General features: G+C 54.1%; 7 protein-coding genes across 16 annotated transcripts; 3 read left to right on the plus strand and 4 right to left on the minus strand.

Annotated features, from left to right (window-relative positions):
• Positions 1–1,145: 1,145 nt before the first annotated feature.
• LOC125090237 (paired immunoglobulin-like type 2 receptor alpha) lies at positions 1,146–13,602 on the plus strand. The gene is made up of 4 exons (XM_047712776.1): positions 1,146–1,356; positions 1,685–2,074; positions 9,296–9,505; positions 13,164–13,602. Exons 1-4 carry the CDS (start codon positions 1,302–1,304, stop codon positions 13,166–13,168), a joined length of 660 nt encoding a protein of 219 aa, XP_047568732.1. The 5' UTR covers positions 1,146–1,301; the 3' UTR covers positions 13,169–13,602.
• MBLAC1 (metallo-beta-lactamase domain containing 1) lies at positions 10,235–19,200 on the minus strand. 4 transcript variants are annotated; one of them, XM_047712771.1, is made up of 3 exons: positions 17,903–19,200; positions 12,082–12,257; positions 10,235–11,362 (listed from the first exon to the last, which is right to left on the minus strand). In XM_047712771.1, exon 1 carries the CDS (start codon positions 18,889–18,891, stop codon positions 18,139–18,141), a length of 753 nt encoding a protein of 250 aa, XP_047568727.1. In that variant the 5' UTR covers positions 18,892–19,200; the 3' UTR covers positions 10,235–11,362; positions 12,082–12,257; positions 17,903–18,138. The 4 variants fall into 4 exon arrangements, with proteins under 4 accessions (XP_047568727.1, XP_047568729.1, XP_047568730.1 ...); XM_047712773.1 differs by having other exon boundaries at positions 10,236–11,179; XM_047712774.1 differs by lacking the exon at positions 10,235–11,362 and adding an exon at positions 14,640–14,765 and having other exon boundaries at positions 12,179–12,242.
• A 191-nt stretch (positions 19,201–19,391) lies between these two features.
• TAF6 (TATA-box binding protein associated factor 6) lies at positions 19,392–32,688 on the plus strand. 3 transcript variants are annotated; one of them, XM_047712766.1, is made up of 15 exons: positions 19,392–19,527; positions 27,642–27,857; positions 27,962–28,048; positions 28,196–28,349; positions 28,526–28,582; positions 28,685–28,804; positions 29,020–29,165; positions 29,261–29,338; positions 29,445–29,546; positions 29,655–29,837; positions 30,470–30,544; positions 30,665–30,790; positions 31,301–31,474; positions 31,714–31,911; positions 32,146–32,688. In XM_047712766.1, the coding sequence occupies exons 2-15, from the start codon at positions 27,702–27,704 to the stop codon at positions 32,524–32,526; spliced, it is 2,037 nt and encodes a 678-aa protein (XP_047568722.1). In that variant the 5' UTR covers positions 19,392–19,527; positions 27,642–27,701; the 3' UTR covers positions 32,527–32,688. The 3 variants fall into 3 exon arrangements, with proteins under 3 accessions (XP_047568722.1, XP_047568721.1, XP_047568723.1); XM_047712765.1 differs by lacking the exon at positions 19,392–19,527 and adding an exon at positions 23,876–24,084; XM_047712767.1 differs by lacking the exon at positions 19,392–19,527 and adding an exon at positions 23,964–24,189.
• On the minus strand, positions 19,571–23,784 carry CNPY4 (canopy FGF signaling regulator 4). Its single transcript, XM_047712775.1, has 6 exons — positions 23,531–23,784; positions 21,612–21,738; positions 21,425–21,521; positions 21,070–21,192; positions 20,454–20,571; positions 19,571–20,359 (listed from the first exon to the last, which is right to left on the minus strand). Exons 1-6 carry the CDS (start codon positions 23,643–23,645, stop codon positions 20,214–20,216), a joined length of 726 nt encoding a protein of 241 aa, XP_047568731.1. The 5' UTR covers positions 23,646–23,784; the 3' UTR covers positions 19,571–20,213.
• A 59-nt stretch (positions 32,689–32,747) lies between the features above and the next one.
• AP4M1 (adaptor related protein complex 4 subunit mu 1) lies at positions 32,748–36,582 on the minus strand. 2 transcript variants are annotated; one of them, XM_047712768.1, is made up of 15 exons: positions 36,332–36,582; positions 36,142–36,230; positions 35,696–35,802; positions 35,516–35,612; positions 35,272–35,382; positions 35,104–35,184; positions 34,831–34,893; positions 34,657–34,723; positions 34,498–34,551; positions 34,255–34,361; positions 34,059–34,153; positions 33,746–33,790; positions 33,482–33,532; positions 33,239–33,350; positions 32,748–33,101 (listed from the first exon to the last, which is right to left on the minus strand). In XM_047712768.1, exons 1-15 carry the CDS (start codon positions 36,387–36,389, stop codon positions 32,880–32,882), a joined length of 1,359 nt encoding a protein of 452 aa, XP_047568724.1. In that variant the 5' UTR covers positions 36,390–36,582; the 3' UTR covers positions 32,748–32,879. The 2 variants fall into 2 exon arrangements, with proteins under 2 accessions (XP_047568724.1, XP_047568725.1); XM_047712769.1 differs by lacking the exon at positions 35,696–35,802 and having other exon boundaries at positions 36,332–36,472.
• A 102-nt stretch (positions 36,583–36,684) lies between these two features.
• On the plus strand, positions 36,685–43,930 carry MCM7 (minichromosome maintenance complex component 7). 4 transcript variants are annotated; one of them, XM_047712761.1, is made up of 15 exons: positions 36,685–36,841; positions 38,036–38,115; positions 38,457–38,621; positions 38,787–38,911; positions 38,987–39,167; positions 39,471–39,608; positions 39,878–40,027; positions 40,185–40,299; positions 40,386–40,517; positions 40,743–40,826; positions 41,082–41,475; positions 41,752–41,835; positions 42,400–42,568; positions 43,337–43,446; positions 43,560–43,930. In XM_047712761.1, exons 1-15 carry the CDS (start codon positions 36,811–36,813, stop codon positions 43,759–43,761), a joined length of 2,160 nt encoding a protein of 719 aa, XP_047568717.1. In that variant the 5' UTR covers positions 36,685–36,810; the 3' UTR covers positions 43,762–43,930. The 4 variants fall into 4 exon arrangements, with proteins under 4 accessions (XP_047568717.1, XP_047568718.1, XP_047568720.1 ...); XM_047712764.1 differs by lacking the exon at positions 36,685–36,841 and adding an exon at positions 37,389–37,750; XM_047712763.1 differs by lacking the exon at positions 36,685–36,841 and adding an exon at positions 37,772–37,942.
• An 848-nt stretch (positions 43,931–44,778) lies between these two features.
• Positions 44,779–48,289, minus strand: COPS6 (COP9 signalosome subunit 6). The gene is made up of 11 exons (XM_047712770.1): positions 48,241–48,289; positions 47,328–47,540; positions 46,981–47,106; positions 46,634–46,765; positions 46,215–46,303; positions 46,062–46,124; positions 45,707–45,754; positions 45,516–45,630; positions 45,331–45,423; positions 45,147–45,247; positions 44,779–45,039 (listed from the first exon to the last, which is right to left on the minus strand). The coding sequence occupies exons 1-11, from the start codon at positions 48,272–48,274 to the stop codon at positions 44,899–44,901; spliced, it is 1,155 nt and encodes a 384-aa protein (XP_047568726.1). The 5' UTR covers positions 48,275–48,289; the 3' UTR covers positions 44,779–44,898.
• Between the last annotated feature and the right edge of the window lie 13,098 nt (positions 48,290–61,387).

Below are 61,387 nucleotides of genomic sequence, written 5' to 3' on the forward strand. Positions count from 1 at the left end.
AGCCAACGCCAACCTCACTGGGGACAGGGAGGGAGCAGAGCCTCCTAGAACCTGCCCAGTGAGTCACCAAAGGTGCCAGCCCCACTCTCCCACCCCCACCTGCCACCAGTCACAAGCTGGCAGTGCCCTCCTTTGGAGATGGTCCAGAGACTGTCACCAGGGTGACTCTGTTGCTCTGGGCCTTATATCTCTCCTAGTCAAGGAAGGCTTTGGATGAGTCAGGACTCTCCCAGCTGTGGAGGGAATCACCCGAGGAGCATTAGAAAAACATTGCCTCCGGAGAGTCACCCTCCAGAACTCTGCTCTCAGGAGCTGAGGCCCAGAGGTTGTGTGGGACAACCAGACAGAAGCATCCAGAAGGAGCAGAATGCTCTGTGGACTCAGCAAGACTGGAGTTTGAGTCCTGGGCCTCCCACCTGAGAGTCATGCAACCTAGGGCAGGTCTCCTCTGAGCCTTGGTCTCCTCACCTAGAGTGGAGAACAGAAGGACCTACAGATATGGTCTTGCATCCTGGGGGGGGTCAAGGAATGGCCTCCAGAAGGCCCACCCTCACCTCTTAACCACAGGGAGGGTGTGAGGCTGCACAAAAGGACCTGATCAGGGCAGGGAAGGGGACTGGTAGACTTGGGTCCTACACAGGACAGCAGGGGAGGGGCTGAAGGGGAACCCCTGCTGGCAAGGACAGGGACAAGAGCAAGCTGGGTGTTCCTGGTGCTGGCGCTGAAGGTCGAGGGCATCTCAACACCAGTGGTGCCCTCCTCCTTCTCTCTTCTCAGAGACTCTTTGCTGCCTGTCCTCTCGCTGGCAGACCTGGAGCTGAATCTGCTGGCGCCCCTTCCCCTGGGAGGACAGACAGAGGCCAAGAGACACTCAGCCAATGTGTGTCCAGTGAAAAGGAGAGCTAGAGAGATAGAGATTAACTCCTAAGGAGAGGTAGAGGTGCTGGCAGTGGCCAGAAGTGGAGGCAGAAGAGGAGAGGCCACACATGGCCAAGGTCAGAACCATGGCCCTCAGCAGGAAGATAGAGGCTGGGGGCCTCTGTCATGGGTCTCTGCGCTTTGACCACAAGGAAGCACTTTTGCAATATAGGGAAAGAAGAAACCAGAATGATAAAGGAAGTGCTGGTCACTCTGGGGACGGGTGAGTTTGGGGAAGGCTCTCACCCTCCCTGCTCTTCTGAAGGGGCTTGATCCACGCTCTGTGGGTGTCTCCTGCCTCTCCAAGGAGGAACCTCCTAGGGCCTCCCATCTGGCCTTGACAGAGCTGCTGTCGTCTCCTCCCTGGGGAGGAGAGTGAGGCAATGGGTCTCTTTCTGCTGCTGTCTCTGCTGCTGCTGCCGTCTCGTCTGCAGGCCGGTGAGTGTCCGGGACACCCTGGCTCTGCCCTGAGGCCCAGCGAGTCCCCAGCAAGGGCTGTGGCTGGGCAGCTGGAGAAGGGGTCTGCTGGGGGAGATGGCCAGGCCTCCCAGCCCCAGCAAGAGACGGGCTGGTCCCATAGTGCTGGTCAGCCCCAACCCTTTACCCTCCTCCCTACCCCATGCCGGGCACGGGGAACACCCAGGCCAGAGAACCAGTCCTAACATCTGTCCCACTACTGCCCGTGGGGGAGGGTGTCAGAAGGGCTGGGGTTATCCTCTTCATCTCTCCCAGTGGCTTCAAGTCTCACCTCTCCCCGCTCCTGCAGGTAGCTCAGCAGAATGTGATCCAAGTACTAACTATGGAATCAACCAAACCGACCGCCTCTCAGCCCCTAAGGGTGCCTCCGTCCGTATCCATTTCTCCTTCTATCATGACTGGGAGTTAGCCACGGATCCCAGAGTGAGTGTAGCCTTGAGACGGACACACTTCCATGGGGAGGTCATCTACAACAGTACTTGGCGTGTCATCCATCGGGACTACAAGAACCGGATGTCCCTTGAATTGTCAGTGGGCCAGAGGTCTGGCTCCCTGAAGATATCGAACCTGCAGGAGAAGGATGGGAATGTGTACTTTTGCCGGATCCAAGTGGAAACATTAAGATGCGGCAAGAAGGTATGGCAGAACCTCGAGGGGACCAAACTCACCATCACCCCCGGTGAGTCCAGCTGCCCCGGCAGCCACCACGCTCACCCTGAGGCTCCTAAAGGCCAGGGTGCCCGCATCCCCCAGGCCTGGCCCAGGCCCCACTCTTCCTGTGTGCCCTTCTCTCAAACTCCTCTCCCCACACCACCTCCTCCCCAGCCCTCTGACGACTTTACTCTTTCTCCATCTCCCCAGGCCTGGGCTGCCCTCCTTGCCACCCCCTCACTGCTCCCTCCAGATCCAGGCCCCACTCCCCCAGCCTCAGCACCTTCTGGGCTCCCCAGTTATCCTTCTTGTTGCCCTAACGGGTGGGCGGGGGGGGGGGGAGGCTCCAGCCTGCCTCCCTGCCCTCGCCCCCAGTCCATCCTGACGTCTTCAGGATGTGAGCTGCCTTCCCTTTGTCATTCATCCACGTGCGCAGCCCCAGCCAGCCCCAGTCTTGCATCTCCCCAGCCATGGGCTCAGCCCAGCGCACCCAGCAGGTACCCAAAGATGACCTGCCCGAGAGCCCGGTCCCCTGACAACGCCCCATGACCTGTTTTCCCGATCCCCCCACTTCCTTCTCCTGCTCTGCTCCTTGGAACCCAGACCACAGTGCTTCCCGCCCAGCCCCATCCCTCCTCTCCTTTCCCATCTCCCTCTTCCACTGCCTCCATCCTTTTCCCCTCCTTGCTCCCCCATCCCTAGTCCCCGCCTCTGCCTGTACTGTCCCCGTTGTCCCCTCCAATCTCGCCCCTCCGTGCTGGCCTTTGAGAGGCACGGCTGGAGCAGAAATACAGCTGCTCCCGCTCACTGTGCCTTGTGGGGTGAACAGCTTGGTATGTGTCGCCGTGGTTAACCTGCCCCGCGGCCCTACAGTACCAGCAGGTACTGCCATCGTCTTCCCGCCACAGATAGGGACACTGAGGCTCGAACAGCCTAAGGACCTGCCCAAAGCCACCATCGTAGTGCAGGTGGGACTTGAACCCAGCTTAACCCTGGAGCCTCCACTCTTAACCAGTAACTGCTCAGCCTCATCACCTGACCTGAAGCTATCATTGTTTTTTTTTTTTTAAAGATTTTATTTATTTATTTGACAGAGAGAGATCACAAGCAGGCAGAGAGGCAGGCAGAGAGAGAGGAGGAAGCAGGCTCCCTGCTGAGCAGAGAGCCCGATGCAGGGCTCGATCCCAGGACCCTGAGATCATGACCTGAGCCGAAGGCAGTGGCTTAACCCACTGAGCCACCCAGGTGCCCCGCTATCATTGTTTTGACCTATTTTTTCTGGAATAATGGGATGTGCTACATTAGTAGATCCTCCATGTAACAAGCCTGTGGGGACTTGAACCTGCGTTTGTCCCCACAGCAGGGTGATAGGGCATCTCTCCCAGGAGCAGGCACTGGGGGTGCGCTGTCTGTAGACATCCTTAAAAACGAAAAACCGTAGGTTTGCTTTTTCCAGCTACTCGCGCTTGCAGTTCCACACTACACATCACCACTCCTGGCCAGAAGGTCACCGTCTGTGTCCCCAGCCCTGATAACCACTGCCCCGCAGGACCACTGCACTGGTTTTAGAGCAAACAGAAAATGGCTCATGACTGAATTAGGCCAGACAGGCTTGGGTTTATATTTCGGGCACCTCCTGCATCTTCCCTTAAGTGGCCATTTCGGGGAGATTTTGGCTCTTCTCAGACCCCTCCTCCTCTTCCTTCCTTAATTCTCCTAACTCTTCTCATTTCTCAGTTTCAGTCACATTTGCTATGAGTTCTTCCGCAATAAATTATTTTTTCCAACTAGTACAATTAATTGGATATTCATGCTCATAATTTTTAAAAATACATGGAAATAATAAAAAGAGAAGTTTTACCTAAGTGAAGTATCACCACACAAAAACATCACCCTAAGGGAAATTTGCAGCAAATAGAACTGAGAAGTCTGTGGTTGGCTTAATCGTGCTTTTTACATACAGATGTTTTCTTTTTGTATCCAAATCTTACTGTATTCTCCTCTGTAAATTTCTTTTTATGTCTTAGCCCAAAATCCGGTATTCTGCTAGGGGCTGAAAATACTTTATTTTCTTCTGATTTTTGTATGCTTTCTTTTGGCAGTAAAACTCACTAATCTAGTGAGGATTTCTTTTGGTATATGGTGTGAGATAAAGAACTAAATTGAGGGGCTCCTGGGTGGCTCAGTGGGTTAAGCCTCTGCCTTCAGCCCAGGTCATGATCCCAGGGTCCTGGGATCCAGCCCCACATTGGGCTCTCTGCTCAGCGGGAAGCCTGCTCCCCTCTCTCTCTCTGCCTGCCTCTCTGCCTACTTGTGATCTCTCTCTATGTGAAATAAATAAAAAATCTTTAAAAAAATTTTTTTAAAAAAAGAACTAAATTAATCTTCATAGCAAGAAACAAATCAGTCATCCCAGCTAGATTTATGGAATCTTTTTTTCTCTTCTCCATTGGCTCATAGGCCTGGCCTTTTTGTAGGATAGCATCCACTTCTGGTCTGTCAACTCCATTTCCTTGTCTTTTCTCCTGTCGCTACCGCACTGTTCTAGGGATTGTAACTTGTCACGGTTCAGTGGTTGATAAGTCTATGTCCATCAGAACCATGTTACTTCCCTAAAAACCTTACTATTGTTTTGGTTTGTTGTTTCACATGAATATTAGAATAAGCTCACCAAGTTCTGAAGAAAACACTTAGAGTATTTTTAAAACCAGAATTGTATTAAACCTATAAGGCAATTGACAGAAACAGAAATCAGTGTAAGTCCAATCTTCCCACCGGAATGGCCCCTATTTTATATCCCTCAGGAACCTCCGCAGTGTTCTTCTACAGACCATGTAAATATCTCACAAGATGCTTTCCTCTAAATCCTCTATTTTTTTTTACTAATATGCAACATTATTTTTTTGAATGTTCATTTTCTATAATTTTCACTAGAAAACATTACATAAATTCGGGCCAAATGCTGGGTTATATGCATGTTTACCTCTCCTCCCTACTAAACTCTACTAAAATGACAGCAAAGGGAATTTTTTTAAAAAATTTTTATTTTTTAATAAACATATAATGTATTATTAGCCCCAGGGGTACAGGTCTGTGAATCGCCAGGTTTACATACTTCAAAGCACTTGCCATAGCAGATACCCTCCCCAATGTCCATAACCCCACCATCCTCTCTCTACTGCCCTTCCCCCGGCCCCCCTCAGTTTGTTTTGAGAACAGTTTTTTATGGTTTGTCTCTCTCCCATCCCATCTTTGTTCATTTATTCTTTTCCTACCCCCTAAGCCCCCCACGTTGCATCTCCACATCCTCATATCAGGGAGATCATATGATAGTATTTCTCCGATTGACTTATTTCGCTAAGCATAATACCCTCTAGTTCCATCCACGGTGTCACAATGGCAAGATTTCATTTCTTTTGATGGCTGCATAGTATTCCATTGTGCATATATATCACCTTTCTTTATCCATTCATCTGTTGATGGACATCTAGGTTCTTTCCATCTATCATGGCTATCATGGACATTGCTGCTATAAACATTCGGGTGCACGTGCCCCTTTGTATCACTACGTTTGTATCTTTAGGGTAAATACCCAGTAGTGCAACTGCTGGGTTGTAGGGTAGCTCTATTTTCAACTTTTGGAGGAACCTCCATGCTGTTTTCCAGAGTGGCTGCACCAGCTTGCATTCCCACCAACAGTTTAGGAGGGTTCCCCTTTCCCCACATCCTCACCAACATCTGTCATTTCCTGACTGGTTAATTTTAGCCATTGTGAGGTGGCATCTCATTGTGGTTTTGATTTGTATTTCCCTGATGCCAAGGGATGTGGAGCACTTTTTCATGGGTCTGTTGGCCATCTGGATGTCTTCTTTGCAGAAATGTCTGTTCATGTCCTCTGCCCATTTCTTGATTGGATTATTTGTTCTTTGGGTGTTGAGTTTGTTAAGTTCTTTATAGATTTTGGATACTAGCCCTTTATCTGATAGGTCGTTGGCAAATGTCTTCTCCTATTCTGTCCGTTGTCTTTTGGTTTTGTTAACTGTTTCCTTTGCTGTGCAAAAGCTTTTAATCTTGATGAAATCCCAATAGTTCGTTTTTGCCCTCGCTTCTGTTGCCTTTGGCGATGTTCCCAGGAAGAAGTTGCTGCAGCTGAAGTTGAAGAGGTTGCTGCCTGTGTTCTCCTTAAGGATTTTGATGGATTCCTTTCTCACATAGAGGTCCTTCATCCATTTTGAGTCTATTTTCATGTGTGGTGTAAGGAAATGGTCCAATTTCATTTCTCTGCATGTGGCTGTCCAATTTTCCCAGCACCATTTGTTGAAGAGGCTGTCTTTTTTCCATTGGACATTCTTTCCTGCTTTGTCAAAGATTACTTGACCATAGAGTTGAGGGTCTATTTCTGGGCTCTCTATTCTGTTCTATTGGTCTGTGTGTCTGTTTTTGTGCCAGTACCATACTGTCTTGATGATGACAGCTTTGGAATAGAGCTTGAAGTCCGGAATTGTGATGCCACCAACTTTGGCTTTCTTTTTCAATATTCCTTTGGCTATTCAAGGTCTTTTCTGGTTCCTTATAAATTTTAGGATTCTTTGTTCCATTTCTTTGAAAAAACTGGAAGGGATTTTGATAGGGATTCCATTAAATGTGTAGATTGCTCTAGGTAGCATAGACATTTTCACAATGTTTGTTCTTCCAATCCATGAGCATGGAACATTTTTCCATTTCTTTGTGTCTTCCTCAATTTCTTTCATGAGTACTTTATAGTTCTCTGAGTAGAGATTCTTTGCCTCTTTGGTTAGGTTTATTCCTAGGTATCTTATGGTTTGGGGTGCAATTGTAATGGGATTGACTCCTTAATTTCTCTTTCTTCTGTCTTGTTGTTGGTGTAAAGAAATGCAACTGATTTCCGTGCATCGATTTTATATCCTGACACATTACTAAATTCCTGTACAAGTGCTAGCAGATTTGGGGTGGAGTCTTTTGGGTTTTCCACATATGGTATCATATCATCTTCAAAGAGTGATAGTTTGAGTTCTTCTAGCAAAGGGAATTTTAAAAGACAAAATCCACAAGGACAAAAAAAATATGTGAGTCACGTGGTCAAAAACAGTATTTGGGAAGCTGGAAAAATGTAGACTAATGTACCTGGCCTAGGAGACCAGGGGAGCTGAGCCCTAAACCAGCAGTGGGGAGACCCGGAAGAAAAGCAGTTTTGTTTTTTTTTTAATTAATTTTTTATTTTTTCAGCATAACAGTATTCATTATTTTTGCACCACAACCAGTGCTCCATGCAATCCGTGCCCTCTACCATACCCACCACCTGGTGCCCCCAACCTCCCACCCCCCACCCCTTCAAAATTCTCAGATCATTTTTCAGAGTCCATAGTCTCTCATGGTTCACCTCCCCTTCCAATTTCCCTCAACTCCCTTCTCCTCTCCATCTCCCCTTGTCCTCCATGCTATTTGTTATGCTCCACAAATAAGTGAAACCATATGATAATTGACTCTCTCTGCTTGACTTATTTCTCTCAGCATCATCTCTTCCAGTCCCGTCCATGTTGCTACAAAACTTGGGTATTCATCCTTTCTTTTTTCTTTTTCTTTTTTTTTTACAGCTTTATAAACATATATTTTTATCCCCAGGGGTACAGGTCTGCGAATCGCCAGGTTTACACACTTCACAGCACTCACCATAGCACATACCCTCCCCAATATCCATAACCCCACCCCCCTCTCCCAACCCCCTCCCCCCATCAACCCTCAGTTTGTTTTGTGAATTAAGAGTCACTTATGGTTTGTCTCCCTCCCAATCCCATCTTGTTTCATTTACTCTTCTCCTACCCCCTCAACCCCCCATGTTGCATCTCCTCTCCCTCATATCAGGAAGATCATATGATAGTTGTCTTTCTCCGATTGACTTATTTCGCTAAGCATGATACCCTCTAGTTCCATCCACGTCGTTGCAAATGGCAAGATTTCATTTCTTTTGATGGCTGCATAGTATTCCATTGTATATATATACCACATCTTCTTTATCCATTCGTCTGTTGATGGACATCTAGGTTCTTTCCATAGTTTGGCTATTGTAGACATTGCTGCTATAAACATTCGGGTGCACGTGCCCCTTCGGATCACTACGTTTGTATCTTTAGGGTAAATACCCAGCAGTGCAATTGCTGGGTCATAGGGTAGTTCTATTTTCAACATTTTGAGGAACCTCCATGCTGTTTTCCAGAGTGGTTGCACCAGCTTGCATTCCCACCAACAGTGTAGGAGGGTTCCCCTTTCTCCGCATCCTCGCCAGCATCTGTCATTTCCTGACTTGTTAATTTTAGCCATTCTGACTGGTGTGAGGTGATATCTCATTGTGGTTTTGATTTGTATTTCCCTGATGCCGAGTGATATGGAGCACGAAAAGCAGTTTTTTAACTACAAAACCCCCCTGACAGTTCAGCAAAGGCGGCCCCAGAATGCCTGACAGTGGGAGTGAAAGGCGTCAGAAAGCTGGAGGATTTGGCGAGAATCTATTTAAGAAGCAGGGAAACCTCTGGGCCTCCTCCCCACCCAGCAGAGACTGGAGATTTGCTTTCCAGAAAGGATGCAAGAGAGGGACTTTGGGGGCACTACCCTAGGCATACTGGGGGCAAGGGACCAGTCCTTCAAACTGGAGATTTGGTGAACTGATGAGACCCTAATCTCCCAGCCTCCTTAGATGCCTCCCAGTTCTCAGGCAACCCAGCTGGTATCCCCCATCCCCCAAGGGCAAAAAATCAGGAGATTCTTCTCTGGGAAATCTATCTGGTGGAAACCCCAAAGCATCCAGAAATCCTAACAGATCCTACGGCCCAGTAGCGGACAAACACTTTCTCCCAGACCACACACACCGCCTTCAGTCAGCGTGGCTTCTGCACATCGGCCTCCAAGGGGACAAGGACATGGGGTCTTGGCCTCTCCGGGAATCCCCCAGCCCTGAGGATTGTCTCTTCTGTGCCTGGGATGCCTGAGGCTAGAGTTTAGGGATCCCTATTTGTCGGCAATGAAATGAGGTTCTGAGGTCACACCACTGATGGGAGGTAGAGTCAGCATCTAAGCTGGGTGATGTGGATTCATTACCCCCTCCCTGTGTGAGAGCTTCAGAGAGTCGTCCCCCCTGCAGTGTTCCCCAAAGTAGGGAACAAGATGTGACAGTTTCATCCAGAAACCTCCAGTCCTCCAGGGGAGAATCTGCTAAATTCTCATGTCTTCTCAGTTCTCAGGACAACCACCGCTGCCCCCACCACCCATGGCCCCTCCGCCACTGGCCCCACCACCACTGGCCTCAGTGTCTTGGAAGGCAATAGGAGCTCAGCATCTTCACCCATGAGTGTGGAACCTGTGGTCATAGTGACACTGGCCAACACTGTGCTCAAAACTGCAATTTTGGGACTGATACTCTACCTCAGGTGGAAGAGAAGCAAAGGTAAGTGGTTCTGGGCCATGGTCCCCACCGAACTTCCCAACTGGGTATTTCTCAGAACCACCTGCATCAGAATGATGCCAGGTCATTCTGCTTTAAAAAATATAGTTCCCGCTTGCTCTCTCTCCCTCTCTCTCGGACAAATAAATAAATAAAAAATCTTTAAAAAAAAAAAAAAAACTGCCATTCTGTCTGCCTGTGCTTGCTCTCTCTCCCTCTCTCTCGGACAAATAAATAAATAAAAAATCTTTAAAAAAAAATTAAAAAAAATAAAATAAAAAATATAGTTCCCTGGGACATGTGGGTGGCTAAGTGGGTTAAGCCTCTGCCCTCGGCTCTGGTCATGATCTCGGGGTCCTGGGTTCGAGCCCCATATGGGGCTCTCTGCTCAGCCGGGAGCCTGCTTCTCCCTCTCTCTCTGCCTGCTTGAGATCTCTCTCTCTCTCTCTCTATCTGTCAAATAAATAAAGTAAATCTTTAAATTATCTATCTATCTATCTATATATAGCTCCCTGCTGGGCTTGAGGTCTGGGCTTGGGACTCTGCATTTTAATTTTCTTTTTTTTATAAGATTTATTTATTTTCTAAAGATTTTATTTATTTATTTGACAGAGAGATCACAAGTAGGCAGAGCAGCAGGCAGAGAGAGAGGGGGATGTAGACTCCCCGCTGAGCAGAGAGCCCAATGCGGGGCTCAATCCCAGGACCCTGGGATCATGACCTGAGCCCAAGACAGAGGCCTTAACCCACTGAGCCACCCAGGTGCCCTGGTATCTCCATTTTAAAAGTCAAGTGCTTATGTGTGCGTAATCAAGTTTGAGAACCAGTGCTCCAGACCCTGGAGCAGGGTGACTGGAGATAACAAATGAAAAAAAAGCATAGGTCCTGCTTTCAAGGAGCTCAGAGCTGGAGGGAGGGGACATCTTTGCCTCATTTGCAAAGAGCCGTGTAGGTCTGGAGAAAGGAGGAGAATCAGAGAGGACTTCCCATAGGAAGTGACACTGTAAAATATGAGAACTAGCCATGCAAACAGTGAGGGTAGTGAAGAGGTCACTATCCATATAGGGGCAGGAAGTCAGTGAGGAAACTGTAGGTAGCTCAGTGCTGTGGAAGAGGCTGGTGATGGGAGAAGAGAACCTTGGAAATGACTCCCAAGAGCCTCTGATCCCAGAGGCAACGTGAAGCAGGGAAGTGGCAACCTCAGGTCTGCCTTACAGATCCATCAGTCTGTGCTGGTGGGGGTAGAGGTGGGGCCAGAGGTGGGCCAGACAGGGCCAGTCTAAGGCAATGGCAGTGGGTGGAGGGAGAGAGCCAGATCCTGGAACAGTTTAAGAAGGAAAACCAGTAAGACTTGGGGATTGGACTGGCTTAGAGGCAAGGGATTAGGAAGAACTAGGGTGAATGAGTCCATGGGGAAACCACCAAGCAAATTAGAGAACACAGGGGGTCAAGATCATGTTTGGGGGAGGATGATGGTTCCTTAGTCTGGGATATGTTGGAGATGTGCCTGTGTGGTCTCTGCATAGAGATGTCCCTCAGCAGTGTGGGTGTCTGCATCTATAGCTCAAGAGGACAGGGCTAGAGGCGTTCATCATTTACACCCCACCAGCCTCCAGTATTGATCTGAAATTCTTCTGAAGAAAACTTTCAGTGAGAGGAGATTAGCTGCGGGAGATACTAAGGCACAGAGTGAAGAGCACAGAGTCCGGACGGCTGCAGTCAGGTCCTGGCTGCGGAAACTCTGGTGCAGTGGTACTATTACTCTCTGCCCCAGCTCACACGTCGGTAAAATGAGAAGAGTAATAACACTCATCCCGGGGGTTGTCATGACAGTCACATGTAACGCATCGAGAGTAGATCCTGGCACAAAATAAGGACCATATGAGCATTAGTGCCTGCAATTTTAAGCTGTAATGATTAAAATGATTCGATCCTGTCCTATGAAAACACAGATAAACCAATATATGAGAAGAGAAAAGCCCCAATATAAGCAGGATGAAACAGATCAAAATAAATTCAGGAATTTAGTAGGCTAATAAGCAGCATTTCTAATCAATGGGGAAAGATGAGAGTCACTCAGCACATGGTGCTGGAACAAGTGAGCAGCCATCTGGAGAAAATAATTTTATCTCGTAATTCGCACCAAAATAACTTCCACAGAGATCAATCAAAGAGTTAAATGAGGGGGAAAATAACCCCATACTCGAGGAAAGCACGTGAGACCATCTCATGTCCATGCAGTGGAGATGGCCTCCCTATGTATGACGTAAATCCTAAAAGCCATGAAGAAAAATGTTGACAAACTCAACATATACAAATTGCTCTTCATTCTGCAGAGGAAAAGTCACAACAGTTGTCTCTAGAGTGAGGCTGACGGTCGGAGAGGAAGAGCTGTGACAGTCACTGAGGGAACAGAAGATGGTATTTCAGGATTCCACCCAGATGAGATGCCAGAGCTCTGTAAAAGCATCACTGCGCATGATCATGTCTCCCCCCTGCAGGTGTAGAAACTTCTAGAACGGTTGGTTAGAAGTTATGTTCCCCTGCTGGCATCAGAGACAAAAAGTAACAGGGTTTACCTAAGACAGAGTTCCTTGTTTCCCCTCACAGAAAAGGATGAGGAGGCAGATGGCAGAGGCTGCTGTCCTCGGGCACTCAAGGTTTCTAGCTTCCTGCTCACTGTCCTAGCTACTGGCTTCTGTCCTGAAGGTTGCCTCCTGATCCAAGATGGCTGCTCAGACTCCAGCCATCATTTCTGAATCCAGGCAGGAAACAGGAGGAAGGAAGAAAGGACAAAAAGACCATCCTGCAGCTGTTTGTCCTTTAAACAGTCTTCCTGAAAATCCTACCCACAACTTCCCCTTGAATCGTATTGGCGAGGATGTAGTCATTTTCCCCACATCTATCAGTAGGGGAGCACACTGCCACCCCAAATAAAGTCAAGGTTCTATAACTGAGTAGAAAGAAATAAATGGAAATTGGGTAAGCAAAGAGCATCCCGCTGTCATAGGCCTCATCCAGAATTAGAGATGTGTCAACTAAGTGTGGCCTAAGGACAGGAGAACAGGAGAGGTCAAGGAGCTCGTTCGAGGGGGAATGCAGAGGAGAGGATCAGCAGGGAGCTTGGACAGCCTGAAAGAAAGTGGATTATTAAGGGACAAGAGTTCATGGGGTCAAAGCACAGGCATAGCAAGCAGGATGATAATAGGAGAAAGCTGGAAGGAAAGAAAGTTGTAGCATAGAAATGATGCTGGCATTTAATTTCGGAGTTCTCAGTCCCAGAGATTAAAAAAGAAAAAAGTCCAGGGTATGGTGGGATAGAGGGTCCTGGAGTTTGGGGGACGTAGGAGTCCCGTGTGTCCAGAGGGTTGTCTCCCTGGATGGTGGGATCTTCCAGGATGGTGTTGGGTGGTGGAGGACATGTCTGTGAAGCAGGGGCCAATCCTAGGGAAACACTGCAGAGAGACTGGTGGGGGGTGGGGGAGGGTGGGATGAGAAGAGAAGAGGAGAGTGGGGAGACTGGCAGGTTTCAGTGGCGGAGGGCGGAGAGGAACGGGCTGCAGCTCAGACCCAGTTCCCAGCCATGAGGCTCGCAAGGCAGGAGAGAAACAGCTGCCGCTCCCGTCCACAGTCTCACCCCCTTCTCCTTCCTTCCGGCCAGGATGAAGCCCAGGATGGCAGCCCCACCCTCTATGACTCCCCCACCCTCCCCAGCTCCTCGCCACCAGCAGCACCTCCCTGCCTCCCTCCCAAGGAGGCCCCCAGGAGGAGACAGCTATATTCTACCAGAAAGGCCTGACGAGTGGGACTGGAGGATGACTTCCTTAGACTGAGCTGCCCAGCGGGTCACAGCCTCTGATAAGGACCCCGGCCAGATAGGAAGACTCAGAAGCCAGTGGGTGTGGAAGGCCTCCAAGGACCACAGACAGAGCCATCTGCTCCAACCCCCTCTCCACCTTCCCAGCCCTTGCCCACAAGAGTCTGATAGAATTTGCCCAAAGGCATCTAAGGAGAAAACTGATGGCACCTTCCATTTCTGTCTTCTCCTCCTCACCAAGAATGAATTATAATAAAGGGTCACACCCGAGATCCCTCCCCCAGTACTGGAGTTGGGTGACTGCCTCAGGGGCAGGAGACAATAAACCCTGATGCTGGTAGCCAGCCCAGAAGCCAGGGTCTGGCCCTCCTCTACCCCTTCCCCTTCCCCTCCGATCAGAACGAACACGCACAACACGCACGTGCCAAGTGCACCACCTCATTGAGGCGCCTCCAACAAGCTGAGCCCAGACTGGATGCGCTCACCCGAGCCCTGAACAGGACCACAGGGGTTAGCGCTTTTCTCCAGGCCACACGCCTAGTAAGTGGCTGAGCAGGGGTCTGAACCCAGACCTGCCCTCCCCAACGACGGCCTTCTCCCAGGACTCAGGCGTCCCGGCCCTCCCAGATCCCTCAGACTGTGCCAGCCTCCCACAGACACAGGGACATGCCCCAGGGAGCGGAGGGGAGGGAGGGAAGCCGAAGGGAAGCACGGGGTTAGAGACCAGCTGTGGAGAGCGGTAACCTGTTTTATTAACACGGGAACTGCACAGCTAGGACTTCGGCCAGTTGACCTGTAGCCGGTGACCAAGCCCCACACTTAGCAGCTTCTCAGGGACCCTCTGAGGGGTTCTCCCTGCTGCCGGCAGGGCAGGGGGTGAGAGAGCAGCAGGGACCCGGTGCACACAGCTATTCCTCGAAGAAGGCCAAGGTGAAGTCCCCGGCGGCATCTCCACACCACGGCTCCTCCAGCCGCTCTGGCTCTATCCCAACATCTTCCAGGAACTGCTCCAGGTCCAGGTCACTGGAGGCGTCATCGTCAGGGGGGACACTTCCTCCTGAGGCCGGGCTCCTGGGGTCCCGGCCCTTCTTCCCCTCTCCCCCTACCCCCACCATGGGACCGGCCCGGGATGAGCTGATGGGGTCGGGCCCTTGGGCACCATTCTAGCTTCTTTGTCCTCAGACAAGCTGGTTGCTTGCTTTGGGGAACTTCTTGTTATTTAGCCCTATTATTTTTTTCTCCCTCCTACAGCTTTGACCCATCAATCCCTACCCTGGGATCCCTGCCCCAAAGTCCCCTGGCAAGACACCTGGAGCTTACCGTAGGAAGAAGTGAACAGGGAGGACTTTGAGTGGTGGCCCTGTGTTTGCAGATCGGACAGGATACTGGAGCTTCTCCAGAGCCTGGGCAGGGTCAGACACTGATGTCCTGGGCAAGGAGTCAGAGCTGGGCCACAGGGAACAGATGCCCAGAGAAATCAGGAAAAGAGCATTGTTTATCACATGGTGTTACAGACAAAACACCAAGTTCTGGAGCATTCAGAGAAACATTTTTCTCAGTTTCTGCTCTCAAGGGACACAGTGGGAAGAGGACGTTACCCAAAAACATGACCAACACCAGCATATCTACTGCTACGTGAATAATACAGGGAATGCATTACAAGAGTTTAAAGTAGGGGTGGAAAATTAAGGGGGCGTTTTTCTGTAGGAGATGAGCTGAGTGAGCCTGGGTGGTTGGGATGGTACAGGAGAGGGACGACAGCAGGAAGGAGAGCGGGATCAGAGGCCTGCGGGAGGAGGAGGAAGGAGACAGGCAGGCAGACCCAGTCCAGCTAGAGCAGAGTTGGTTTTAGGACTGGGAGAGGAAGTTTGGCTTATGCTGCAGGCAAGGTGGAGCCCCTGAATATTTGTGAGTAGAAGCATCTAACCATATGGGTCAAGTTTTCCCAAGAGTTTACCCAAAAGGGAAGCTGGAAGAAACTTCTAAGAGGATAATCACCCTGGGCCTCACCGTCCAAGGCTGCCTTCCCACGGTTCCTTCAGCATCTCTAATGGGTCATTTTCACGAGTGTTTGTATCCTCCCAGGACTCCTTTTGCTGTGACTGAAAGCAGAAAGCAGCTCAGGCAGCAAAGGGGGGATTAGCCCAGGTTTCTTTTTTTTTTAAGGATTTTATTTATTTATTTGACAGATCACAAGTAGGCAGAGAGGCAGGCAGAGAGAGAGGAGGAAGCAGGCTCCCTGCTGAGCAGAGAGCCCGTTTTGGGGCTCGATCCCAGGACCCTGGGATCATGACCTGAGCTGAAGGCAGAGGCTTTAACCCACTGAGCCACCCAGGCGCCCATGGCCCAGGTTTCTGAAGAATGCAGGGGTTGGTCTGGCTTTCAGAGCTCTAGCTAGCCTCTCTCAGGATCTTTTTCTCTGAACTGCTCATTTCTGCCCCCTACTGTTCAGTTTCATCCTTGGCCTCCACTGGGTCTCAGGGCCCATGGGCTCTTCCCACAAGGTGGCATATGACCTACTTTCTCATGTCAGTTTCTTAAGTTTTTATTTTTTTAATTTTTAAAAAAGATTTTATTTATTTGACAGAGAGAGGGATCACAAGTAGGCAGAGAGGCAGGCAGAGAGAGAGGGGAGAAGCAGGCTCCCTGCTGAGCAGAGAGCCCAATGCGGGGCTTGATCCCAAGACCCTGGGATCATGACCTGAGGTGAAGGCAGAAGCTTAACCCACTGAGCCACCCAGGCACCCCTACGTTTTTATTTAAATTCCAGTTAGCTAACAGTGGAGTATTGGTTTCAGGTGTACACATCGTGATATATGTAACTATAGGGATTCAACAGTTCCGTACCTTTCCCATGTCAGTCTTTCAGGGAAGAACTACTTTTTTCCACTAACTCCAGCAAAACCCCTCAGATGGCCACGCCTCAACTAGCTTAGGTGACCTGTCCATCCTGGAGACAATCAGTGTGGCCAAAGAGATCTGTTGCTCTCTACATGACCAGACCTGAGTCATGGGCAGAGGACCACGTTCTGGAAAAAGAGAGTCAGGACTGGAGTTCATATTTGTATGAGTTGAATGTGCATTGTTCTACATAACCCCCATCTGCCCCTTTTTCATCCTCCCTACAGCCCTGAAGGTGTTGGAGCTGCACTCCACATATCAGCCAGGGTCCCCGAAGGCCACAGTGCTGCACTGATGGGCCCACAGCTGGCGCCTGTACTCTCTTCCACACACCAGTAGCCTCCTGGCACTGCATGGCCCAGAAGCTAGAAGAGCTGGCCAAGGGCCCCCACGGCATGGTAGTTCTGAGGCTGGGTCCCCCACATGGCCACCTTCACTCCATTTGTCTTTATCTGGTGACTGGCAGGGATCTGGCCAAGCTGTGGCTGAACTGTTGGCCTGGGAACCCCGCACTCTGTGGTCATCAAACTGGGCAACACCGACTCCAAGTCTGTGTGTGGGGCAGCTGCTGGTTTCCTCTCTAGGTGAACCGGCCCCTCTGCGCTGCATTTGGGGACCTCCACCTGGCCTTTGCGGACACCAGGGAAATAACCCCCAGTCAGGCCCTGCCCCGTGGTACCCGCCCCCCCCCAGGGTGGTTCATCTGCAACAAGGTGGATTTGCTCCTCTCCTTCATCTGCCCCATCTGAGTGCTTCTGTGGGTCCTGGGATTGTGTGGATGGAGGGCCTGGGACACAGTTGTGAAGAGGACCAGAGCCATATAGGAATTCTAGGATAAAAGTGGGTGTCACTGACTTCTCTGGCCTGAAAGGCCATAGTAGTTTCTTAACCAGTCCAGCCCATTCTATTTTTGTCCTACTCTGACCACTTCTCTACTCAGAACAAGAGTAGTTAGTTACTTCATTTTTTTTTTTTTTAAAGAGTAGTTACTTTAAATGGGACCGCCATTAGCCTGCTCCAAAGCCAAAGCCAAATTTATATCTCAGTATAAATCCAAAGCCCTAACTGTGGTCCGTGATGGCCCGGCCGAAAACTACATCATTTGTTGTCACTCTCCTCTGCCATCCAACCCCATGCTCTTCTTCCTGTTCAAGCAAGTCAAGTCGTCCTGCCTCAGGACCTTTATACCTGCTGTTCCTGTGCCTGGAATGCACATCTGCCAGACCCTCATATGGCTGGCTTTCTTCCCATTCAGCTCCCTGATTAAAAATCGTCTCCTCATAGGCTTTTCCTGACCACCTTAAATAAAAGAAGCCATCTTCCCATCCAGGCACTCTACCACTGTCTTGCTCTCCTTTTCTTTCATATCACTAAACACAATCTGTAATTATCCGGTTTACTATTATTAGTTGTCTGTCTCTCCAGAGTGTAAGCTCCATAAGGAACAGGGAGTTTGTCTAGCTTGCTCACTGTAGCATCCCCACGACCTAGGGTAGTGCTGGAACCATTCCTCCAAAGAACAACAGATGGATCAAAGGCAGGTGACTAAGGTGTTACTTCTGTGCCCTGCACCTTCTCTCAGCAAGCCTGCATCTTGTGAGAAATTTGGCCGGAGTGCCCCCCTGGTGCAGTTGCTAATTACCAAATTTGCATGATTATCTCCATTAAGGATTTGCATTTACCTTAGGGCTTTATGATTTTCCACGCAGTTTCCTATTTTTATTTTGGACGACCCTCCCAAGAACATTCTCCCACTTTACGGGGAGAATGCCCCCCCCAAGAGGTGGCACTCGGCTGAGCCAGTCCTTGGTCCTAGTTTGGTTGCAGAACCAGTGATAGAGATGACTGTCCTCGCTGGAAAACCGGCCTCTTGCAAGCGGGCTGGAAGCGATCACACTGACCTCTGGTCTTCTGGACATCAGTTCCGTGGCTGAGGGGCTTCTCTGACCACCCTAAAGGGGGCTCCGTGACCAGGCACGACTACGTCCGCAGTACCTAGGACCCTCTTCCGGCTCCGCTCCTGGGCCACCGGGTCTTCGCTCAGCGCTTGCCATGAGTCTTCGTCTCCGCTGCGTTCAAACACGTCGCCTGCCACCACCACGGTGCCCAGGGCCGTGCCCGCCACCACCACGCTCACGTCTCGCTGGCCCCCATGGCCCGGCGTGGCCCATACCTCGAGCCCGGGGCCCAGCTGCAGGGGCCGCTCCTCACCTAGCCCGTGCGGGAGGTAGCGGCCTCCGGGGAGGCAGAAGTCGTGCGAGACCAGCAGAGCCGCCCCAGGAAAAAGCCCCAGGTTCCCGATGTGATCCGAGTGTCCGTGGGTGCCCACCACCAGCGTCACGTCTCCAGGGGCCACGCCCTGCCCCGCCAGGGCCCCCAGGAGCGCCTCCCGAGCCCAGGGGCCCCCAGTGTCCACGAGGATGGGACCACGGGCCGCCTCTTCCAGGGCGGTCTTCGCCCCGCCGCTGTGGGGCGGGGACTCTTGGTGGCTGGAGGCTGAGCCCCAGGCCTGAGGCAGCACAAGCGTCACGGAGCCGTCGGCGCGTACCGCGTCGTCCACCCCCTCCGGCTCCGCGTAGCCCTGAAGCAGGACCACCACCGAGTAGGGGTGGCCGCGCACCAGCAGAGGCGGCTCCCCGCGCAGCGGCTCGGTCCGCACCGCAGCGCTCATGGCAGGATCGGGACGGCTGGGGAAGGGAAGTGCGGATGTGGGCGACTGCCCAGTCCCTTTGGGTTCCCACGTGCGCCCCGCCTCCTCCAAGTAGCACCTTCCAAGTCTGTTCTTTGCCACCCCCTAACTCCAAGATGGTATCGCCCTAGCCCCCCCCATCCGTAGATGGAATCGTCCAAGCTTCCCTTAGCTTGAACCCCGCCAGTCCCTCTGTTTTCGGCCGCCGCCGCGCTTCTGTTGTGGTAGGTCCTCACCCATCATCCCTCAAGGGATATCCTCTTTATTTCCCTCAATTTTACCGAGGCGCTTCCCGCCTTGGACCTAGTTTCACCGCTTCTTCTAATTCTTGCCTCCCTGCAAGGTTAGGCCAGTCCTCGGAAAAGCGCGCGAAATTTTGTCCTTTGCGAGCTCCCGTAAACCCAGAGTATGGTGGCCGAGACGCGCTGCCGGGCGCGGTTTCGTAATTCCGGTGCATTCCCCCGCACGCGCCGAGAGGGTGGCACGGACCCGCGTCTAAATGGTTAGCAGCCGGGGCACCCCTGCCAGCCTCCCTGGACTGCAAATTACAAACCACCATTAGCTTCCAACAGCGGGCGACCAACGGCCCCATTCTCTGGGCGTTGCTATATCGGCCAGGTATGATGTGTGCAGGGAAGTTGCTTGAAACTAGGGGCCCAGGTGATATTTTAAAAAAATTTACTAGCGATGTAGAAAATTTGGCACCTGCGAAATTACATGGTGGGCCCTCGGTGAAATTTGTATGAAGTAGACCAAATATCTACCCCACCTAACTTAAAAACACCGCCCCATCTTCGTAGTGTCCCCTTTTTGTTCAGTTTCTTGGGTTGTAGCCTTGACGCAGGCAGTGTGTATAGGTCGTAGAGAATGTCCAAGCTGGCTTCTTCCTTGTAAGGGTCTAAAAACGGACCCGGAGGACAAAGTGCCTTTCCCCTGAGACCCATAGCTCCAATGGCTTCACTGACCTCTGGGTGGGGTGGGAAGTAGTAGAGAGATTTAAAGGGGAAAGCCTTCAGCATTGTCACCACACACACACACCTGCCAGTTAAGGGGCTAGATGGCAGGCAGAGGACTCATCTGTTGGAGCGGGCCTTCTGCCCCCTGCTCCTGTTTTTGTCCCCATAGCCTTGCTATGCTGCACCACCAGGATCCTACCTGAGACCAGACGGGAGAGAACAGCTACAAGCTCCGGGGTGGGATCACTCACACATACACACAAGCCCTTATGTGGAGCACGGAGAGCTCAGATTTCAGAGGGTTCTTCTCCATGACTCCTGCCCCTCCTGGGGGCTCAAAGGCAAGAGTCAAAGATCCTCTGGGTCACGCTTGGAGTGCCCTGGTGTGTTGATCCTCTCTTCCTCCCCTTCCTCTTCTTCCTCCTCCTCCCCTTCTGTCTTCTCTTGCCCATCCATGATCTTTTCCTTTCCAGTCCAAGTTTCCTGTAGACACGCTAGGTTGGGTGTTAGAAAAACAATTTAGATATTAGTCTGGTGGGTAGGGGAGGTTGTGGCTTGGCGGCAAAGGGGCCAGCCCCACACACTTACCAGTTTCAGCAGGGGGCAGCACATGACCTTCACAGAGAAAATGCTGTAAGGGCTGTTCCTGATGATGGAAGTACCAGTCTCCCACGACATCTTCGAACTCCTCCAGCATTGTCTCACACTGATCAAGTACAAGGGTCAGAAGGGAGTCTACTCTGCTGGGCTTTGGAAACCCTCCTTTCTGCTCTTCACTCCTGTCTGCCCACCCCACCCTGGACAGCAGGAAGCTAAACTTGGCTTCCAAGGCGGTGATCCTCATTCATTCAAACAAACGTTTACTAGCACCTCTTCTGCCAAGTAGGCTATTAAACACTCTGTGTCTCAGATCCTTGCCTATAAAATGGGACATGGTAACAGTACCTACCACCTAAAGTTGTTGTGAGGGTAAAATGAGGCAGCAGCTGGAAAGTATGTGGGTCCAAATCTGGCACATAGTAGGTGCTCAATATGTGGTAGTAAATATTATCAGCCTCTATTATTATTCCTTGATATGTTTCTGGGCCCACTTCAATCAATGACAGAGTCTTCATTGTGTCCCCTTCTCCCTGCTCAGAGGTGGACTTCCCAAGGATCTAGATTCCCTTCTCGTTGCCCTGAGCAGTGCAGTATCATGTCCTACCTGCTTCTTGAGGAACGTGACTTCCACGCTGGGCTCGTCCCACAGCTCCAGAGGGATCCCCAGATCCACCTTCACCCCCTTCTGCACCAGACCTTTCAGCGTTGCCATGGTCTGACTCTGACCCTGAGAGATAGGAATCTGGGATCAGCCCAGCTCACTGACTCACCTCCTTCCCCTTTCTGCCACAGCTGCATTGTGTCAACTACCATAGACTGAGGGGTGAACTCCATGAGGGCGACATGAGGGAGTCTAACAATGGGGAGGGACACTGTCCAGAGCCGGAGGGAGATGGGTCCCAGGGGATACCCACTGTTGTTTCTGAAAAGTGGGACGCTGCCCTAGGGAAGAGTCTGACCTTGGCATATCTCAGTGAGCCCTTGCGCTCGGCATGAACACTGTAATCCAGGATCCGGTCGCACAAATTCTCCAAGGCCTCTTCCAGCCTTGTCTCTCTGTGAGAAGAGGGGAAACAAAGATTTCTTAGATGCTGTAGGAGCGTCCCTCAGGGGTCAGAATGTAGAGGATCAACAAGAGTAACTCACGAAACACTGTAGGGGATGTGCCTCTTTCTCTTGCCAGTGTCTAGCACCTGCCCCAGCTCCAGCACCTCCCGAGATCGGCCAGTGCGACTCAGCTTTTCCTGCAGCTCCAGGCTCAGCAACTTACACACTAGATGTCCACAAGGATGTCAAAGATCAACAAACATTCCCACAACTCATTCTGTAGGTGAGCAAAAGCAGCAGACTCGAGCCAGACTGGCTGGGTTAGAATCCTGACTCAGCCACTTAATAGCTATGTGGCAATTCTGCTGTGCCTTGGTTTCTGCATCTCTACAACAGAGATAACAATAGCGCAGAACCTCCTTCGTAGGGGTATGGTGAGGATTAAATAAATCAAGCTCTGTAAAGCCCCTAGAATAATGCCTGGCATATAGTGGGCACTGCATAATGTTTGCTTTTATTCTGCAGTTATCTTTTGAGCTCCTGTATGCATGAGAGCAGTAAGACCCACCGTCCCTATCCACGGGACATTGCTGATGTAGTTGGGTAAAAATGATGACAGTGCGGTGTGATGGGCCCCACACTAGAGGTTAACAAGAGATTCGGTCTCTTTAGGAAACACAAAATGCATTCAGTGGTCTTTTACTGACTTGCTGCTAGCTTGTGATTTCCTTAAGGATGAGCATTGCGTCTGGTGCCACCCTGTCTGCCAGCAACTAGCACCTGACCTGGCATGAGGTGGGTCGCAAGAAAGGGAGTGGCCTACACAGAAGTACCGAGCAAGCTAAACACAGGGCAGGTAACAAAAGTGCCTAAGATGTTCCAGGCACTATGCTAGGACCTTGGAGACACAGGTACTCTCCTTCCCTCCATGGGCTTACAATATAGTGGGAGGTGACAGAAAAGGAAGAAGGCTTCCAAAGGAATTGACATCTAAACTCGGTCTTGAAGAATCAAATATAGAAGGGAGAGGGTTATTTTAGGCCAAGGGAAAAAGTGTGCTGAGCCACAGAGCGCAAGGGGATAAGGCCGGCTCAGTGACAGCTGTGAAGTTCAATGTGGCTGAATCATGGGCACTTTGAGGCCAGGAGCAGAGGTACAGAAATATAAGAGCGGTGGGGGCCATACAGCAAAGAGACTTCTATAGTGTGCCCAAAACGGGTGTATTCTGATTGCAGCAGGAGGCCTGCAGAGGTGTTACAGCAAGGAGGAGAGGCGAGGTAGGCTCAGGTCATACGGAAATGCAGGGTAGGGTGGGGTGAGGAGAAAAAGAATCCAGGGAAGAAATTAAAGTCAGGAAGGCAACAAACCAGGGAACTCGGTGGTGCAGCTCTGGTATTTCCCCTTCCCCCACTCAGTCACCACTGTCATGCAGCCACATAAGACGCTGCTCACAGTAAAATCCATAAGTACACACCCTCCGCAAAACCTCACATGTATGGGGAACCTCCTCCATTTCTGGGGCCTCCTCTTTATGAGCTTCAGGGCGTTATTTACATACACCCAAACCCTCCCCACAGCGTGGGGCCTGTAATTTGAGAGCTTCTCTGCAGGGGTGGAGCACGGGATGTCCACAGGTATGAGCCTCACACCCAGCTCCTGCAGGCTCCCCAGGCTTAGGTTTAGTGTCATGGGGGGAACACACTTTAGATGCTCAGTAGAGTGGGTGATCCCGGGCCTATAGTCTCTGAACTACAATTCCCACAGATCAGTGGGGCTACGCAAGCAAGAAAAAGCGGATTTCCTCTGGATGCCCTATGGGAATTGTAGTGCCACAGCTGTGGGGTAGCTCTATGCATTCCCTCCCTTGACCCCCCCCTTCAAATTCAGCCAGACTCCACCAGAATCTCCCTCAGGTCTTCAAGGAGATCGAGTGGCCCGCCAATCACGGTCCATTTGGTCCTGTCCAGACTAAGGAAATGGACTGAGGGATGCGAATAGGGGCCACTCCCTTTAGATACCTTCACATTTGCTGGGCAAGCGTTCTGTGTCATCGTCTTCCTCCTTCGGCGTCGCAACCCAAGCGCCATACACAGCCAAAATGAAAAGCAACATCCCCAACCGTACAGGTCCCATGACAAAGTGCTGTCCACAACCAACAAGCCCTTGCCTTCAGACCAACTTCGGAAAGGCAGCGGGCCCTTTAAATTCCGAGGGGGTCGGCGGGAATTTCCATCCAGCCTGGCCTGGGAGGCGCACGCGCAGTTCCGGGCCGGAAGGGGGTGGGGCCTCGTTGCCCTCCTGGCTATCCCGCCTAGGTTTTGTGGCGCTTCCTAGGGTCCTGGCCGCCGGGTAGTAAAAGTATAAACTGAAGTAATTGTAGCAGGAGGGTGTGCTCCTTGCACGTAGCCGGAAAAATCCGTTTTTAATTCCACTTCAGGCCGTGAGCCCAGGAGACTCATTCCGGCTCGGGGAAGGGGCAGTGACTGCCTCTCCGTCTCTGCCAGGACCTGCTCCCGGGAGGGGGCGGGGCCAACATGGCGCCGAGCGCCGGGTGAGCGGCGCTTTGGCGGCGGTGAGAGTCTTTTTCTGCGTGGGGCGTTCGGCTGGCGGGGGCGGGTCTGAGTGCCACCCGGGACTAGGCCCTTTGGGGGTCTATGTGGGAGCCTGGAGGAGGACGGTGGGTTGTGTGTTCGCGCGCGTGCGGACTCTCTGCGTGTGTGTTTGCACTGGAGGATGTTGGGGGGATAGGGTGGGCTCTCAGCACCTTCTTCCACGCTGTACCCCATTGCTCGGGGAGCTTCGACTCGCGTCCTTGCTGGGGAAGCCACTACCCACATCCAGTTCAAGTTAACCCTCTTCTGTGAAGCTTTCCTGCCGGCTCCACTGACCCGAGGGGCTCCTGAGGTCGTAGCGTGTTTTGTGAGCTGTTACTGGCAGAGGGTACGGAGGATATTGAAGGCTTAGTAAGAGTTCGCCAGTGACCTCTGGGATACGACAGCGTCTTATATACCTGGCGCCAGGCACAGAGTATGCGTGGAATAAATGTTTTCCCTGAACATAAGGCAACAGTGGAGGAGGAGACCAAATTCTCTTTCGCCCCCGTGCTCACCCCTCCAGCACGCCCCCATCAACACCCCGCAGTCAGTCCTAAACACTTTTGACAGTAGTCTTCCTAGTGCCAACTAAAAGCGAGCCACTTTCCTTTTGGCCACAAAGCAGGTTCCAAGTTGGGACCTGTATCTTGTTCATCTTGACAATCGTGGTACCGTGTATTTATTGAACACCTACATCTCTAAGGCTTATAATTCACTGATTTATTCAACAAATGATTTACTGAGTACAGATGCTCAGGTACCGGTGTGGGATCTTGTAATACATCGGTGAACATACCAGATTTTTGTCCACACAGTTGGTGGGGTGGAAAGGGAAGGTGTGGTGGTGATAAACGATTAGAAATGATACAGTATCTATTAGTAGATGTTAAATACGTTGAAGGGGAAAACCAGAGTGGGATTGGAGTGCGGTGCTGAATAGGGTGATGGGAATAGGTAGCCAAGCTGGCATCTGGGGAAGAGCATTCGAGGCAGAAGGAAAAGAGCAAAGGTCTTAAAGCAAGAGCTTACCTGGGAGGTTTGAATAGTAGGAAGACATTGGGGCTGGAACAAGATGGAAGAAGGAAGGAAAGCAGACCAGAGATGTAGGGAGAGGGCAAATTATGAAGGGTCTTATAGACTGTAATTAGAATTTTGGATTTTACTCTGTGGGAAATGGGGAACCCTTACAGGGTTTTGAGCAAAGAAATGACGTAGTCTGACTTATATTTTGACAGAATTGCTCTGGCCGCTGTGTTGGGAATAGATGTGGGGAGCAAGGATGGAAGCAGGAAGACCTTGTCAGGAGACTGTTAAAGTTAGCCAGGCAAGAGATGATGGCGACTTGGCCATGCAGTGGGAGTGGAGAATCAGGTTGGGTCACCTGGCCGATTTGATGTGAGGGCTTACGTAAAGAGTGAGTGCCTGGATAGACGGCATTGCCATGAAGATGAAGAAAAACGAAGCAGATGGGGAGGGAGATTTAGTTGTAGAAGTTGTAGGAGTTTAGTTGTAGAAGAGATTTTAAGTCGAGAGTTTGATACAAAAATCCGATGTTAGGAAAGAACATTCTTGGCTGAGGGTATAAACTTGGCCGCTGTCAGCCTATTATCAGTACTAAAAATTGAGGGTAGTTGACATCACCAAAGGAGCACGTGTAGCTACAGAAGAAAACCAAAGACCGAGCCTAGGATGCTCCAGCATTAGGCAGATGAGAAGAGGAAAAACTGGTCAAGGAAACTAAGAGGGGGTGGCCAGTGGGGTAAGAGGAAAGCCAGAAGGCAGTGGAGTAAGGAATTTTCAGGAGGGAGTAGTCAGCTATAGTGTGTGCTGTTCACAGGTCAGTATGATGAGGAGGGAGAGTGGACCTTGGATTCAACAATGTGGAGTCATCAGTGACCATGATGAGTGGTTTCGGGGACCTGGTGGTGTCCAAGGCCTGCTTGGAGTAGGTGCAGAAGAGAGGAGAGGAATTAGAAAGTTAAGATAACTCAGGGAGTTTGGTTGCAAGGAGGAGCTGAAAACCGGGGTATATATTGGAGAGGAAGTAGAATGAAAAAAATATTGTTTTATATTTGTAATTGTGAAATACACAAAAGCTCACCATTCTAAACCAATTCAAGTATACAGTGTAGTGGGATTAAGTATGTTCACATCATTATACAACTGTCACACCATCCATCCTTCCAGAATTCTTCATGTTGTAAAGCTGGAACTCAGTTGCCATCAAACACTGACTCCCCATTCTTCCCTGCCCTTCCCGCGGCAACCCAGTTCCACTTGCGGAGTCTGTGAATTTGACTCCTCTAAGAACCTCATGTAAGTGGAATCATACATCACCTGTCCTTTTGTGGCTGTCTGATTATACTCACCATCGTGTCCTCAGGGTTCATCCATGGTATGGCACAGGTCCGAATCTCCTTCCTTTTTAAGGCTGAAAACTATTCCATTGCATGGATAGACCACCGTTTTGTTTTCTTAAGATGGGAGGAATGACTGATTGGGTAGGTTGAAAACTTGGCGGTGATGCCGGGAGGAAGCAGTGTTGGGAGTTGGTGAGGGGCCCAAGCAGCTTCTCTTAACAGGTCGGGGACACCTGGGTGGTTAAGCGTCCAATTTTTTTTTTCCCTTTAAGATTATTTATTTATTTATTTATTCAAGAGGGAGAAGCAGACTCCCTACTAAGCAGGGATCCCAGACGTGAGGCTTAATCCCAGGACTCTGGGATCATGACCTGAACTGAAGGCGGATGCTTAGCGACTGAGCCACCCAGGCACCCCAAGCATCCAGCTCTTGATTTCAGCCCAGGTCTTGATCTCAGGGTCGTGAGTTCAAGCCCTGTAATGGGCTCTGTGCTGGGTGTGGAGCCTACTTAAATATTTAAAGTAGCAGGTGGGGAGGCAGAGGAGGTGGGCGCCGGTGCTGTTAGGTCGGTAGATGTCCTGGGAATCTGTGGACGTCTCTTCTGATGGCCTGAAGGAGGAGGAGAGGACGTGTCACATGGGACAGAGGGAAACTGAGTGCACAGACGTGTAGCAGATGAAAAATGATTGTCTGGCAGCATGAGGGGTTCGTTTGAAGTTCACGGCCATGAGTTTAAAGTAAGACCTGGTCGGGATGGCTGTGTGTGTTCTTGTCACGTTCAGTTGTATGGGAGTCTGGGCTCAGAGCGGGAGCGTCGTATCTGTTACTGCGTGTGTGTCAAGCACGAATAATGGTGCAAGAAGGAGCAGGAGAGGCGCAGGTGTACACAAAACCGCCCCAGGAAACCAGGCCTATTCCGCATCCCAAATACGGGGAAGAAATCCAGAGCTGGGAGAATGTCAGTAATTTGCCCAAATAACCCAGCTAGGGAATCGAGGGCCAGAATTTCCACTGAGGCCACGTCTGTTCACCATGCCGCACTCACCTGGCACCGGGCACAGGATCGGAGCTCAGCACACTGTGTGCCACTGCGGATTGCTACCTGCTTCTGTTACCCTTGGTGCTGACTTACTTATTTTTTTAATCTCTTCTGCCCGCCCCATCCACCTGCCAGGGTCTCCATCTCTCCACCCTGGGGTGTCACTCTTTGGGGGAGGGAAGGCGGGGCTCCAGAATGGCCGAGGAGAAGAAGCTGAAACTCAGCAACACGGTGCTGCCCTCGGAGTCGATGAAGGTGGTGGCCGAGTCCATGGGGATCGCCCAGATTCAGGAGGAGACCTGCCAGCTGCTGACCGATGAGGTCAGCTACCGCATCAAGGAGATTGCCCAGGTAACCTGACCCGTCTGCCCAGCCGTGCATCGTGTCAAGGCCACGCGGCCCAGGACCCTTCTTCAAGCTGGCAGGCTGCTATCGGTCTGTCTCCCACCCCCCAGGATGCCTTGAAGTTCATGCACATGGGGAAGCGGCAGAAACTCACCACCAGTGACATTGACTACGCGCTGAAGCTAAAGAATGTTGAGGTGATCGGGACACCATAGGGTTGAGGCAGGCACGGGGGTGGGGGGCAGCAGCAGGGTGATGAGACCCGTCCTCCCAGGTGCTGCATTTGCCTTCAGCCATGTCTCCTCGGGCTCCCTTCTTATCCCGGTGTCTCTCTCCTCCTATAGCCACTCTACGGCTTCCACGCTCAGGAGTTCATTCCTTTCCGTTTCGCCTCTGGCGGGGGCCGGGAGCTTTACTTCTACGAGGAGAAGGAGGTTGATCTGAGCGACATCATCAATACCCCTCTGCCCCGGGTGCCCCTGGACGTCTGCCTCAAAGGTCAGGGGCGGGGAGAGCAAGGTGGTGGGGAGGAGTGAAAGGGGGTAGGGGTCGCAAGTGGAGAAGCCCGCTGCGAGAGATGGCTGGTGACTTGCAGGAAGTGGGAGCAGCACTGGGGGGCTCCTTAGTGTCCGTGTCCAGCCCGCAGTTCAACTTGACGCCTTCTTTCCTCGCAGCTCATTGGCTGAGTATCGAAGGCTGCCAGCCGGCCATCCCAGAAAATCCGCCCCCAGGTAACCTTGTCCAGAAACCACCCCCTCTATCTCACCTCCCCTCTCCTTCCTTTCCAACCCCTGCCACTCTTGTCACCCCTGCTGTGACTGCTTTGCCACCAGCTCCCAAAGAACAGCAGAAGGCTGAGGCCACGGAACCCCTAAAGTCAGCAAAGCCAGGCCAGGAAGAAGATGGGCCCTTGAAAGGCAAAGGTCAAGGGGCTGCTCCAGCCGACGGCAAAGGTCAGTACTGCTAGGCCAGGCCTCCCCGGCTCCTGCGCCAGAGCCAGATGGTGAGCTGTGAGGAGGCTGAGGGCTGGGCAGGGGGCGAGACCTGTGGCGAGGGAGCCCTGAAAGGAGCCGGGCCCGGGTCTCACTGGGTGGGGAGCACAGGTTTGTCTTGTCCAAGGCCTCTCCTGGAGCTTTTGTTTTCAAACCTGTCTTCCCGATTCACCCAGGGAAAGAGAAGAAGGCACCACCCCTGCTGGAGGGTGCCCCTTTGCGGCTGAAGCCTCGCAGTATCCACGAGCTGTCTGTGGAGCAGCAGCTGTACTACAAGGAGATCACCGAGGCCTGCGTGGGCTCCTGTGAGGCCAAGAGAGCGGTGAGGCCCCACTGCCCCCGCCCCCCGGGTCCCTTCCTCCCCAAAGTCCCACGGATCCCTGCCCGCCGCCCTGCACTCACGCCCTTCCCCCACAGGAGGCTCTGCAGAGCATTGCAACGGACCCGGGGCTCTATCAGATGCTGCCGCGATTCAGCACCTTCATCTCGGAGGGGGTGAGCGCAGGCAGACGGCCCGGACGGAGGAACAGGTTCCGGGTGGTGAGGCGGCGCTGGGGGAGCTCACCCGAGGGCCTCACTGTCCCGTCATGTCTCCCCACAGGTCCGTGTGAACGTGGTGCAGAACAACCTGGCCCTGCTCATCTACCTGATGCGCATGGTGAAGGCGCTGATGGACAACCCAACGCTGTACCTAGAGAAATACGTGAGCCGCCCTGCCCGCCGCCCCTTGCCCCACCAGGGTCGGGACACCTTGCCGCCGCCAGCGAGAAGCCGTTTGTCTGAATCCGCCAGCTCGCGCCTTCTTCCTTAGGTGCACGAGTTGATTCCGGCTGTGATGACATGCATTGTGAGCAGACAGCTGTGCCTACGGCCAGATGTGGACAATCACTGGGCCCTCCGGGACTTTGCTGCCCGCCTCGTGGCCCAGATCTGCAAGCATTTCAGCACGACCACTAACAACATCCAGTCCCGGATCACCAAGACCTTCACCAAGGTGAGCAAGAAAGAGGAGCGTGGGGGCGCCTGGGCGGCTCAGCGGGCTGGGCGCTGGGCTCTTGATTTCAGCTCAGGTCGTGATCTCAGTCGTGGAATTGAGCTCTGGTGGCCAGCGCTCCGCAGGGAGTCTGCCTCTGCCCACCACCTCCCCCTCAAATTAGTAAATCTTAAAGAATGAGGAGTGTAAACAGTTTCGCCTCTCCAACCCAGGTTGGTGACCAGGACAAAGGTCTTCAGCCAAGCCAGAGGCCAGTCAGTGTGGAGCGAGGAAAGGACACTGAAAACACAGGGCAGAGGGGCAGGGCCTCGAACTTGGGCCTTCTTTGTAATGCCTTAATGATCCACAATAAAAGCGTATTCATGAGACTCAGTCCTCAATAGTCTCTCAGGCTTCCCCCCTTTTTTTGAAGATTTTATTTATTTGACACAGAGATCACAAGTAGGCAGAGAGGCAGGCAGAGAGAGAGGAAGGGAAGCAGGATACCCACTGAGCAGAGAGCCCAGTGCGGGGCTCAATCCCAGGACCCTGGGATCATGACAGGAGCTAAAGGCAAAGGCTTTAACCCACTGAGCCACCCAGGCGCCTCCTTGCAGGCCCCTTGACCCAGGTTTCTCTTCCTTCCCCAACAGAGCTGGGTGGACGAGAAGACTCCGTGGACCACACGTTACGGCTCCATTGCTGGCCTGGCAGAGCTGGGACACGATGTGAGGCCCCAGGAGTGGGGGGAGCGTAGGGGAAAGGAGCTATCCTGGGTCCTAGTGGGCAAGAGCCCCACCAGGAGACCCCGTGGTGACCCCAGGTTCCTGGCTTCACCTTTCCAACAGGTGATTAAGACTCTGATTCTGCCACGGCTGCAGCAGGAGGGGGAGCGGATCCGCAGCGTCCTGGACGGCCCTGTGCTGAGCAACATTGACCGCATCGGAGCTGACCACGTGCAGAGCCTCCTCCTGGTGACCAGAGCCCCCATCCCTGCCCTGACTGCCTTCTTCGCTCTTCTATTCCCCCCCACCCCAACACTGTCTTCAGCCGGGGTTGGCTTTTATTCCCTCGTCCCGTCCTTGCCTCATATATTCAGAGCCCAGTACTGTTGTGCAGATGGAGACCAAGGTGCTGAGAGGTTAAGTAAGAAATAAGAGATCGTAACTCTCAGCCCAGGACGTCCCCTAGTCGGGACTGCCCAGGGCTTCTGCATCACTGCGCTCTGTTCCATGTAAGGCCTCACCCTATGGACCAACCACCCCTTAGAATTCACCAGTGTATTCAGCAAGACGCCCAGTCACACCAGTGGGTGCTTGTTCTCTTCTGAAGAAAAGCCAGCGGCCCTCACACACACGGTGACCCCAGCAGTCCGGCCTGTGCCAGCAGCATATTGAAATACAGGCGTCGCCTCCTCACCCCTTCCCTGTCCCACTTCCTGACGGGCCCGCCCTCTACCTACTGGCTTTTTGCTTTCTCTGCAGAAACACTGTGCCCCTGTGCTGGCAAAGCTGCGCCTGCCACCTGACAATCAGGATGCTTATCGGGCAGAATTTGGGTCCCTCGGACCCCTCCTCTGCTCCCATGTTGTCAAGGCCCGGGCCCAGGCCGCCCTGCAGGCTCAGCAGGTCAACAGGACCACTCTGACCATCACTCAGGTCTGTGATGGCGGCGGTGGTGGGCGGGGGGTGGGTGAAGAAACGTGGAGGGTGGCACTCACACAGACTTGAGCTTGCTTTTGGAAAACACAGGGCCTCTGAGAGAATAGTGTTGGGGGGAGTCTGGGCCCCCTTCGTGGAGGATTCCCCAACCCCAGGGAGACCCGCCGAGGAGCAGCAACAGGGGCCTTTCCTTTTCTTAGACGTTGACGTTTTCTTCCCGCCTCTTCTTCCTGCAGCCCCGGCCCACGCTGACCCTCTCACAGGCCCCTCAGCCCGGCCCTCGCACCCCTGGCTTGCTGAAGGTCCCAGGCTCCATCGCGCTGCCGGTGCAGACGTTGGTGTCTGCGCGAGCTACTGCCCCGCCTCAGCCGTCCCCTCCTCCGACCAAGTTTATTGTAATGTCGTCCTCCTCCAGCGCCTCCTCCACCCAACAGGTACTGGGAGCCATGTGGGACCAGCGGGGAGAGGGGGAGAGCATGACCAGGGTTACCTCCAAGTACCTTGGGGGCCCAGAGTAGAGCCCAGTTCCCTCTGGGCCCAAAGACGGGAGCAGGAAGGGGCATTCTGAGGAGGCCCACGAGGCCATGGCCGCTCGTCCTGAGCAGCGCTCTTGGGCTGGCAGCAGCCTCCAGGCTCCCCCAGGCAGCGCCTTTCCTTCCGTCCCCCAGGTCCTGTCCCTCAGCACTTCAGCCCCTGGCTCAGGCTCCACCACTACCTCTCCGGTCACCACCACAGTCCCCAGCGTGCAGCCCATCGTCAAGCTGGTCTCCACTGCCACCACCGCACCCCCCAGCACTGCTCCGTCCGGGCCCGGCAGCGTCCAGAAGTACATCGTGGTCTCTCTCCCCCCTACAGGGGAGGGCAAAGGAGGCCCTGCCTCCCACCCTTCCCCAGCTCCTCCCCCATCCTCAGCCCCCTCCCCGCTTGGGGGCAGTGCCCTGTGTGGGGGGAAACAGGAAGCCGGGGATAGCCCCCCTCCGGCTCCAGGGACTCCGAAAGCTAATGGCTCCCAGCCCCCTGGGTCTGGCTCCCCTCAGCCTGCGCCTTAATGCTGCTGCACATCTGCCAACTTTCTTCCGTCCTCAACTCTCTCTCTCATGCGCGCGTGTGGGGTCGAAGGAAGTAATAGTTTGCTTCCTCCGTGTTACTTTTTTTTTTTTTAAGATATTGTACAGCCAGTTCCTCAGAATAAAAGTCTGATTTGTAAGTTCCGGCCCGGCCCGGCCCCTCCTGTGTCAGGTACCACGGGAAGGCGGAGCCCGCCGACCCGGCCTCGCCCCCGGGCCTCTCAGGACTCTCCGGCCGGACGCACAGCCACGGGCCCAAGGTGGAAAAGACAGGGTCGTCCTCTCCAGCTCCACAGACGACCACCTTTGCTGCCCGTGTCCTGGTCTGGGGAGCCTCAGATCCGGATGACGTAGGCATCGCTGTGGCTCAGGTGCCGCACCCACTTGTGGGGGTTGGCGTTGCCGCAGGGTCTGAACGCCAGCCTGAGGAAGCGAACCTGGAGGCCGGAGCACGTGTGCCGGGGAAGTTCAAACGAGAGGCTGGCAGGGCCCAGACCCAGAGGGGCCGAGGTGGAGGGTCCTTGACCGGGAGGCCCGGGGAGGCCTGGAACATCCATCTGTAAGGAACAGAGACCGGGAAGGAGTGCTGAGGCCTGGAGAGGATGGAGAGCAGGGAGGCCCACCGTGTGAGGAGGGACAGGTTGGGGCTGAACGTGCAGGCGGAGGAGAGGATCAGAGAGTCAGCAACTTGTACCTGGAAAAGGCCTGACAGCTGGGAGCCGCCCTGAACCCGAGGCAGGTGCCAGTGAAGGGCGCCCTCCCCCAGCTCTGCCTTCTGCTCGGGGCCGCTCAGCTCCTGAGACAGGCTGGAATTTGGAGAAACGCTGGGCTCAGTCCCTGCCTTCCCGGGGCAGGCCAGTTCCACCCTTCCCGGGGCCACCCTCTCGTCCAGGGAAGCGGGTGCAACTGCCCATGCCCCCGTGGCTCACCCACTAACCTGACCACCCCTCGTGGCAGGGGAAGGTGCAGCCTGACATTGAGAGCTTGGCTGCAAAGGAAAAAGGAACAGAGTCAGCCCCGTTCTTCATTAACATCACAGCTAGGGATCGGCACCAGTGCTACCCCGTCCCCTTCCCGAGCCCTCCTGCCTCTAACTGAACAGGATTCTGAAGCTGGCGGATGCATCTGAAGGCAGGAGCAGTAGGTATGTGGGCCCTGTGTCCTTCCCCACAGAAGGAGCTTGGCTAACCCCCGCCTGTACCTTTTTGGGGGCAGGTCGCATCGTAACTTCAGGTAAACCTGGAGCCTGGGTGGAAGGGCAACGATGGTGTTACTGGCAGCTCACATCCTCCCTCTCACCCCCCTGCCCCCCACAACCCCGGGACCTCCATGCATGGCTGCTGGTGGGTCGTGCCCCAAGCAACGGATCCACTAAGGGCTGAATCCACGTTGCGGGGAGGGTGTCTTTTTCTGACTTACATCCTGTTACCACCACTCCTCCATAATGAGTTTTGGGAACATCTTTGTATTAGCTTAGACTTCAGAGAAGTTCCAGAACAGGGAAATGGTCTCACCTGCCTGAGCCTCGGTCCCACTGCACAGAGGGAAAGAGCCGGAAGGGGAGTGGGGAGGGGAGGTCATCTGAGAGTTGGTACCGCATCACAGTCAACTGGGACCAGACAAGAACAGAGATCAGTTTGGTCTCCTCACCCCTGAACTGCCTCCCTTCCCCATAGTGGATGGAACATGCTAGGCCAGCCTGATCCTCACCTCACCCTGAGGGGGCTGGAGGCGCAGAATTCGATGAGACTCAAACTCTTCCAGAAGCACTGAGCTGTGAAACGAGACCTCATCCACCCGGATCCCCGGTCCGTAACCTGGAAGGAGAGAGAGTCTCTTGGAACCCACGTGTGGGAGAGGAGAGCAGCCAGGAAGAGCTGGGCGAGAACATCTCTCTGTCCCACGCCGCTTCTGGCTGGTGATGCAGGAGCGAGAGACCTACTTTCTTCTCACCTCTCAGTTCTGACTTCCCCACACAAAATTCTTCTGTCAGACCAATGCGCATTTCTGTCAGAGAAAAGGATGTCAGAAAAGGCTGCCAGATACCACCATACACAGCACCAAGGAGCCTGTCCCAGACCCCACCCTGGGCCAAGCTTGCACGCTTCTCACCAGAGCCACTGGGAAGAAAGCTCTTGAGCCGGATCTCTCCCTGCACGTCTACCTTCAGCAGTGAGCCCTAAGAATGGCAGAGCGCTCAATGCCCAGAGGCGACACCCCCCAATGCCCCATACATTTTCCAAATGCCGTCTGTCCTCAGCTTCAGGGTTGGGGGCCCAAACTTACATTAGAGGCTATGAGCACGGACAACCTCTCGACCACATCCAAAAACACTTCGTTCTTTTGGCTCTGAGGAAGAGAGATTTGGACGCTTGGAGGCTGAACGGCCTATGTCCTCAAGTGGACAGGCAGAAAGAACAGGGCAGTGGAGGCTAGAACCCTGGGGTGGGGACACGGGGGTAAGGGAAGAGATAATCCACACCTAGCAATGCAAGGATCTCCATCTCTGGCGTCCCAGGAAAAAGTTAGAGGGTCTGAACCCATCACACCTGTCCTCACCTGGTCAGAGCGGCTGGCCAGGACGGGGCGGCTGGCTGCACTGCTGGGGGCCACTTTGCTCTGTTGCGTCTCGGCCCCGAACTGGAAAGCACCCAAAGCAACAATCTTCAGGTTTGATGCCATCCACCAACCCTCCTCCTCCTCCTCCTCCTCCTCCCCTTGACTAACCAAGCCAACACTGCTGAGGTCAAAAAGGCTGAAGGGCTTGCTGACCACAGCCTCTGTCTGGATGAAGTTTCGCAGCATCTCCATGGACGTGGTCTGTACGTAGCCATAGTCCTGCGGGCGGAGGAAGGACAGTCGTTGGGTGATCAGCAGAGGAAAGGGGTGAAAATGAATGCACTCAGCCTCCCCATCACAGCACACAGCAGCAGGGCATGGAGTGCCATGGGGGAGACCCCCTGGCCCTCACCAGCACTTCATCCAGGAGTTCGTAGACAAGAGCCACGTTGCGGGAGATGGTCCCCTCATTCAAGGAGCCACAGTAATCGCCCAGGAGAGTGGCCAACCTGAGAAAACAGGACGGACGGAGTGTGCATATCCTCTTGCGCGTGCATACCCGCGCCCAGGTGCCCGGCCCTGCCCTCCTCACCGGGAGAGCAGCTCTAGGAGGCTGAAGGGAGAAATGTTTTCTGAAGTCGTGGCCACCAAATAGAGGCCGCTGTGTCTGATGTGAATGAAATGACGGTCATCGTGGTGCTGAGGCAGAGGCGGGGAAGACAGCGTCAGGGAGAGAACTGTGCGAAGGGCCCGCGAGACTTTCTAGCGGTGGGCCTTGGGGTGAGCCAGGGACACCCCCAACCCCGCCCGGGGCCCAGCTGCTTATGTGTCAGCGGAGGGAGTCCCCAGCACCTACTCCGGAGTGGCGGAGCTGCGCCCGTATAGCGTTAGCGCTCTAGAAACTGTTGCTCAGATTTGGCAGAATGTACCCCTCCCCCCCACCAAGCACAAGCTCTCAGGGAAACAGCCCCGGGAGGAAGGAGGCGCCCCCCACTCCCAGCTCGCCGGGAGCCTACCCTACGCCCCGCCACTGGTTACCATGACAACCGGGGACTCATCTCCGGACAGTCCCGTCAGCTTCCGGTAGAAGAGCTCGGCCACATCCCGACCGCCACTGTCCCCGCGGACTGACCGGATGGAAGGACAGCTAAGGAGTCAGCGACACAGGCTGGCTCTGGGGCGCTACTCCCACCCAGGCCCCTCCTCCCGCCCCGCAGGTCAAGGATACAATCCTTGTAGATGAGCGGGTCCCCTTTGGAAGATAGAATGAAGAACTGGGAGATCATGGCGGTTCCGGAGAGTAGGCAAGGAGACTGCGAGAGTTGGGCCTGCCCCGCCCTGCGGCCCCGGAACAAAAGGACGCGAGGCTGGCCCTTTAAGAGCGATCTCTCCTCGGCCGGTGCCAGCTCGGACCGCGGGAAACCCGGTGCCCGCCCCGCCCCGTCCCGCCTTTTCCTCCAGGTGCCCGCGATGCTGCCCCGTCACTCAGTCCACGCTCGCCCGGTAATTGGCCGAGACTGGGGCCTGCGGGCGAGTGGGAGGGGCGAAGAGCCTCCTCTCTGATAGGCCTGCTCGCAGCGGCGCCGGTCACGTGGGGCGCGACGTTTCGCGCCAATTTCGGTTGGTCTTGAGTAGCCCGCCGCGCGGACGCTTTCTGCCGTCCCAGAAGTGAGAGCCTTGAACTCGCCAACTGCTGCCGCACGGGCAATGGCAGTTAAGGACTACGTGCTAGAGAAAGGTGAGGGTGTGCAAACTTGGGAGGAGCGTCCTGCGCAGGAAGCCTTCCGGCCAACACCTGTTGGTGTGAACCGGCGTCCTGGGGGTCTGGGGTCGGCGCGCGACGCCAGAGGCAGGGTCGGGAGGCGGCGGGGCGAGGCAGACGGTGCCTGGGAGGCGCGCGGGCCTTCGAGGTCGGAGAAGAGTCGATCATCTTGTTTGGGGAAAGAGTGGGGGTTCGCGGGGTGTGGGGGGTCTGATAGCCGGGCTGGGGGCTTCAGAGGAGAGGGTCGCGCCCAGGAGAAACCAAGAGCTCAGGTGACCCTGTCCAAGGGCCCTGCGTCCCCAGGGACGGGCACCCCGGGTTCGCTTTCCTCCGCGCCCTTACGCATTCGGAGCGCCCGCGTCCTTCGGAGACGCGCCGGAGTCCCGGGGGCGGGCGGGCCCGGACCGCTGCGCGTCGGGATTGGCCACTTTAGGCTTAGGCCAACCTCCAAGCGGAAGTGAAGGCGGGCGGAAGTTGCGCGACGTCGCTGGAGGGAGTGTCGTGTGTAAACAGTGTCCTTCCGCGCGGCGGCCCTGGAGAGAGCGGCTCGGGGCCGGGGCGTGCCTGGAACTGGGGGGCTTCGCGGGAGCCCAGGGGAGGAGGTGGTGCGGCGACACGGCGTGGCCTTTGACGAGCCGGCCAATCGCCGGACGGGCTCCCGCCTTGGGCGGAGGAATCCCGGGCTGTGAGGCGGCTGCATCTGGGCCCATGTGCTTCTTTGTTTACTAAGAGCGGAAGCAGTGGCGGGAGAGGGGGTGGGGTGGAGCACGGGCCTAGTGGAGAGGTTGAGGAGCCCGAAAGAAAAGGGGGACTCAGGCGTGGAAGAAAAGCTGAGAACCTTGAGCTCGGAGTGTGTGGCGGGGCGTGGGAGCCCTTTGGGAAAGGGTACTGAGAATTTTAACTAAGAGCCTGGAATTCCCTGGGGGCGGGCGTAGGTTGTTGGGTAATGCTCTGACTGCCCGGGGCCCCTTCTTCCGTAGGTAAGAACGGACTTGTAAGAAGGAGTTCTGTCCTACTTGGGGAGAATTACAAAGGCTTTCTTCGATGTTCATGTAAACTGATTACTTCATACATTTTGTAAGCGAAGCGAGTTTTTTAGGTTTGCGTCAAGGGGTTTTTTGGCAAAGTATCTGAAAGACTGATTCTGGTGATTTTACATTTTTCTTCCAGAAAAGGTTAAGAAATTCCTACAGGAGTTTTATCAGGATGATGAATTTGGCAAGAAACAGTTCAAATATGGGAACCAGTTGGTAAGTTTAAGACGAAGTGGAGGGAATGGGTGTTTGCTTAGGGAGTTGTAAGAGGTGTTCCGGTTAATTTCCTTAAGTATGTGTTGTAAGTGGTCGCTGGAGTGTTCTATTTAATACTTAGTAAGTGGGTGTAGTTGTACATGTTTAAAGATCAGAGTGTTTGGATGTTTACATCGGCTTCATGTACCTTCCTCCTTGCCGGCGGGCTTTCTCCCCTATAGAGTTAGGATGTCTTTGGGGGGGCTGAGAAGAGAGTATTGCTTGGTCTTTCCCCGCTATGGTGGGTGGACATTGCGAGGCCCGGTAAAGCGTGGCTCTGTTGCTGTCTCTTCTTGCCGCAGGTTCGACTGGCTCATCGGGAGCAAGTGGCAATGTACGTAGACCTAGACGATGTAGCTGAGGACGACCCTGAGTTGGTGGACTCAATCTGTGAGAACACCAGGCGCTATGTAAGGCTCTTCGCCGACGCTGTGCAGGAGCTCCTTCCTCAGTACAAGGAGAGGGAGGTGAGTGGTTGCAGAAAACCGCAGGGCGAGGAACAGGTTGCTTTTGGGACGCTTCTCAGATACTGGTGATTTTCTTGCTGGCAGAAAGAGAGCAGTCAATTCTGCCTCGTGCCCTTCATGGTCTTTGCTTACCTCATCCAGCTCATTTTTCTCGTCTTTCTTTAGGTGGTAAACAAAGATGTTTTGGATGTTTACATCGAGCACCGGCTGATGATGGAGCAGCGTAGCCGTGACCCTGGGGCAGCCCGAAGCCCGCAAAACCAGTACCCCCCTGAGCTCATGCGCAGATTGTGAGTGGTCTCTGTGGGGGAGGCTGTGGGAATTTGTTCTCCAGGACATTAATGTGACCATTTTCTACAACTTAGCGAGCTGTACTTTCAAGGCCCAAGCAGTAACAAGCCTCGTGTGATCCGGGAAGTGCGGGCTGACTCTGTGGGGAAATTGGTCACTGTGCGTGGAATTGTCACTCGTGTCTCTGAAGTCAAACCCAGAATGGTGGTGGCCACTTACACTTGTGACCAGTGTGGGGCGGAGACTTACCAGCCGGTACGTATAGAGCAAGGAATAGAAACACATTTAATTATTGGTGATTTTGCCCAGAATTAGTTTGTGTGCTGGTATTTATTTGTCGTTTATTATATTCTTGTAAAACGTGATTGTGTTCACTTGCCGGTCTTTTTCTGGTCTGTAGTGGTCGTTTCATCTGTTTTGTGTTCTTTGTTCCTATCATCATTTTGCTCAGGACAGGTCAAGACATCCTTCACCTTTTGTGGTGTGTGCTGTGAGGAGGAAGTGTTCACTCGGGTGACTGACTTCGTTTCCTTCTGCTTTCCCTTTCTTACATCCCAGATCCAGTCCCCTACTTTCATGCCTCTGATCATGTGCCCGAGCCAAGAGTGCCAGACCAACCGCTCAGGAGGGCGGCTGTATCTGCAGACGCGCGGCTCCAAATTCATCAAATTCCAGGAGATGAAGATGCAGGAACATGTGAGTTTGGGGTACAGGGCCCAGGAAAGGGGAGTTGAGGTGTCCACTCAGTTTCCGCAGCCACTCGCAGAGCGGAGGGAAGAAAAAACAGAGAGGCTGAGGCAGAGGGGTGACCTAGAGCAGGAGGGAGATTTGGCAAAGATGATCTCGGGGTCCCTTCTCTTGGCTCCTCAGGCTGAGAAGCGCAGTGGGATGTGTAGGCCCAGAAGATGCGGGCCTCGTCGGCTTCATGTACCTTCCTCCTTGCCCGCGGGCTTTCTCCCCTATAGAGTGACCAAGTGCCTGTGGGAAACATTCCTCGGAGCATCACCGTGCTGGTAGAAGGCGAGAACACGAGGCTCGCCCAGCCCGGGGACCACGTCAGTGTCACTGGCATCTTCTTGCCGATCCTGCGCACTGGGTTCCGACAGGTCGTACAGGTAGGAAAGGGGCGTGAAAGGAGGAAAGATGTGCTTTTCTTTGCCTCCACTCTCGCCACCTCCCCCCCCACCCCCCCAGAGAGAACCGTCAGTGGCAGAGCAGCACGAAGGCCAGTGAAACGGCCTTCATCCGTGTCCTGGCGTTTTCCTGCCCAAGGGTCTCCTCTCTGAAACCTACCTGGAGGCCCATCGGGTCGTGAAGATGAACAAGAGCGACGACGACGAGGCTGTGGCTGGAGAGCTGAGCGCGGAGGAGCTGAGACACATTGCAGGTGAGGGGCCTGGGGGAGCCTGGGAACGGGGTTTTCTTTCTGGATCCCCCCCCATCCCCCCAGAAGTACTCTAAACTTTCCCACAGAGGAGGATTTCTATGAGAAGCTGGCGGCCTCCATTGCCCCAGAGATCTATGGGCACGAAGACGTGAAAAAGGCTCTGCTGCTTCTGCTGGTGGGAGGGGTCGACCAGTCTCCTCGGGGCATGAAGATCAGGGGTAAGGCCGGGCGGAGGGGAAGGGGGGGGGACAGGGCAGGTGGGAGGGAGCCAGAATGTCAAGGGTCAGCTTCCTGTGACAAGTCAAATCTGGGACCTCTGTGTCACAGAATAAGCACGGGGGCAGGAGAAGGAGCGCTGGCTGTTGGGGAGCATCTCGGGAGTATGTGTTGTCGGGCAGCACGCTGGAGAGAAGGGGTCAGCTGGAGTTCAACCCTTCTTCCAGGCAACATCAACATCTGCCTGATGGGGGACCCCGGTGTGGCCAAGTCTCAGCTCCTGTCTTACATTGATCGCCTGGCGCCCCGCAGTGAGTAACAACCCTGGGAGGGGTGAATGTACCAGACAGCGGGGCTGCGTGCTGCTCTGTTCCTTGGTGGTGGGGGAGGGGACGTGGTTCCAGAGCCAACACTCCATTTTCAGGGGCCTTGGGAAGGCCTGGACCTGGGGGGCCGGTAGAGCGGTTTCGCTGCGGGCCTCCCCTCCATCCTGTTCTCGCTTCTTCCCTTGTTCTTTTTCTCTTCTTCAACGTGTCTTTTTCTCTGTTCCTGATGCTGCCGTTTAGGCCAGTACACCACGGGCCGGGGCTCCTCGGGAGTGGGGCTCACAGCAGCTGTGCTCAGAGACTCGGTGACCGGAGAGCTGACCTTGGAGGGCGGGGCCCTCGTGCTGGCCGACCAGGGCGTGTGCTGCATCGACGAGTTTGACAAGATGGCTGAGGCCGACCGCACGGCCATCCACGAGGTCATGGAGCAGCAGACCATCTCCATTGCCAAGGCCGGCATTCTCACCACGCTCAACGCCCGCTGTTCCATCCTGGCTGCTGCCAACCCTGCCTATGGGCGCTACAACCCTCGTCGCAGCCTGGAGCAGAACATACAGCTTCCTGCTGCGCTGCTCTCCCGATTTGACCTCCTCTGGCTGATCCAGGACCGGCCTGACCGGGACAATGACTTACGGTAAGTGGAGCTCAGCGGAGCTCAGCGCTCCAGGACACACCGCCCTAGTGCTCCGTAGGGAGGGAGAAGGTGTCCCTGCTTACGGGAGCTCTGGAGCCTTTCCCTCTTACGTGGGAGCTAGTCCTCGGTTCTTCAGGGAGATAGGGAGTCAGGACTAAAACCCCAGTGAGGATTCCACACTGTGAAGAGCTGGTGGGCTGAGCCGCGGGTAGAGGGACGGGGCACAGGGTATGTGGCCCCAAGGAGAATGTGTCTGCTTGCCTCCGCTCTGCCCAGGTTGGCCCAGCACATCACCTACGTGCACCAGCACAGCCGCCAGCCCCCAGCCCAGTTTGAACCCTTGGACATGAAGCTGATGAGGTAGGACAGCTGGGGCAAGGCCGGCGCGCCGGGCCCGTCACCCCACATGGCGGCAGCCTGGGCCGTGTGTGCGTCTCCTGGAATGGGGTGTTTCTCACTACTGCGCCGCTCCCCTCTGGGGCTGAGAGCAGGCTGTGCCCACCCCCACCCCGCTGGTGGCCTCAAAAGACGTAGCATCAGAACCTTTCTCGCCAGCTGCCCGTCTCAGGGTGGAGGCAGGTCCGGATTTCAGGAGTGGCTGGACACGGCTCCGTGTAGTTGATGGGTTTGCTCCGAGGGGCCCCAGGAGCCCCCAGTTCTCCTTGTCTCGTCCCTGTTCTCTTGTTCTGTTGCAGTAAACAAAGTACAGTCGGGCCCCCGTCCTAGGTTCGGGGGAGGGGACTTGACCATCTTTTATGACTGGTGGATTTTTCCTGTAAAATTCTTTTTCTGAAAACTTCGAAATCATTTGGAAGGTGCCACTGGGAGAACTCCAGTGATGCTCAAGCGAATTTATTTTTCCTACTTGGGGGAGCAGGTGTTGCCTTCAGTGAATTCTTGCTTTCCCACAAACCTCTTCCACAGACGTTACATCGCCATGTGCCGGGAGAAGCAGCCCACGGTGCCGGAGTCTCTGGCCGACTACATCACGGCCGCATACGTGGAGATGAGGCGGGAGGCCTGGGCCAGCAAGGACGCCACCTACACTTCCGCCCGGACCCTGCTGGCCATCCTGCGGCTGTCCACGGCTCTGGTGAGCGCCCGGGCCCGCTCCGCCGGCGGGGGGGGCCGTTCCAACGTTCCCTGGGCAGCCACCCCCCCCCGCCCAGCACCCCGGCCCTGCTATACCCATGGCGGCCTCCCTCCCGCTCAGGCCCTGCCGGTGCTAAAGTGCTGACAGTGCAGATAGCGGTCCTGCGGGCTACCGCACTGTGGGTACTTGCTGCTCCGGCAGGGCACGCACGGCGTCCCTGGAGGGAGAGGCCTGCCCCCGCTGCTCCAGCCTCACGGCGGGGGGGAGGGGGTCGCCTGCACTCCCCCGTGTCCTCCGTCCTTGCTAGAAACCTGCAGTTCTGTCCGCACACCTTGGACCTTAGTCCTGGGGGCTCCAAAGTGCTGTTCGTGCAGGTAGTGTGATTACCTGACCTACTGCTGAGCTAGCACTTCCCGAGCCCCGGGGACGCGACCTCTCTGCCAGCCGCCTTCCTGGCCGAGTTCCCCCTGCTCTGTCTGTCGTGGTGGGGAGCCCAGGGGTGCTCCGGAGGGTCTGGTCTCCCTCACAGGACAGCGGAAGCCCGGGACTGGCCAGCGTTGCAAGGCGGAGACTTGGGCAATTGCTGGACGCTGCCCGCGCATTGCACTTGTCTCGGTCTGACAGTGCCGGCCCCGCACTGCGGCTGCTGGGCGGGGGGTCTCCTCTCGTCTTCGGGGCTGCCCTTCTTGAAGCTGGAGCGGGGTGGGGGGGGTCCCCTGAGGTGCCCTCCCCTCCTCCCGTGCCCATCTCTCCCTCCCTTCCCCGCAGGCACGGCTGCGGATGGTGGACTCGGTGGAGAAAGAAGATGTGAACGAAGCCATCAGGCTCATGGAGATGTCCAAGGACTCCCTGCTGGGCGACAAGGGGCAGACGGCGAGGTGAGCCACACCAGGCCCCGCGCCTCACCTGCCCCGGCTGTGTGTGGCGGTGGCCTCGGCGCGAACACGGCCGACGGTCCTCTGACCTCGCACCGCCCTGCTGTTCCCTGCAGGACCCAGAGGCCCGCGGACGTGATATTCGCCACCGTCCGGGAGCTGGTCTCCGACGGCCGGAGCGTGCGCTTTGCAGAGGCGGAGCAGCGCTGCATCTCCCGGGGCTTCACCCCTGCCCAGTTCCAGGCGGCGCTCGATGAGTACGAGGAGTTGAACGTCTGGCAGGTTAATACCGCCCGGACACGGATCACTTTTGTCTGAGTCCATCCTGCTGGTGAGACTCTGCGTTCCGTGTGGTGACCCCCCCCCCCCCCAAGAGAGCCCATGGTCCCTTTGAGGGGAAAAGAGGACCCCCTGGTTTCTCCTGAACTATATTTGTTTTATTCTTTTTGCTAATAAAGTGTTTGTAGGTTGCTTTATTCTATTCAGACAGGCTTTTGAGGATTTTCTAGATTCTTACCTTGTTCCCTTCGTGCTTCTTACCCGGTTCACTCCATAAACTGACCGAGTAATGCACCCGCTCTACCTGCTGGGCACTGTTACTCCTTGCTGCGTCCCCAGCCTGTAAGTCCCGCTGTGCAGAGAGGACATGAAAGATCGGCCTCCAGTCCCTTTCCCAGTCCTACTGTGCCTCCAGGCTCTGGAGAGACTGTGCCAGTATGAACTGCAAGGCTTCCAGGCAATTCCTCTCCTCATCTACTTCCTGAAATGCCTCAACGCTCAGACCTTCTGTTGCCAACTCTCCCTCCAAAGCTTTGTTCCGGGGTGAGGACAGGGAGCTGAAGGGTGGCACAGGGAGGTGGGACACCACGGACAGGTGATCACATGTACCAGTCCCCACATTCACACCTGGCTCTCTAGTATGGTGACTGGAGCCCCCCCTGCCTGCTAGGGGTGAGGTGCCAAAGTCAGATGTAGCGCTGTCATAAGCACTCTGAACATTAGCACGTAGAGAAAACTTCCTCTTGGCAATAGAGCCCATAAAGCTTTCGGGTTGTCTAAAAAAGACATTCACTTAGCTTGGAGAATCAGTCACTAGTCAAGTGTATAGGGTTGGTCTCTGCACTGCTGTCATAGGGAGACCTTAGGAAACAGCTCGCTTAGGCGGAAGTGGGCAGACTTTGGCTCAATGTAGACTCCTTCACCTGACCAGACCTGGGGTCACCTCCCCACCACTGCAGGCTGTCCTGCCTGAGCGAGGCTGGAACCAAGGCCCTTCCTTAAGATCCAAGTTGAGAAGGCTGCGTGGTGCCCAACAGAGAGGACAGAGCCACTGGAAGGGGTGCTGAGGGGCTGCTCCCCTTTTATTATCGACAGGAGGTTTTTCTAACGGGAGTGTGACACCCCTCCCCTGTGGGACCATTGTCCGACCTGTGTGTCGTCTCTTCAAATACCCTCTCAGAAGAAGAGCCCCCGCATCCGTCTGCCGATGCCTTGTCGATCGTAGAGGACGTTGAACTTGTTCACAAACTGGTTCATGGTGTTGCAGGTTTTGGTGATGGTGCCGAGGTAGGCCATGAGCCCCACGTCATTGCATTGCTGGAAGGAAAAGACCAGTTGTCCGGGGGACAGCGGACTGTCCAATGTCCTGCATACAGACATGATGTACAAAAGCCCCACCTGCCCAGCCTGGGTTTTATACTCACATCATAAAAGTCTGTCTTGAACTTGTCTGTGCTGAGCACTGGTAGGCAATGACACAGAGCATAGGCCTCCCGCAGGATCTCATGGTTGAAGGGGACCTCTCCTAAAGGCACAAAAGGGCTGCGTCAATGTAGATGCTGTCCTCTCCCCAGGAGGGAGAGGAGTGCCAGGGAGACACTGTCCTACCCGCTTCGGAGGCCTTGACATACTCCAAGATGAGCTTGACCCGGCTGTGCAGCATCTTAATGGCGCTGTGTTGCGCGATCAGGTGCTCGGCCACTGCAGGGAGACAGGAACAGGCCAACGTGTAAAATGAACGTGGCCAGACTTCCCAGCCCCACGGCCGAGGACGCCCCTCCAGCCTTCCTTACCCGTGGAGTTCTCGCCGCTGCCAGTGGCTGTCATGCGGGCTACGTGGTCAACACCGATGCGTTCCGCTTCCTCTGTGGCCAGAGTGTAGGTCAGTTCAGCAAACAGCATGGTGGCCTACAGGGCACAAAGGCCGAGTCAGGAGCAGGAAAGGCCCGGAGCAGGACCGGCGGGTTGAAGGGCAGGCCATTACCTCTCCGTTGATTATATCGATGACAGACTCAAAAACGCTGACGGGAAGCTGTAAAGAAACAGCGGAGACGGCGTGACCTCAAGCGCCCCTGAGCTACTACAGGCCAAACGCTGGCCTTGGCTCTTCCACCGCAGACTTTTCCATCCAATCTTCCCAAAGACCCACTGAAGTAAGGATCATCCCCATCTCCCACGTGAGGCAAGAGGCACTTGAGAGGTTTAATGACCGACCCCAAGTCACAGCCGCTGGGTGGGAGACTGCCCTCCCGTGAAGACTCAGCCCGACAGATGGGAAAGGAAGGAGGACAGTCGGGGGGAGGGGGCTACAAAACGGGCACGGGGTCAGCATTACTCACATCTGTGTGCTTGGTCATCGGGTTCAACTTAAGAAAGAGTGGGCTCTCGATGATCTCGCACACCTGGAACAGGGGATGGTGGGCATGAGTGTCAGGGCCCATCTCTCTCCCTCCCGTCACTCTCCCCCAGCACGCCCGTGAGAGCACGTGTACCTGCTTGTGGACGTGGATGTCGGAGGGGTCAGGCGGCCCACCGGTGGTATACCAGCCCAGAAACTCCAGCTCCTTGAAAACCTGTTTGACTGGAGAGAAAGAGCCAGAGCGCAGGGTTATTTCCTTAAACCACCCTCCCGTAACTGGAAGCACCTGGTATATTTTTCATCGACTCCTCCCCTCCCCACTCAACTCCTGGCTCAACTCACAATAATCAATCCCTTCTATCTTCTCTTGTCCTTTACTGTCATTTGCAGGGAATGCCTCAATGCATTCGCTTTCTGAGAGCCTTCCCACTACTCTCACTCCCCCGCCCCTTGTCCCGTTCTATTTCTTCCCAACACACTGCATCTCCCCGACTCTGCCTTTGTTTCTTACTCCCACTCCTCCCTCCCCCTCCAAGCCTCTTCCCCTCTCACACTGCTCCTCCTTGGTGTAGTAATATTCCTTGTCAATGATAATCTTCTCCTCCACAGTGTGGGAGAGCAGCTCAAAGGAGTTCATCACCTCGATATTTCGGCCCTCCTGTTTCCCGATCAGAGCCCCGATCACTGCGGGGAGAGAACGACACGTGAGACATGAGGGTTAGGAATCTCGTCCCTCATCACTACAGCCCAAGGGTCGAGGTCAATGTGAACCAAACGCTGGAGACACGGTGGCCTGGGGCAGGAGGAACCGGTCTCAGGAACGGAATGGGCAAAGACCCCTATTTGGGGGAGGTGACCGAGAGGAGGTGGGAGGAGGGAGAATTACGCCGAACACGCACCCTGCATAGGCCGCCCCTCCTGGGAGCGCATGCGAATCCAATGGTCTGAAATGTTGAGAATGACGAGGGGATGAAGAGCGACGGAGACGCTCCCCGTCACGCCGGAGGCCATCACGCTGGGAACTACTGAGGGTGGAGGAAAAGGAGGGCGAGTGAGCTTCGGCGCGGCACATTCTGCCCCGAGGCTGCGAGCGGGAGACGGCGGAGCCGGAGCCATACATCCCTCCCGCAAATTAGTCCAGGGGGAGGTACTGCCGTCCTGCCTGCTGACTCCTCCCGGGAGTCCAGGGGGGCCTTGTCGCTCCCCGAGGGGCGTCACCGGAGGAGGCCCCCGCGAGGCCCGTTACCTGCTGCATCCACCTCCATCCCGCTGCTCCCTCCAGTCCCGTTCGCCGCCGCCGCCATTTTGCCCGCGCCCGCCAGCCTCGGCCCCGCCCCCTCCCTGCCGGCTTCCGTAGGTCGGCGGCGCATGCTCAGTGGGCGCGGGGCCTCGGCGGGCGGGGCGTGCTGCCCCGAGGCCGCCCGACTCCAGAAGACCCGGTCCTGGTTGTCACCTGCAGCTGCGGAAGCCGGGGAACAAATTACTTAACCCTGACCCCTCCCAACCTTATCGTCCTCGCCATTAAAATTGGGATAAAACGGCCTAGTTCCTAAGGCTGCTGCGGGAGGAATGAAAAATCGTGTGTTTGCCCTCGGGATGAAATCCGAGCCGCGTGCAAGGCCCTGCAGTATGGGGCCCCGCCTGCCAGCCGGCCTGTCCTCTGCTCCGGCCCTCGGTCCTCCTGCTGCAGCCGCACGGGCTCTCGCGGCAGTTCCCTTCGCATAACCCCGCTCGCTCCCACGTGAGGGCCTCTGTGACCAACGCCACACCTGACACACAGGAACCCAAGCAGTTTTTCAGCGGATGGTTATTTTGAAGTGGTTTCACCCGGTGTCCTCCTTGCCCTCCAAATACCGTATTCCCCACAGGACGAGGGACATCCCCAGCGCTCTAAGCCCTCCCGACCTCTCTGCCCTCCGTCTCCAGCAGCCTTTCAAAACTGGCTTCTGGCAAACCTCGCCCTCTCCAGACACCGCCCCCCCACTCCTACACTCACGCTGAGGGCTGCATTTACCCCCCTTGCTGCCCCTACAGTTTGTCCCGCTGGCTCTTTTACTGTGTGTCTGTGCCACACCCAAAGTGTAAGCCCTCAGAAAGCAGGTGGACACCTGTGTCTCGACCCCGCAGAGCCCACCCCAGCGCCCACAGGCAGCAGGTACCCGGAGATGTGTGCTGCTTTATCACTTTCCTCATTTTCAAGTCCAGTCTTTTAGCAGCGTCTTCGAATCTCTTTCTTTGTCCCTCTGTTCCCTTTGTCACATCACCTTAGATAATAAAACCGCCTCCCTGCTTGCTTCCTTCCTGTAAAGACACCCTGCATTCCACGTAGCGCCCACTGGGATAACCCAGGATAATCTCCCCATCTGAAGATCCTTAACCTAATCATAAGTCCCTGACAATCTCCCAATCTGAAGATCTTAATTATAAATCCACAATAATCTCCCCATCTGAAGATCCACATTTTAATGAGATCTGCAAAATCTCTTTTCCCTGTAAAGTGACATTCACAGATTCCAAGGATTGGGACCTGGCTGTCTTTGGGGGCCACTGTTCAGCCCGCCACAGCACACTGTGGGGGAGCTGGAGAGCATTGTCTTCATGATCTAGCATTATGTCAGTCCATGAAGAGAATCCTGGTGGCTGAAGCAGAATTAAGTCGGAATTCGCTAAGCTCCCTTTTGGCTGGGCTGTACCCAGAGGATTGGAATTCCCTCGGCTCCCTTTTGGCTACCACCAGGCTGGCCCCGGGGTAGCCATGCAGTGGGGGACAGGGGGAGGGAGGGAAGTGTCAAACCAAGGAATGGTCAGGACAGAATCTTTAATTTTCAAAACAAGTCTAGAAAGCCTTCCTTTCATCCTGATTGTTACCCAAGAGATGGCTGAGCAGGAGGAGATGAACACTTTCAGGGAACGGCCACATTTAGCAACCAGGATGTCTTACTAAGGTCTGTGGGCCAGGAGGAGGTAAGGGAGGTCGGGATGATCTGGAGGAGGCCGTTCCAGCCCTTGGAACTCAGATGCTGAGGATGGTAGGGAGTGTAGGATGTCCATGCAACACCTTGACTACTGACCCATTGTTGGGTAGCTTTTGTGAGATAAAGCTTCATGCACCCCAATGTCAGACTGTAGATGGTCTGCAAAACCTAAAACATGACACGGTTTAGTTTCAAGGGCCATAATGATGTGGCCTAAGTCAGGGGATCAGACTAGAACAGGGACATCAGCACCAAGAAAGACCCGAGAAGGTGTCGAAGGTTCAGTGGAATTGGTTTAGGTGTGGGTGGGAGCTTCTGGCCAGTACAGGCTTGATCAGCATCTTAAAAGTGCCAGTCTTACCAGAGACCAGGTCCCCACCACGGGCAAGCACACGAGTGACTCGACTGTCAGATCTAAGGTATGTTCAGTGCTCCCAAAGCACACGCTTTTCATCTTCTCTGTCAGCTTCAAGTGGCCAAGCAACCAGCCAGCCATTGGCTCACAGCCCAAGTCAGCGAAACGTCACCAGGCTCCTCGTGGGGAGTGCTGGCCAGATGTATGATGAGAATAGCCTTGAGTTCTGCCCACTGAGCGGAGCTGTGACATTGGCTTTCAGTTTGGGGCAGCTGGCCCTGAAGCTGGGCAGCAGCAGCTCCCCAGTGGACCCCATCAGGGCTCACCCCATCAGGGTTCATCAGGAGCCATCAGGGAACCAAGCCCAGGCATTCAGGGGAGACTCTGAGACCTCCAGTCCCTACTGATCCACGTCTCGGGTTCAAGTTCCTTACAAAGCAGTAGTGCCACTTCATGTAAGACCCCTCCGGGAGCACACGGACTGTGCCCTTAAATATACCATTCCTGTCTCACCAGTGAGGTCTGCTAGGCTCTGCCGATCTTGCCATCCATCAGCTTTGACTTGATTCACCCCAAAATGGGAGTATTGTGTTGGAGAATTACCAAGTCCCCTGGGTCTGGAGTCCTTCAGGAGTGCCCCTAGCTGTGTCCCGCAGGTGGCGCTGTTGCACTGACACTGATGGTGCCTGGGAGGCAAGCTGTGATTTCCCTTCCTCCTCCTCTGCTTAGCCATCTGTGGGTCCCACTGTCCCCGCCCCCCCCCCCCCGACGTCCCCCTCTCCCCCCCCCCCCCCCCCCCCCCCCCCCCCCCCCCCCCGGCAGCACAGCAGGCCCTGAATGGGAAAATCCCCTTTAACTCTTAAGGGGCTGGAAAATTGCGAGCATATCCCCCTCCAGTTCCCACTTATGTCTTTAGGTGTAGAAGCATCAGAGACAACATCGGGCCCCAGGCAAGATCACTTGGGCTTGGCTTCTCCACCGCAAACCCTGTCCAGACCCTGCAGCTGGATTCAGGCATGTCTTCCCCTACAGGAACAAGGACCAAGGAATTTAACCCGTTTGTCAGGGGTTACAAGAACAACCAGCGGGAGACCACACTAATCCTCCAGACCAGACAGCTAGGGCAGGGCCTGGTGGAGGCCCCTCAGGGAAAACTGAACCCTCAGGCTGGGTTTTATTTTGTTGTTTTTTAAACTTTATTTATTTATTTGACAGAGAGAGAAAGATCATAAGTAGGCAAAGAGGTAGGCAGAGAGAGAGGGGAAAGCAGGCTCCCTGCTGAGCAGAGAGCCCGATGCAGGGCTCGATCTCACGACCCCGAGACCATGATCTGAGCCCAAGGCAGAGGCTTAACCCACTGAGCCACCAGGCGCCCCCTCAGGCTGGTTTTTTGACTTTGGCCTCAAGCTCTGGGGCCAGCAGCCACAATTCATATTGCCTCTGCCCTAGGGTGGGGGTGGGGGTACCACCTGGCTCTCTGTGACAGGCTCTCTCCCCAAGTTTAGTTTAGGAGGGCTGCCTTCCCTCAGAGGCCTGAGGCGGATTGCAAGGGGCACCTTGGCTCCCGAAGTAGCTGCTGGAGCGGGTTACCAGCTGCCACAACCACACTCCCAGCATGGCTTTGGGAATAATATAGCTCATGCACTTGGCGTTCCCTCTGGGAGAGATTTGATCATGCTTCTCAGCTGCCTTACCTCAGGCTGCAGCCCCAACCCTACAGGACGATTGACCCGGCAGCTGCCTCATGTCCACGGCTTCAGGGCCGTCCAGACGGAGATGGAGGGAGTGAAAAAGAACTTTAACCCATTTGGTTCACTGAGAGATACACTGTAGAGAGGGCTGCTGGCCTGTGCTTGTCCCCAGGCCAGCCCAGGAGCAAGGGCGGCCCTCCTCCACTCCAGCCTCCCGCTCAGGAACCCCCACCATTGGGGGGGGCAGTTTCCTCTGATTGCCCGGCCCCTCCTGTCCAACATCCCAGGGCGGGGCCCAAGAGAAGCATCTGGCTACTGCGGAGTCCCGGGCACGTGGGGACAGAGCAGGCCGAAGTGATGGAGAGGGACAGACAGGACGTCTGGACATCCTTCTGCTATAGCTCTACGGATGGGAGCACTAGGACTGGGGACCCTTCTGGACCCCGAATGAATGACGGCGATACTCCTGCTCGGTTTTAGTTGTTATTGGAAATGGATGCCTGATTCCACAGTTCTCTTTCCCCTTTAAACCAAGTGCCCCAAGACTGTGCAAGGATGGTCTCTGCGAGCTGAGCCGTGGAATAAGAGGGGTCTCTTAATCCTTACCTTTGGGTCAGAAGCGCTGTGCTAGTTCCTTGGGGTCACCCCTTTACCAGACACTTCCCTGTGGCAATGGCAGCTCTGGGGTGTCACCATGCGGAGGGCTCCCTGCCCGGAATTGGAGATTCACTGTCCCAGGGAGTGCCTAGTGCCGCGACCCAGTGTTTCATCAGTGCTTACAACGCAGCTCCAGACTAACTCCAGGGGAAGTGGGGAAGGGAGGGCGATGCAGGACGCAGAGAGATTGCAGAATCCGAAGGCGGGATCCAAGTCAGAGCTGGGGCTCGTGGGACCGCCGGGCCACAGCTGCTGTCTAGGCAAACGGGCCCAGCTTTCTCCCCTGTGCATCTGAGCACGAGCCCCCCCCCCCCCCGCTCACCCACGCACGCGGGACCACAGGACCCATCTGGAGACACAGTTAGGGGCTCTGCTGTACCTCGTCTGTCCTGAAGGCTTCTCTAAGGCTAGAGGCCAGGCGGAACCCAGACTCACATCCACGAGTGCTTCCCATGGACGGCACAGGGCAGGAAGGCCTCCGATGGGCTGTGGCGGGGGCTGGCAGGTGAGTTCAACTCACTGGACTGGCAGTATTTTCAGCTGTGGCAAAAAGTCATGCGGGTTTTGTGCAAGTGAATGTTCCCTCCTTCCTTCCTTCCTTTTTAGAGAAGGGGGAGAGAGAGCGAGTGGGTGCAGGGGGGGGCAGGGATGCAGAGGGAGAGAGAATCTTAAGTGGGCTCCACATTGCTCTCAATCTCACGACCCTGAGATCACAACCTGAGACAAAATCAAGAGGCTGCCGCTTTCTTAGCCAACTGAGCACGCCCCGCCAGGGCACCCAGAATTTTTCACTTTCAGATAAACAGCCACAGCGCCTGGGCGGGCGAGCCCCGTGAGTGGTTCTGTGCACAGATGCGGCTGGGCTGGAGCCCAGAGCCTTCCTGCCTCTTTGCGGTGGAGGGAGCTGCCCTCCTTCCACAGGCCGCGTCTCCCAGGGGCTACAGCTGGCTGTGACCCGGGTCCTTGTCTCCACAGCGGCTGCTCATCTCCCCAGGCATGCCTGCAGCTGACAGGCTTCTAATAAAGTTGGGGAAGACTGTAGAAACCAAAATTCAGCTTTTAGATTAAATAATGGATTTTTCCTAATTTAAAAATACAAGAGGGGCGCCTGGGTGACTCAGTCGGTTTGCCTTTGATTCAGGTCATGATTATGGGGTCCTGGGATCGGTCCGCATCAGGCTCCCTGCTCAGTGGGGAGCCTGCTTCTGCCTCTGCCTGCCGCTCCCCCTGCTTGTGCTCACTTGCTCTCTCTCTGGCAAATAAATATTTTTTTAAAATATGAGAATTGAGTCAAACAGTATTTCCTTTAAAATTTTTTGAGGAATGTCGGTTTGAGTCAAACAGTATTTCCTTTAAAATTTTTCGAGGGGGGCGCCTGGGTGGCTCAGTGGGTTGGGCCGCTGCCTTCAGCTCGGGTCATGATCTCGGAGTCCTTGGATCGAGTCCCGCATCGGGCTCTCTGCTCAGCAGGGAGCCTGCTTCCTCCTGTCTCTCTGCCTGCCTCTCTGCCTGCTTGTGATCTCTCTCTGTCAAATAAATAAATAAAATCTTTAAAAAAAAAAAAATAAAAAAAAATTTTTTTCGAGGAATGTCGGTCAATATTGTATGATGATTTATCACATGGCTTAACCCAAGAGCTGGGCTGATCTTTTACTTGGAGTCTGTTTCCGTGGCAGCTGAGTGGCCCATAGCAACAGATTTGCCTCCTGGCCAGGCTGGCCCAGCATATGCTGTGAAGAGGGTTTGCTTGTGCTGAAGAGCCTCATTTAAGAACTGGGCCAAGGGGTGCTTGGGGGGGCTCGGCTGGGTGTCTGCCTTCAGTTCAGTCATGATCGCAGGGTCCTGGGATTGAGCCCCACATTGGGCTCCCTGCTTGGCGGGGAGTCTGCTTCTCCCTCTGCCCATCCCCCTGCTCATGTTCTCTCTCTCTCTCTCTCATAAATAAATAAAATCTTGAAGAACCTAACTCAGGCCTTGTTCTCCTTCAGAGGGCAATTCACTGGAAATTAACCAAATTTTCTGCAAAAGTTAGTGGATTACCTTGATTTGTCTAAAGAAGCATTTACAAATGTCAACAAGTCTAGGAACTACTTCTGTGCTTGCAGAATCCAGCAGAAGGTATGAAAGTACAAAGACACACACCAGAGACTTGTTTTCCACATCCAAGGGCCACCTGTGATGTCAGCTTTCATCCCAGCAGCATCGTCCTCCTGCCAACCAGAATGATGACCCTGGGTAGATCATCAGTCTTTGCTGGACCCCTTTCCCAGTAAAGAATTTATAATCTCTATTCTGAAAGCCGAGGGTTCTTTTTAGTTATTTGGCTTCTGTTATTAGGGTGAAAACAGAGATATGTGAGAGAGGTCTGTGTGTTGGAGAACTATGTCCCCGTGGAACTCCTTCCACTCACTGCAATTACCTTAAGGGGATTCTCGTCCTGAGCCGACAAGGCCAGCAAACCTCTGGGCCTTCCTTTCTGTGAATTTCTTCCCATCTCACGGGATCGCTACCTCAGTGGGATCAAGCACAAGGGCTCTGGGTTCAGTTTCCCACAGTTAAAAAGCAAAAGGCTGATCTCATATCAAATTCCTTAACTTAATTAGATCTATGAAGACCGCTTTTCCAAATAAAATAGCATTTAGAAGCTCCAGGGATTAGGGCTTGACACCGTCAAGGAACCTACTACTGCAGAGTATCTTAACTAGTGGCAAGATCTATTTGAGAGGCAGATTTAATTGGAAGCAGGAGATGAAGCTTATTCTTCATTTCTTTTTCCTCATCTATCAGATTGGTCCCTTCTCCCCTTCTCCGGATGGGTTACTGCTTCCAGTGTGTTGACGGCATCCCTCTGTCACCCAGAGACCACAGGTAGTGACAAAACGTGGGCGACAAACTGGTTAGGGGCAGGGGCAAGCAGGACAGGCCACGGCTAGAGCTGAAATATCTTCCTAGGGGAGATGCAGTGAGCAGAGGATGGAAACATCAGGAACATGGACGTGACGTTGATTATGAGCGTGGGACACAGGGGCATTCTTCTTAAACTTCCTCTTCCGGGCAGCTGTCAGAAACCCACACTGACCTCCGTGTGAAGGACAACGTACTTAGCTAGTGCTTTTGTTGTGGTTGTTATTTTTATTTATTTACTTTTTTTTTTTTCCAGTAATCTCTCCATCCAACATAGGGCTCGAACTCACAACCCTGAGAGGAAGAGAAGAGTCGCACGCCCCACCAAGTGAACCAGCCGGGCGCCTCAGCAGGTGCATTTGGGAGATGACACCAGCTCCTGTCTACTGAATTCATATGGCAGTGCCTGAGGCCTTCACACACATTCTGTACCCAGAAGAATCCGTGAACGAGGCCGTGAGGAAACAGACTCAGGGCCTCCAAGCAATTCAGAAGGGAGTCAGAATTCTCGCTGCAGCTCTGTCTGCCTCGAGGGTCTGGGCTGCCTGCCCCTTGATCTCAGAGGCATGTAACTCATTCTAGACTTTTTGTGGAACGTCTCTTTTCTTTACCACAGAGATTGATGGCATTTGCCTTTTCTATTTTCTGTTCTCTTAGACCAAACACTGACAACCAGGAATAAGCGGAGTATTCCAGGGGGAGCAGATATAAAAGGAAGACTTGATGAGTGTTCTAAATTTGCAAGCTGTTTAGAAACAGCAGCAAAATTCCACAAGAAAGAGAGGAAAGTATCTCCCTCCCCCAGGTCATGTTCAAGCAGAGCAACAGTCTTCCCCAGAAAACCACCCCCCATTGGAGAACAAGCCTGCAAGCAGAGGAAAGCCGACAGAAATGTCAATGTCCCATAAGAAGAGGGATCTTATGGGACATCCAGTTGACTCGGTCAGTGGAGCACACAACTCCTGATCACGAGCTTGTGAGTTCAAGCCCCACGAAGGGCATGGAGCCCACTTAAAAAAAACAAAACAAAACAAAACTTGGGGAGCGCCTGGGTGGTTCAGTTGATTAAGTGTCCAACTCTTGATTTCAGCTCAGATCTCGATCTCAGGGTGGTGAGTTCAAGCCCCGTGTTGGGCATGGAAAAAATCTTTAAAAATTTTTTAAATAATAAAAAAAAAAAGAAGAAGAAAGATCCTATAAGAAATGTAAATTGGCAGGACGCCTGGGTGGCTCAGTGGGTTAAGCCTCTGCCTTCAGCTCAGGTCATGATCTCGGGGTTCTGGGATCGAGCCCTGCATCAGGCTCTCTGCTCAGCAGGGAGCCTGTTTCCTTCTCTCACTCTCTGCCTGCCTCCTCCTCTCACTCTCTGCCTGCCTCCCTGCCTACTTGGGATCTCTGTCTGTCAAATAAATAAATAAAATCTTAAAAAAAAAAAAAAAAGAAATGTAAATTGGCGGGGGGTTGCTGCCTGGATGGCACAGTTGGTTGGGTGTCTGACTCTTGGTTTCATTCGGCTCAGGTCGTGATCTCTGGGTCATGAAATCGAGCCCTGCATCAGGCTCTGCACCCAGTGGGAAGTCTGCTTAATATTCTCTCTCCCTCTGCCCCTGCCCACCCATAAATAAACAAATATTTAAAAAAAAATGTAAATTGGGTTGCTCAGCCATTGGTAAGCATCAGAAAATCCCCAGACTAAAGAAACCCTACTATGTAGTGATTGTGGGAAAGCCTGTGTCAGAAGCCACACCTTCTAGCATCTGAGGAAACACGCAGGAGGGAAGCCCTTACTCAGCTCTGGAAAATCCATCACGGGGAGAACTCACTTCAGCACACTGACTGTGGAAAAGCCTCGAGGCAGAACGCGCCTCACTGATGTCAGAGAATTTGTTCTCTGGGGAGACCGTATAAATGGGAGCAGGGAAAAGCCTTCAGGAATTGCTCACAGCTTTCTCAACGCCAGAGGTTCCACACTGGAGGGAAAGCTTTCAGAAACCAAGTCTGATCACACACACCGGAGGGCGCACACTGGGGAGAGACCTCACACGCGTGTTCACTGTGGGAAAACTGTGGGGGATCAGGTCTTCTCACAGGACAGAGAATCCGAGCTGCAGAGAAACCTTATAAATGCAGCAGCCGTGGGAAAGCCTTCTGCCAGAGTCAAAGCTCGTCATCACACACCAAAACATTCGCATCAGAGAGAGGCCCCAAGTGTGTGAGCAAACCTTCTGTCTGAGTAGGGATCTCACCAAACCTCATGGTGCTCACGCTGGAGAGAAGCAAACAGCAAGAAATGCTTCTCTCAAAAGTCAAGTCTTCTCACGCATCAGTGTGTCTCCGCTGGAGAGAGACCTCGTGGCTGCGCCGGGTATGACAGAGCAGTGCGCCCTGACAGGGCTCTCAGCAGACACCAGTGGGGCCAGGCTACAGAGAAACCCTATAGGTGTCGCACGTGTGAGACCGCTTTCAGCCAGAGCTTGAGTCCTATGATCATCAGTACCACACGACAGAGAGGCCCCAGGTACATGGTCAGTGCGAGAGAAACTTCTGTGTCAAGAGAGACCTTAGCTGGGCACCTGGGTGGCTCAGCTGTTTAAGCATCTGACTCTTGATTTCAGCTCAGGTCATGATCTCAGGGTCCTGGGATGGAGCCCTACATCGGGCTCCCTGCTCAGTAGGGAGTCTTCTTCTCCCTCTGCCTGCCACTCCCCCTGCCTGTGTGTGTGCTCTCTCTCTCCTTCAAATAAATATATAAATCTTGGGACGCCTGGGTGGCTCAGTTGGTTGGACGACTGCCTTCGGCTCAGGTCATGATCCTGGAGTCCCGGGATCGAGTCCCGCATCGGGCTCCCGGCTACGCGGGGAGTCTGCTTCTCTCTCTGACCTTCTCCTCGCTCATGCTCTCTCTCACTGTCTCTCTCTCAAATAAATAAATAAAATCTTTAAAAAAAAAAATATATATATATATAAATCTTAAAAAAAATTAAAATAAAATTAACCCCAAAAAGTGTATTGTGCTTGGTGTATGCAATAAATCCCATTTTAAAAAAGATTTTATTTATAAGAGACAGAGAATGAGCAGGGAGAGGAGCAGAGAGAGGGAGAAGCAGGTTCCCCGCTGAACAGGGAGCCCGATGCAGGCCTTGATCCCAGGACCCCGGGATCATGACCTGAGCCAAAGGCAGACACCTAACCATATGAGCCACCCAGGCGCCCCGAATCCCCCCCCACTTTTTTTTTTTTTTAACAAAAAAAGGCTAACCGATATTTTAATCATATTCGGCAACTGTGGAGTCTATCTTTGGAGGAAATTTAAGAATATGTTAAAGACAGAAGATGCCTTATGGTGGCTCAAAAGTATATCAAAACTGGGAATTCCTCTTATAACAGCTGAGATAAATCTGAAACAGTCTATAAATGCTCTTTAAAAATGACTTGAGGGGGGGCCCTGGGTGGCTCAGTGGGTTAAGCCTCTGCCTTCGGCTCAGGTCATGATCCCAGAGCCATGGGATCGAGCCCCGCATCGGGCTCTCTGCTCAGCGGGGAGCCTGCTTCCTCCTCTCTCTCTGCCTGCCTCTCTGCCTACTTGTGATCTCTTTCTCTGTCCAAAAAAAAAAAAAAAAAAAGGTGAAATAAAGACTTTGAAAAAAAAAAAAATGACTTGAGGGATGTCTGTTGTGTCTAGAAAGACACCACAGGACCTGCCCGGTGTCCCTCTAAGCCATGAACTCCTCGTGGGGAGACTCCCACTGAACGGTTAGTAACATGTCCTGAGCTCACACCCCATGCAGCCTCTAGGCAAACACTTGGCCCAATGCCAGCTTCGAAGCCTCACAGAACTCTTATCAAGTAACTCCTATTCACAGAAGTGACAGCTGGGGCTTCGAGAAGGTGAGTTGTTTGCCAAAGGTTCCACTCCCAGCAAGTCATTTGAGAGTAAGATATTCACAGCTAGGAATATCTTACTCTCAAACCCGTCGTGCTGGCTCCGGGCAGACTCGGACCGTCTCTGAACAGTGATCCTCAGCGGTGGTTAAGCTGCCCATCACAGGTTCTGCTTCGGTTTGTGGTAAGGTTGGGCACCGAGAACAGTCTGTGAAGTCAAGACGAGTGGGAAATGGCTGGATAGGTACTGCCACAAGGTCCAGGATCTGTTTGGACAAAAGTTTGTCTCAGTTCCAGGGTGCCTGGCTGGCTGGCTCAGGCAGTAGAGCATGTGACACTTGATCTCAGGGTCATGAGTTTGAGCCCCGTGTTGGGTGAGGAGCCTACTTAGGGGGTGAGCCTGGGTGGCTCAGTGGGTTAAGCCTCTACCTTCGGCTCAGGTCATGATCCCAGGGTGCTGGGATCGAGCCCTGCGTCGGGCTCTCTGCTCAGCGGGGAGCCTGCTTCCTCCTCTCTCTCTGCCTGCCTCTCTGCCTACTTGTGATCTCTCTCTCTCTGTCAAATAAATAAATAAAATAAATAAAGAAAAAAAGGTGTCTCAGTTCCACCAGGACGCGATCACATTTTGAGTTCATTGTGCTATTCACTCGAAATAAATAACTCAATAAATACACCGGGTCCCTGTTGCTTTTCCCGTCACAGCAAACTAACAAAGGAATGGCTCATGTTTAGGACACATCAATTTCATTCCTGATCCTGATTTTTCTCTGCTGCTGTCCAACATGAGTCCTTGGTGTCAGAGGGAGCCCTTGTCTGCGGGAGTCAGACCACAGACCATGGACAACTCGGCTGGAGCCCTCCTGTGGCTCACGCTCACTCGGGGAACAGGTTGAACTGCGGGGGACTGCCAGCTGGGACATGACAGGCCCCCACGTCAGCTTTCCTGCAGCAGAGCAGCTTGGCAGATTGCTGGGGCCTGGCCAGGCGAGTGTGAGACCCACAGGGCAGGCCGTCAGGAAGGGAGGCCGCACACCCGCTCAAGCACAAGCCCCTGCCCACAGGCGGAATTCCCTCTGGGAAAGGAGCTCTGCTCTGAGGCTTCCAGGGGCTTGACTCAGTCCAACCCAGGTTACCAAGGAGATCGCACTTAGAGCTCTGATCACAGGGACAAACTACACGCCCCTTAGTCTTCGGTTGAACAGTCGTCCCGACAAGCTGACACATGAAACCATCACATCCCCTTACCTCTTGGACCTGACTTTCTCCTGCTTCACCCCGTTCTTTGCTGACTGGTTATCTCTGGCCCCGTTTGAACAGGGGCTCCAGGGACTGCTGGGTTCCCGGCTGTACCCACAGGCCTCCCCCAGGGCCCAGGAAGCTGCTTAACAAATATATATATATGTATATATATATATATATATATTTAAAGATTTTATTTATTTATCAGAGATCACAAGCAGGCAGAGCAGTAGGCAGAGAGAGAGGGGGAAGCAGGCTCCCCACTGAGCAGAGAGCCCGATGCAGGGCTCGATCCCAGGACCCTGAGATCATGACCTGAGCTGAAAGCAGAGGCTTAACCCACTGAGCCACCCAGGCGCCCCTGCTTAACAAATATTAACTGAATAATGAATGTGCAGCCTTTCAGGCAATGCTTGAACCTCTGCCTTAACCCTCGGCCTCTTTCTGAACTTCCCCACCCCGGTGACTGGCGGCTCGCGCATCCTGGATTTCTCCACCATGAAAGACTCCCCTCTCTCCACCCTGCAAGCTCCTTTCCTGTACGGGGGACGTGCGCTGGCCAGCAGGGCCACTCGTCCCGCTTTGGTGAGTTTACTTCCATGGTTGGAGGCCTGGCAAGTCGCGTTCTCCTCCCGGGAGCGCCGCCTCTCAGCCTCAGCTCCCCTGCAGCCATGACCCCAACCGCCACCGGCCCAGGGACAGCATGTCAGCCGGCCTCCCTGGCACGGAGCTCCCAGTCGCCGGCTGCAGGGATTCAGGGGGTCCGGAAACGTCCGCAACGGGGGTGCGGGTTCTACCGAGCAAGCGGCAGGGAAAGGACTGGGTGAACAGGCCGGGAAGCGAGCGCGCTGTGGCTTTCCCACTTCCACGGGGCATCCACCGTGCGCACTGCCAGCTGGCCGGCAAGGGGAGTGAAGTTGGGGTTCCCAAACTTGGTTATGCATCGAAATCCCCCTTGGGTCAAGGTGGGGGTGTGTAGGGAGCCTGAGCATTGCAGGCCCTGCCCGCAAAGGCCTGACCCCACCCGGGCGGCGTGGGGGTGTGCTTGGATCCAGAAATCCGGCCGCTGTGTGGCGCGGCACCACAGTCTGCAGCCTCCGGGGCCGGAGGGGGCCAGAGGAGCGAGTCCCACACTGCCTGGATGGGGGTCGCTGGGGAGGGCCACACCCCCACACGCACCACCCCCACCTCCAGCCCCCTGGGTCTGGAGGCTGGTCAGGCAGGGGAGGGGCTGTCGCAGCGGTCCCGGTGCTCCCCACGCGTGCAGTCGGTCTGACCGTCTCCTGCTTCCGCGCCGGGCTGGGGCGGGGGGTCCTCTCCATCTGGCAGGACGTGTGGGCTCCGCGGGACCCCATCACCAGCTCCGCACCCCTCTGATCAGCATCCCCCCCAACCAGGGCTTCTCAAGCCCTCTTCCCTACCTGTCAGCCCTGCCTTTCCCATACAACGTGCTTCCTGTCTCACCAAATCTACCTGCCCTTGAACATCAGGAGCCCGTCAAGTGCACTGTGTTCCGCACTGGACATACATTATTTTGTCTACTCAACAATCCATGAGGCAGTTACTTTAAATTTTAAAATGTTTTAAAAAATGAGGGCATCTG

Source organism: Lutra lutra, chromosome 18 (genome assembly GCF_902655055.1).
Source record: "Lutra lutra chromosome 18, mLutLut1.2, whole genome shotgun sequence".
NCBI lineage: Eukaryota > Metazoa > Chordata > Mammalia > Carnivora > Mustelidae > Lutra > Lutra lutra.

Excerpts from the sequence above, each read along its gene's own strand:
- MBLAC1 (XM_047712771.1), bottom strand. The coding sequence starts at position 18,891 with ATGAGCGCTGCGGTGCGGACCGAGCCGCTGCGCGGGGAGCCGCCTCTG.
- COPS6 (XM_047712770.1), bottom strand. The coding sequence starts at position 48,274 with ATGAGGAAAGTGATAAAGCAGCACACATCTCCGG. Across the intron at positions 46,304-46,633 it reads CTACACCAAGGAGGAGCAGT|TCAAACAGGTTTTCAAGGAG; the intron begins GTGAGAGGGGAA and ends CTTTCTCTCCAG. Across the intron at positions 45,631-45,706 it reads TCGATATAATCAACGGAGAG|GCCACCATGCTGTTTGCTGA; the intron begins GTAATGGCCTGC and ends TGTGCCCTGTAG.
- MCM7 (XM_047712761.1), top strand. The coding sequence starts at position 36,811 with ATGGCAGTTAAGGACTACGTGCTAGAGAAAG. Across the intron at positions 38,116-38,456 it reads TCAAATATGGGAACCAGTTG|GTTCGACTGGCTCATCGGGA; the intron begins GTAAGTTTAAGA and ends TTCTTGCCGCAG. Across the intron at positions 39,168-39,470 it reads GGGCGGAGACTTACCAGCCG|ATCCAGTCCCCTACTTTCAT; the intron begins GTACGTATAGAG and ends CTTACATCCCAG.
- AP4M1 (XM_047712768.1), bottom strand. The coding sequence starts at position 36,389 with ATGATCTCCCAGTTCTTCATTCTATCTTCCAAAGGGGACCCGCTCATC. Across the intron at positions 35,185-35,271 it reads ACCTCAGCAGTGTTGGCTTG|TTCGGGGCCGAGACGCAACA; the intron begins GTTAGTCAAGGG and ends GGTGCTTTCCAG. Across the intron at positions 34,552-34,656 it reads CTTTCTTCCCAGTGGCTCTG|AAATGCGCATTGGTCTGACA; the intron begins GTGAGAAGCGTG and ends TTTCTCTGACAG.
- CNPY4 (XM_047712775.1), bottom strand. The coding sequence starts at position 23,645 with ATGGGACCTGTACGGTTGGGGATGTTGCTTTTCATTTTGGCTGTGTAT. Across the intron at positions 20,572-21,069 it reads TCACGTTCCTCAAGAAGCAG|TGTGAGACAATGCTGGAGGA; the intron begins GTAGGACATGAT and ends GTACTTGATCAG. Across the intron at positions 20,360-20,453 it reads GCTGCCCCCTGCTGAAACTG|CGTGTCTACAGGAAACTTGG; the intron begins GTAAGTGTGTGG and ends CACCCAACCTAG.
- TAF6 (XM_047712766.1), top strand. The coding sequence starts at position 27,702 with ATGGCCGAGGAGAAGAAGCTGAAACTCAGCAACACGGTGCTGCCCTCG. Across the intron at positions 28,583-28,684 it reads CCCAGAAAATCCGCCCCCAG|CTCCCAAAGAACAGCAGAAG; the intron begins GTAACCTTGTCC and ends CTTTGCCACCAG. Across the intron at positions 29,166-29,260 it reads CCTGTGAGGCCAAGAGAGCG|GAGGCTCTGCAGAGCATTGC; the intron begins GTGAGGCCCCAC and ends CTTCCCCCACAG.
- LOC125090237 (XM_047712776.1), top strand. The coding sequence starts at position 1,302 with ATGGGTCTCTTTCTGCTGCTGTCTCTGCTGCTGCTGCCGTCTCGTCTG. Across the intron at positions 1,357-1,684 it reads GCCGTCTCGTCTGCAGGCCG|GTAGCTCAGCAGAATGTGAT; the intron begins GTGAGTGTCCGG and ends CCGCTCCTGCAG. Across the intron at positions 2,075-9,295 it reads CAAACTCACCATCACCCCCG|TTCTCAGGACAACCACCGCT; the intron begins GTGAGTCCAGCT and ends ATGTCTTCTCAG.